The sequence below is a fragment of the Cydia amplana genome, chromosome 4 (assembly GCF_948474715.1).
Source record: "Cydia amplana chromosome 4, ilCydAmpl1.1, whole genome shotgun sequence".
Lineage (NCBI taxonomy): Eukaryota > Metazoa > Arthropoda > Insecta > Lepidoptera > Tortricidae > Cydia > Cydia amplana.
In genome coordinates, this window is record NC_086072.1 from 6,301,550 (window position 1) to 6,373,638 (window position 72,089).

The 72,089-nt window shown below is 36.9% G+C and overlaps 4 protein-coding genes across 14 annotated transcripts; 3 read left to right on the plus strand and 1 right to left on the minus strand.

Moving 5' to 3' along the window:
• Positions 1-6,866: 6,866 nt before the first annotated feature.
• Positions 6,867-20,225, plus strand: LOC134663136 (voltage-dependent calcium channel subunit alpha-2/delta-3-like). Its single transcript, XM_063519477.1, has 19 exons — positions 6,867-7,477; positions 8,234-8,315; positions 9,636-9,746; positions 10,633-10,933; positions 11,031-11,581; positions 11,894-12,119; positions 12,351-12,487; positions 13,893-13,931; positions 14,310-14,444; positions 14,701-14,775; positions 15,307-15,488; positions 16,035-16,238; positions 16,477-16,625; positions 16,933-17,212; positions 17,512-17,824; positions 18,168-18,401; positions 18,767-18,863; positions 18,945-19,345; positions 20,056-20,225. The coding sequence occupies exons 1-19, from the start codon at positions 7,392-7,394 to the stop codon at positions 20,161-20,163; spliced, it is 3,711 nt and encodes a 1,236-aa protein (XP_063375547.1). The 5' UTR covers positions 6,867-7,391; the 3' UTR covers positions 20,164-20,225.
• Positions 20,226-23,059: 2,834 nt separating this feature from the next.
• On the plus strand, positions 23,060-30,207 carry LOC134663137 (voltage-dependent calcium channel subunit alpha-2/delta-4-like). Its single transcript, XM_063519478.1, has 19 exons — positions 23,060-23,161; positions 23,392-23,473; positions 23,690-23,800; positions 23,895-24,174; positions 24,255-24,778; positions 24,862-25,087; positions 25,372-25,508; positions 25,735-25,773; positions 26,058-26,192; positions 26,466-26,540; positions 26,634-26,815; positions 26,909-27,109; positions 27,319-27,470; positions 27,903-28,182; positions 28,307-28,601; positions 28,730-28,963; positions 29,055-29,157; positions 29,254-29,669; positions 30,029-30,207. Exons 1-19 carry the CDS (start codon positions 23,073-23,075, stop codon positions 30,137-30,139), a joined length of 3,672 nt encoding a protein of 1,223 aa, XP_063375548.1. The 5' UTR covers positions 23,060-23,072; the 3' UTR covers positions 30,140-30,207.
• Positions 30,208-32,024: 1,817 nt separating this feature from the next.
• Positions 32,025-47,169, plus strand: LOC134663135 (voltage-dependent calcium channel subunit alpha-2/delta-3). 11 transcript variants are annotated; one of them, XM_063519467.1, is made up of 28 exons: positions 32,025-32,389; positions 32,774-32,855; positions 32,937-33,312; positions 33,402-33,533; positions 34,116-34,375; positions 34,456-34,602; positions 34,740-34,859; positions 36,004-36,186; positions 36,306-36,440; positions 36,915-37,007; positions 37,402-37,457; positions 38,152-38,206; positions 39,132-39,212; positions 39,571-39,645; positions 39,896-40,000; positions 40,180-40,251; positions 40,330-40,535; positions 40,810-40,961; positions 41,146-41,199; positions 41,408-41,501; positions 42,656-42,769; positions 42,970-43,237; positions 43,543-43,659; positions 43,877-44,002; positions 44,558-44,669; positions 45,238-45,255; positions 46,001-46,404; positions 47,030-47,169. In XM_063519467.1, the coding sequence occupies exons 1-28, from the start codon at positions 32,289-32,291 to the stop codon at positions 47,123-47,125; spliced, it is 3,834 nt and encodes a 1,277-aa protein (XP_063375537.1). In that variant the 5' UTR covers positions 32,025-32,288; the 3' UTR covers positions 47,126-47,169. The 11 variants fall into 11 exon arrangements, with proteins under 11 accessions (XP_063375537.1, XP_063375536.1, XP_063375540.1 ...); XM_063519466.1 differs by having other exon boundaries at positions 32,027-32,389; positions 34,740-34,853; positions 41,137-41,199; XM_063519470.1 differs by having other exon boundaries at positions 32,028-32,389; positions 37,402-37,458; positions 38,180-38,206; positions 41,137-41,199.
• A 1,588-nt stretch (positions 47,170-48,757) lies between these two features.
• On the minus strand, positions 48,758-50,538 carry LOC134663130 (peptide chain release factor 1-like, mitochondrial). The gene is made up of 2 exons (XM_063519458.1): positions 49,530-50,538; positions 48,758-49,040 (listed from the first exon to the last, which is right to left on the minus strand). Exons 1-2 carry the CDS (start codon positions 50,499-50,501, stop codon positions 48,804-48,806), a joined length of 1,209 nt encoding a protein of 402 aa, XP_063375528.1. The 5' UTR covers positions 50,502-50,538; the 3' UTR covers positions 48,758-48,803.
• Positions 50,539-72,089: the final 21,551 nt, after the last annotated feature.

Consider the following 72,089-nt stretch of genomic DNA (forward strand, 5'->3'; position numbering starts at 1 on the left):
CCTTAATGGGATTTAAGGATCTTCGAATTTCATGTAATATTATGAAAATGACATTATGCCAGGGCTGAGACCAATAGCTGCAGTTTTTAATTTCCAGTTATATATATTAGTAATAACCAAGGCAACTTTGATGGGCGTTTATCCATGGAAGGCTCTAGAAGCGTTATTAGACTGCCGTATTCGAACTTCAAGATATTCACAAGAGACGACACGTACTAGATCCATTCTAGATACGTTATAGTTTAGATTTCAACTAGTTCTCTTTTGCAGCGCAATTCGGGCAACCAATGTCACTTTTACATTATATCTAATGTAAAAGTACAGTTAGATATCTATTAGATGTGAATTGGATCTCTAAGTCATATCTTGTGGAAATCGTTCAAGAGTATCTCCAGAATCGCGCAAATGTCTAATTTGACAGGTTAGATCTTAAACATATCGTTATCGTATCTTGGTGATGTCTAAAAGATATCTAATAGATGTCTATTTCGAAATCAACATCGGGCACAGAGTCTTTACTGAGCGACAAAATAATTAATCTGAGAAGCGAGGGCGGTAAAATGGCCGGCGTAGCATGGCGGTGGTGTACAATTTCAACAGAAATAACTTAAAGGCAGCGCAATTAGGGTGAAATCACATCTGTCAGCATTGAGCCGCATTTTATATATGAGAAATCGCTCGTTAGTATGAAGATGCGTACGCATCGGAAAGCTGAAAGCATGCGTACGCATCTTCATACTAACGAGCAATTTCTCATATATAAAATGCGGGTCGATGCTGACAGATGTGATTCCACCCTTAGGGAACATTGCAAAGCGCTACATTGTAGGCAAGATTGGCAAAGGGCTACGAAGGTTTGTATGTATTATGTGATCTTTTACTACGAACTATATGTCCTTATGGGGACTAATCTGTACCTATGTAAGACTGTATATCAGGCCAGTTGGAACTTACATTTTGATGTCAAAATGATATCTAAATAATGTCATTTTGACACCTAAATGTAAGATTGGATCTCCGATATAAAAGAATAGATGAGAAGATATAAAAGTACATCGTCAGGTGACAAGCAAAACTCACTAATTACTGAAAAATATTTAAACAAAAAATCGACCTTCTATTAGTTCTAATATGGTTCACTATGGCTTTGAACTTATGGTGGTAATTAGTGAGTTTTGCTTGTCACCTGACGATATAGAGTCTGTGCGGAAAGAGAAGAGTGGGGCCCAATACATTCCACGACTCTTGTCTTTCCTAACAGACTCTACTCGAGAGATTTGAAAAAATCCGTACACAAGTGATCAGTAGCCTTACCACGGCTGACTTATCAGTGTCAAAGTGACATATTCGCTAACGCACTAATATGCCTAAGCTATACCTACTCAGGTACGAGCGAGATGCATAAAAAGTAAGTTACGCTCAAATTCGTGGTAAGGCTACTACTGTAGCCGGGTCGGGTGACAAGTAAAAGTCACTAATTAACACCATTGAATTTATTGGACAATAAACCGTGTTACAAGTGTAATAAAGTGCATTGTTACTTTAATTTCTTGATAGTACTTAGTATATAGATATAAAACTACATTCAAGTTTATGCTTCGCTACAGTTAGGGTCGTGACCGAAAGTTCAGTGAACATTAAAGGCTGTTATTTCAGTTCCATTATTCATCAGAGAGCGTATAATTACGCTCGCCTGAGGGAATTTGGAATGTTTGATTTTAATTTTCTCTTCATAGAATCCTGAAGAAACTTTTGCTATTAATTAGGGCACATTTTTCTGTATCGCCGTAATTACTGAAATATTATTTGATGCATTTTGTAGCATTACTAATTTATTCGTGGTTTTTGTCTTAATAATAAATATTTATTACATTTTACCTAATCCTTGTAAATAACTCACGTATGATAATTATTAAGCTTGAGCGTTATTTTCTAAAACTGACTGTTGTGGGCGTGAATCATTTCATTAAATCATTAATTTTATGAATTACGGCATAGCAGGCATGCCTACTTTTACACGACTGCCCGAAAAAAGGTTTTTGTTTTCAGCGTTCATGTTTGTATAAATAATTACATAGATAATGTAAATTTCTTTGTTTCCAACTCCCTTAGTTTATCTTATTTTGGATATAAGTGTAGGGTACCATGCTTGGTGGAATGCCGGGTATGACAGCAATGTCTCGCCAGGGCGGCGCCGCGCCCCATGGCTTCTCGGCCTTCAGAACCTTCTTATTTTAATGGATAGCCGTACCACGGATTAATATTACAGCGTCGGGAGGAAACTTGCATGCCTGCTAAGAAATTAAAAGTCAAATGCAAATAAATATACTTACCCTGAACTGATTTAGTTAAATTATGTTTTATCCCTTTCTTACAAGTACATAAGTCAAAATTACAGATAAGGACAAACGATTATTAGCTAATTGAGGTTTGTAGCGCGTTTATGAATAAGGGGGTTAATACTTGTGATGATATATAGTAGAGTTTATTTCAAGAGGTAATCATTGGCTCTCTAAACAAAATCGGGAAGATTAAGTTTAGTATAATACGTATATAACGAAAACTGAGGCTTTCAAGAATAATTTACCCGTAGCTTTCAGTTTAATAATTAATTAATTTAATAATCCGAATAATTCACTGGTTCTGATGGGATTCTCCTTGTGGAGCGTCCACTGAACGGCGCGCGGCGGCACTTGTGGATCCTATAAGTTATTCCGCACTCCCAAATACCCATCTTATTCTTACCAGGCGTGGGTCATTCCGCGATTTCGTCGTGTGCAAGTACCTACAAGTACATACGTCCCACATCAATTTTGGTGGCTATCCATAAGCCGCGCGTGGCGCTTGCGCCACCTAGCGGTCATATCTGTCGTAATCGTATAGAGAGTGAATCTTTTGTTCTGTACTTACCTAGTACTATTATTTATTATGTGTTCTTACTTTAAACTGTCAAAATAAGCTTTTATTTAAATCATAGAGCTTGACGCGAACGCGATGTACTTATTACAATAATCATACTCTTATAGGAGTTGGAAATGTTTCTTTTATAATGGAGATTTTGTGGTGTAATGTAATCTGTGGTTATACACTATATCGGACACGTATATACTTACTTACTCGCATAATCGTTAAGCTTCATCTTATAAGAAAACATTTTTATGAGTAGGTACTTCTCGATAAGTAATATTTTCAGCTCATAAAACTAATGAACGTAAAATACCTTCAAGTAGTTTAGTGGGGTGTTTTGGAACAGTGTAGAAAGTTCCCGTTTGTACATTGAATAGATATTAAATTGTTTTTATTGTTTTTAACCTTTGTCTTATGTACAATAAACTGTTAAAACTGTTATTACAATTGTGTTACCTTAGTTAGCCTGATCCATTTAAGTTTACAAATACTGTTACAGTTTTTAAGGGTCTTTGGTCTAAGAACTATTTGGTGGGTCACCACTGAATTTCAAAAATGGCCCATGTAACGTGACGTGAGATGTTAAAATGATCTTCAGAATAGTATTCAAGGAGAGCGCCATCTACAGTCAAAATAGCTTTAAGTACTTCCTTATTTATTCCAAAGTTATTTTTCAAATCGTTCCGGTTAAGTGCCATAAATATGTACTATACACTTCCTTACCATAGAGCAATATGTGAGTTTAGAGTGAGCTCCATAGGTATAGATGGTCAACCAAATCTTGTCAATAAAAAAAGGCGCGAAATTCAAATTTTCTATGGGAAAATATCTCTTCTCGCCTACATTTTTCAAATTTGCCGCCTTTTTCTACTGTCAAGATCTGGTTGACCAAGTTTAGGTACCTACATCAGTTTCATTAACTATAAATTTAATATATTCCATCACGTTTTCCTCGAGCCAAGTGTAGGTAATAAAAAAGAAAGAACATAAAGTTCACAAAGAGAAAGCGAGAGTACAATATATTACAGGAGCACTTTAAGACATTGAAGCGAAAGTTCCCAAGAGACACCTATTTACTATCCGCGTAGCCGACGAGCCGTCGTAAAACACACATTCTACTTTAGTTCCCAAGTTGATCTTATAAAATAAATATCACATAGAAATATAATCTTTTTTAAACGTGAACATTTGTAACTGTACCTATCCTTTTCAAGCAAATAAATGATTTATGATTTAAAGGCTTTATTTTTTTAATACCTATTCGTTATCCGGCTGTTATATTAAAATCAAACCTTGTAAGGTTGCCTTATGTTTAGATATAAAAACAAATGTATGTAAAATCGTAACTGTTCAAAAAGTAAAATAGTAGCTGTAAAAAATTATAAATGTAATCCAAACAATTGCTAATAAATAATCATTAATTAAAACTCCTTTTTGCCAGCTAACGTAAGGAAATAACGTAACAACATGTTAGGTGGTAAAGTAATTTTGCATCAAATGTCTTGGCACTCGAGCATTGAAAGCAACTGTGCCCACGCACTGATAAACTGATAGTGATAATCAAAGAATACACCTAATCTTTGGTGTAGGTGTGGATAAAAAATAGCGTTTTTTTTTTCTTAAAGGAACTCTTGTTCGGAACTGTCACCTTTCGCGTTTAACTGACAGGCCGATATCGTCCGGCGGACTGATAATCAATGGGCCCCTTTAAGCTTTGAAAAATAACCAGCAGACGAGGTACCTAAGTACATCAACTCATCAACTGATATTATTATTAAAGTGTAAACATATTCTACCTTTGCCTTTCTCTGTCGGGCATTTCATTCGTAAAGCAATTTAATGTAGACCTTTTTCTTTTAGATTTTCGCTTTTCACAGGCACGGTATTTCGAAGTAAAAAGTCCAATTATTTTCTTCAATAACTTTGTTGCGAATAGAAATATAATATTCCATTCGTCTCGCTACCTGGAATATCATCTTTCTACGAAATAATATTGGGGATTTTTAGCGTGAAAGAAGAAATTGCCTCGCTATTATAACGACCGTTTTGATTTGTCAAACAAACGAGAAAAATATCATTATAGGATCGTTAAATACGAAAAATGATTGTAAGTAGGTATAATTAAGATTAAATATCTTTCAAAAGGTTTATTAAACAGGATATTAATATTTATGATTTATATAATTTATACAAAGCAAACTGAAATAACAACCAGCAAATACAGGTAGTAATAGTACGGATAGTACCTTGTTGTTCAAAAGCCTGTAGGTACATGTATAAAAGGTTAGTAACTTTTCTGCGACGCAGCAGGTAGGAGAAATGGAACGTCGTACTTGTATAATAGGATTTAGGAATTCATGGCGGATAGGTCCATCGAGTGCTAATGCATATTTTAGAGGATGCAGCATCAGGAGTCGAGAAATAATCCGAATCTCAACATTATAATCACGATTTGATATAAACTTCCAATGTATCTGACTCGCATCGCAAATTGGTGCTAGAGAGATGAAGTTAGAATACTGTCAATTCAATAACATATCTTTGAAATCTGAATACGCCGCCCGCCGCCGAGTCGCGCGTCGCTATGTAATATTCAGACCCTGGAGTCGTCAGGCAACTTCGTATCAACCAACCCTGGGATGTTATTCGCAGCGCAATAAACATTTTCGCTTTAGAACAGCCAATATAAAGTCTGATCTTATATTTTACATAATAGTAACGTACTTTGAGGTCATACATGCTAGTCGGTGATGCAGAGGCTCTCCTAGGCTCTATAAGTAATGAGAATAAGGAAGCCCGCACGCATTTTAACTGATTACGATTTAGACGTAGACCTGAAACTTTACGTACTGTACGTACGTAAGTACGTAAGTACGTACTTTCACGTATTGTTTGTACGTAAACATCATTGTCTATTTCGGTTTAGGTACCTATACCAAGTATTTATAATAGTATTTTAGAGACAATGGAGTTTAGTGAGTTAGGTGAATAGGGTAATATATAAGTAGGCTTTCAATCAGTTAGAATTTAGTTTTAGAACAATATCGAAAAGGTACTCCAATAGGTTAACTGGTAAAAAATGCTCTAAGATGTCCTTTAGTCTGCTATTGATACAAACAGCAACGCAGCAGCTTAATTTGTCATTGGTAAACGCGATTGCCTAATGACATTTAGTCGTCGGTGTGATAAACAAGATCTTTATCCCTCTGTTTAGCCATTAGTCGCCTCTCTCGAGTCGCCAATAAATTAGGGATAAGCAGTGAAACGCTGTAAATGAGGATAGATGGAAATAAAGCTGTACCAAGTTCAAATAAACACACTAAACAAACATACGGATAAGTGAGGCTGCGAAATAAGTGTGCCTATACCTACTTCACAATTGGGGCTTGTTCATGCATTGTGTATTCAAATGTTACTTACTTTATTACTTGCGTTTAGTGGCAAATGTATGAACTCGCACTAAATACAAATCAATGTGGAAACAGGCCCCAGAATGAAGGCCAGTTACACTTACCCCGCAGCCACACTAAGCCGTATTTACCTTTATCTACGTTTAGTATTCGGATCAACTGTAAAACAAAGAACGTTAGAAATTTTTAATTAAATAGCTCAGCACGCACGCAGTATGAAGACATTCACGAGTTAGTTTACATACACACTATGACAATTTATTATTTTTTAGTTTTGACTGCAACAATGTGTTGTGGTACATACAGTAATTATACTACATACGTACTAATGTAAAATTTAGCTTTTAATTTGATTTTAAACATGTCTGTTTATTTATAATTCTTAGCCTAACTCCGCGAGGTGTATAATTGAAAGTATGGCAGAGTATAATATCTAAGTTTAATTGTACAATTAGGGCGGCAATTGGACTAGCTAGATGACATGTAACTAGATTAATAAAGTTCATATCAAAAATATGTCATACACGCAATATGTTTTGCTATATCACTTCGAAAAAGCCCAAAAGCGTGGAAACGAGTGGACGGACGAGTTTGCCCGACCCAGTTCGTGTTCGCTCGATGCCGCGCCGCCCGCCCGGCCGAGAATAGACGCAGCACGTGCGTCCGCCGCGACACACGCGTCGCGCCGGGCCGCCACAGCCACCGCATCGGCGGCAAAAAACACTCAACAATAACATAAGCAACCGCGTTGTGATCTCTTGTGACTACCGACTATCAATGCAGTGTACCAAGCTTCTAAGTGTCAGCAGCAAAGTTTAGCAAACTTACTATAACCTAGAGGAGTTTACGTGCCGCTATTGTAATCGTACTCGTTATCACAGTGAAAGCTTACCTATAATAGAGATATATTTTCTGTTATAAATAGAGCGTTGTATATTAGCGTAGCGCTAGCGTTGTAGTGGTCGTGATGGTATTAGCCTTTTGAACAAAATACTGTAACAAAGTGCCTTGAGCTGAACAGTTTGAGCTTGTGTATATGTAAAGTGTGAGGTGCGCAAGAGTGACTCACCGACGATGCGCGGGCTAAGCTTGGCTTTTTGCGCGCTGCTGATGATTCTTCGAGAAGCAACGCCAGCGAGGAGATCAGAAAGATCCAACACGTAAGAAAGTGCACCACCAACTAATCTCTCTCAATTGTTTTGCATTTTTAAACTAGGTTGCCTATTTAAAAACGTCGAAGGTCGAGCCTAGAAATCTAACAAGAATAGACTTCCGCCAGATGGTTAATTTTGCGACTGCAATTTGCAGTGCACACCTCCGCAGATTCGTTTTACAAGAACTATCTTAATAGTTGATATTATCACGGATAAAGCAATGTATATCGGCATGTGACGGAAGTATTGTAATTGTACAGGGACCAGCATGGCGTAAATAATACAAAACATTTTCAACGCCAAAAAAAGGAAACGTTAACACGTTCAGTGCCAGCGCTTGCTACGCGCTACGAGCGTAGCTGATAACATGGGAAAAACCGTATATGTAGCGAAAAGCGACTACGGATAGTGCACCCGCCTAGCGGGTTGCTAGCAGTGAATGCGTTAATGTCACTATGGTAGGTACTGCATCCGTAGAGTTGATCCAGCTCACGTCTCCTGAATCTCTGCAGAAATTTTAACAAAATCATTTTTTATAAACAATCCTTCATACATTTTAGTTAACTATAAAGTAATCAGCGTTAACAGTAAATCGGATTAATACACGTTTTGATTACTTGATTAGTTTGTAATATAAAGATAAACAGATACTAAAACATAACATTTAACTATGTACCTACTTAGTTTTCTTTTAGGTCAGAGTTAACTTTCGTCATAAGGATCTTAGTTCCATTTTCATTGCGCAATTTATTTTCTTTTCAGAGTTAAAGCATGGGCTGACCGGCTTGGCGAAGAAATTTGGGAACTAAATGAAGCCTTGACCAAAGCTCAACAAATAAAAACCGTGAGTATCGATCGTTGTGTAAATGTTATACCTTCGTTATCAAAATAAGAACTAAAATCGAAATCTGCTTAATGCCTAAAGTTTTTCGATCTTGGGTTATGGTTCCACAAAAAGTCATTTTCATTTAGAAGTTTGCATATTAGGTTCAGATACCTATAACTCTAAGTACTTTCACATAAATATGCACATAACATTTAATTGAAATTAATAAATGCATATGGAAATAAACAAAACCGGCGTAAATAAGAGAGTCTGACACGAAAATATACCTATAATTAATAATGTGTGTGCCCCGCCCCGCTACGGAGCACAGGTAAATAGTAGTTAATATATCACGCGATTCCCACTGAAACGCATAGTTAGTTATAGTTTGGTCAGCAATACTATTCGCTTAGCACCTTTGCATACGAACTTGAGGGCCTCAACCTATGAACAATCATATTTAGTAATTGATATATGCTAAACGGCTCAGCGAATCCTTATAGCAAAAACTAACTTAACTTATAGTTAGGTAGTTAGTTGTACTGGGCATTTTTCACAATTCGACAACCATTGTGCCTATTTTGCGTGTCATATTTAGGTATTTTTATTACGTTCTGTAGCGCTATTGGTTTCTCATTTCTCCGTTTTCCGGGTCAAAACGGGTCTGCATGACTTGCCAGGGGAGATGCTCGCGTAAAACTATTAGCGTACGAGAACTTTCTGCTAAATTGGTAAAGTGCTTCTCGTACATTCCGTAATGTATTTATAGTTTAATATCATATCTGATAACAATAAACCAAACCTTAAATATCCATTATCTAACGGAATGACGATTTTGGTGGTAATATATTATGAAAACTTTTCTATTTTTTTCATGCGCTGAACCGATTTATTTAGATGAAATTTGGTATGTTCTACATTTTTGATTTAAGTAGTTAAAAACGATACCTAACTGGACTTAGTACCTAAACTTAAGGGGCCCACTGATTAACAGTCCGCCGGAGGGTATCGGCCTGTCAGTTAGAACAAAAAGTTGACAGTTCCGAATAACTAACGGGCTGATACCGTCCGGCGGACTGTTAATCAGTTTAGCCCCTTCAGCTCCTTTAAACAATGATTAACCTCAAACGTCGCCAAAGCTGAAAACAATCCCCCCACCCCTCTTCATCAAAAATCTGGGTGGCTCCACTTCTTATAGGTACATATTAGGATTATTCGGAACACAAAGATTAATTCTGCCAAAGGAAACTTTTGGTTCAGAAAAATACGCTATTTGGCCTTTTTATGTCGTGTGCAAATGCAACTATTAATAGAGTACAATACAAAATGTTGTTACAGGAATACCAGAAGATGAACGCGAGCGTAAGAAGAAAAGATGGTATGTCAATATTAGAATCTTCACTAACATCTGTCAGAATGATGCTAACGAAGAAAATCAACGCAGTTAAGGTAATCATCCATTACTTCTGGAGCAATATTAAAATTATCTATTAATAATATGTGAATATAATGAATTATGAATAAAACTATCATGTATCAAAGATTCCGGTAATATAAGTTTTTGTTTTTGCCTTGGCGAAAGTTTAAAAACGGCTCGGCCGATACTGCGTATTATGTTTCTCTTATGTACCACCCCATCTAACCTTATGTCCCCTCCAACTTTTGAAAAGGCGGTCAAAAAACATAATAATGACCGCCTTTTCAAAAGTTGGAGGGAACATTTAAGGTTAGGTGGGGTGGTACATAAGATAAACTATGGGGCAAGAGAAACACTTGTAGGTAAAATAAGCAGTTAGAGATACTTAAATATATTATAAACTAAATTAAACTATAATACTAAAAATAAAACTGATGCATGTAATCTAAAATTAACTTAAAAACACTCACGTAGAAAGACTTTCTTCATACGGTTTTTCTCGCCCCGAGCAAAATAAACTATTTTTCTCTTACCCCACCTGACTTGCATGAAAGCCGAAATTTGGCATGGATATATAAATCAGTAACGCCAACAAAAGTCGTAAAATAAAAACAAGAAAATAACAGTTTTTAAGAATAGCCAAAAGTCGGGATGTTTTTTTTTTATCCTACCCGTTAGTATGGGGTATCATTGGATACGTTTTGCAAAACGAATATTGGTCTACAAAAACCACTTTTTGATAAACATACCTAATTTTTTGAATTTAAATAAAAACGAAGCGAAGCGCTGAATCGGGAGTCGTGGAGAACCAGGGGAGAGGCCTTTGCCCAGCAGTGGGACACACAAATAGGCTAAGAAAAAAAAACAGTTATACTATTATTCATATCGTATAATGTTAATAGTCAAATTTGATTTCAGTGTATCCACGCGACGGCTATCGAGTTAGCGAAAAAATTTAAGAAGGAATATAACGGGACAGACGAAGATGAGTTTGAGTACTGCTCCGCTAAATATTCAATTTTTATGGAAATAAATGAATTTGGAAATGATACGGTAGAGATCCCGACTGAAGAAGACCCGGAAAAAATACCAAAATTTACTATTGCAATGAAACATTTTTACGAAAATGTAACTGTAGACCGTGATTCTCACTTTTACAACATACGAGTAAATACTGACAAAAGCTGCGTCCACGTTCCTACCAATATATTTTTCCGAGGTAAACTTTATTGCGAATATTTAAAAAAGACTTTGGACTTCTTTAACAAATATATATTTATAGATTTCGCGTTAAAATCAATCTGGTTCTGTTACAGAGGAGGAACCAAGAAAAGCCATACTTTGGACAAAGGATCTCAATGACATATTTACTAAAAATTACAATGCCGACCCGTCTTTGACGTGGCAATATTTTGGGAGTTCCCATGGTGTCCTACGCTTTTTCCCCGCGATGCGCTGGAACCAGAAGGGTACTGACATCTATGACTGCCGCGTGCAGTCGTGGTACATCGAGGCCGCCACCTGTTCCAAAGACATGATCATTCTTTTTGACGTCTCGGGTTCTATGACCGGATTCAAGAACTATGTAGCAAGAACAACTTTGAAGTCGTTGTTGGATACCTTGTCTAACAATGACTATGTTAACGTGTATTATTTCAAGAATGTGACCGGTCAAGTGATGAATTGTTCTCAAGTCAATTCAAATTCATCACAAGAGTTCTCAGTAGTTCAGGCTACAAAGGAAAACATAGGAACAGTATTAGAAATCCTAAACCCGACGGAGGACGGTAAAAAACATAAGATAGAATTGGACGGCTATGCGAATCTTACTGAAGCTTATATAAAAGCTTTTAGCACGTTAACGGCCGTAAGTATAGCATTGCATTTCAATAATTTAGAGACCACCACCAGAAGAAAACGCCACTCTTCCTTTTTCTGCACCACTTCACCGCATTTGGTTGATTTGAGTGTGGTCACATCATCACTCCAGCCGCGTCTGAAGCAGATTGTTTTTCCTCCCTGTTTTTTGTACGAATTGGTCCCAGACTTAAAGTTTCTTTTCCACCAATATGTTCATGCTATCTTCCGTCTGAGACAGTATCTGAGGATAAAGATACTGAGTTTTTACTTTATCAAACTGTCCTTTGTTGGCATAAATAAATGTACCTTTCAATTACAGAGAAGAAAAGAAACCAATTGCAATGTGGCGAGTATTGGAGGATGTAACCAAATGATCATGTTGATCACAGATTACGTTTCAGGAAACTTTTCTGATATTTTTGAACAATACAATAGAGAGGTGGTAAATGGCAAAACGTACACACCTGTTAGAGTATTCACGTATCTCATTGGAAAAGAAGTGTCCAACGTCGATGAAATAAAATCAATGGCTTGTAATAATAGAGGTAAGCTAGGGGAATTACAATACAAGTATTCACGTATCTCATTGGAAAAGAAGTGTCCAACGTCGATGAAATAAAATCAATGCCTTGTAATAATAGAGGTAAGCTAGGGGAATTACAATGCTCCCTTTAAAATCAGGAATTTATTCATCAAGAGGTCTAACAAGAGGTTTTAATGGTATTTGGACGTTTTCTGGTAACTGATATATATATATATATGTATGCTTTTTGCAGGCACTTTCGACCATATTCACTCAGTGGAAGAAGTCCAGCAACAAGTGCTAAAGTACATCAACGTGATCGCTAAACCAATGATATTGAACGGTACAAAACCTCCTCCCACCTGGACTCATGCCAGTATGGACAAGACGGTCAGTTATTATTATATCGCAATAAATTTAAAGTAACATTTTTCAACCGACTTCCTTCACTTTTAAGGGTTTTCAGAGTGATTTTTCATTGAAACACTTTCGTATTTTGGGTATACAATTTTTAAAGTATTATTACAACTAGGGGCATACGAATAAAACTAGCCTAGGTATTGATTTTGGGTTTCTATTCCCTCCTGTTCTCTGGTATATGGTGACTGGAATTTGGTCATTAAACGTATTACCTATTATTAACTTTTAAATGTAGCCTTTTATATGAGATTATAAACTGGTACTGTTACTTATTCAGGAGGTCGATGAATGATACAATCTGGTTTATAACCAATGGCCTTTGAAGTTCTTTGTCGGGTTCATTATCTGAAAGAAGGTGTAAGTATCACTAATTTAGTTGAGTTTAACTCTATTTGTGATTCTGTATGCAGGTACCTAAAGAGGTTTAGATTTATCTTTTCATTGAAAGCATCCGAGATTGAAAACATATTACAAGTTTTGACTATTATCGAACAGAATCACTTATAGTTGTTTTCAACTCAATCTTTTCAGAAATGATCCTCTACCGGTTATGTTTTTCTAACAAATGATATGGCAGTGAACTATTTTGTCCCGCATAAGTGAAATCCCGTACTGACCATTTGCCAAAAAAGGAATACTGTCCCGTCCTATTGTTTCAACCCATTTTTTTCGAACTGTGACGCTAAAAGGTCCCAGATATTAGTTTATTAGTGAATGGATGAAAACATACCTAATTAGTCTTGTCCTTATTAACATTATTTGTATTTTACTTCGTTCCGTCACTTCCGTCCGTTAACTTTATATAAATGTGAAATACAAATTACAAAGGTGAAGTATTTTTTTGGCAGAACTTATCAAAATTGATTAGTTTAGTAGGTAAACGAAATCGACCATTCAATCATTAAGTCAGAAAACAAATATAATTATAATGTTATCTTATAAAAAAGATTTCACTTCCAATAATACCAGCAGAAAAATCAAGTTTATTGGAAGGGTAGTGATAATGAAATTGTCAAATGCCACATTTTAAATATTAAATTAAACTTTTCTTACTGTATGACCAATTTAGTATTTGACCGACCTCTTCCCATAAGATGAAATAACCGCTAAACGTATAGTATAGGTATTGTTAAAAATAATCCAGTTAAAAATTGAATTATATCTTAATAAACATAATCCTAATAAAGATGCATCATTATCATCAGATCAATCATTATCATATATTAAAACTTACAGATTCAGATCCACATCACAAAGTTAGACAATTTATTTATTCCGGCCTTGGGTATTAACATTCCCTTAGCGTGAAGTTGCAGTGAACCCTCCCCCGTTCATTTCAATGGCTTCAGACCTAAAGTTAATTTTACGTTTACAGAGAACAAAGGATTGGGATGTAAGCCCTGATGTCGCAAGTGTAAGTATACATTATTTGAGTTATGTATTTTCTTTATATCGCGATTAATTGGCGTTCAACGGCTCCAATCTTCGACCTTTTGTCGATACCCTGTCGCATGGCCCTCGGCCTACTAACACAGAAGACAGAATGTAAGATTTGATTAATAAATCATTATTTCGTTCTAACCATAAAGTAAGTGTTCTAACTGAACTTTTTTTATATATTTTATCAGACTTCCGTGTAAAAGAAATGTTTATTTTGCAAGGTTTTATTATATAATTGCAGTTATTGCCCATTGGAAACTCAGACAAAAAACTAAGCTATTCCCCCATTAAATTCAGTTGATAAGTGGGCAAAAATTAGACAAAGTTAAATCAAAATGATTGTTATATACAGCCGGACGAAGATAAACTTGTGACTTCTGTGGCGATCCCTGCATTCATTGAAGGCGACGTTAACGCAACACTGCTCGGAGTGGCTGGCACTGACGTTCCCATCGACAGTATAGCTAAACTGGCAAAACCACATCAGGTAACGCTACAGAAATGATAGTAGATACCCACTGACAGAAGAACCTTGCTGCATTACAGGGCTCTGAAACCGTTTTATATTTCAAACCATTTTTCGTTCATTCACCCGGGAACGGAAACGAAGAACTGATGTTTTATTGTATTGAGTTTTATTAAATGTATTGAAATGACATCTGTCACGTATACCAAGATGTTTGAAAAATACTATAATTGTCTTCGTAAAAGTGCAGAAAATATTAAAAAGTGTTTGTTTTCAGCTTGGCGTCAACGGTTACTCGTTTATAGTTAGTAATAACGGATATTTACTACTTCATCCACTTCTTATAACTTCGGTAAGTATCTGACGATTCTGATTCTCAAGTTAAAATTAAGAATATTTTAACTTCCAAAGAGATACGTAATAATATAGTAGGTAGCTATTTTTTGATAGTTAAATAAGTTTTTGTCAGAAAAAAATTTTTTTTGATACAAGCTTTTATCGCCGACTGGACTTTTCCTTCCACAGGCAACTAATACTCATCGTGACTATTCTAAAAACCCCAAACACAATTTGGTTGCGTTGTTTTATCACATAGTTCCTATGACCACCTCCTGTCTCCATCATCAGATCAGCTCGAGGGTACTACAATATTGCATTGTCACCTGACTTACAAATGTATTCAAATTGTCAGCTTCATTGGAAGTCGGGAAGTGCATAGTACATAGGTACATTGCAAGTTAAACCTTGTAATAGAATAGAGCCCGTGAACTAACAAACTTTCAAAGAGTAACAGCTTCTTCCATCAGACTTAACTAATCTCCCATAACAGTTTTTTTGTTTTGGTAAATTTCTCAGTACTTATCAAGTTATCATCTAATTTCAGATCAATGGAGAGCTCCAAGTGAACTACAACAGTGTCGACTTTGTGGAAGTGGAGCAGGTGGACGATGGGAAGGATGCGCGCGAACTGGGCGACAAAATCCAGTGGCTGCGGCAGAACCTTACCGAGGCCAAGCGTGGAAACATGACCGAAGTTGAAGTGTTGTTCCATTACGATGACATGAGGTTCGAACTATGTTTTTACCATCGTTACGTCTGACAAGGTTTATTTCAACACACTCTGTGCTAAGTATGTATATAGTACATAGGGAGTTGGGAACTGCCAAAGCGCGTGTAAGGCGAGTGCTTGCTATACGTACATATTAAATAAGGTTATACTTGTGACTTTAGGTCAATTTTGCCGAAGCCTTTTTTCTGAATGATTGTATCATCATCAATCCACTATTCAAATTTAATCCTTTTTTTTTCATTTTAATAAAAAGTAATTAATAAAGAACTCAGACTCTATACATAATTTAAAACTAGATTAGTTTTACAAGGGGACAAAATTATTGTTTAACCGCTCGTGATATACCCAAATATAGGTAAGTGAAAGATTTCAAAATTGTATCGCTTGAGTGTTGCGAGGTTTTCAAGGCACGAGAGTTTAAAAAAATTTGCTACCGTGTCAAACACAAAACTTTTCACTCTGTTATTGTATTATTTACTGTTTTACTAACTACATTGTATTCCTATTACCATTTAGTAATTATACGTTGAATAATATTTCAGGAGGATAGCGCGCGTCAAACACGACTATTTCTTCAACGAACTGGAGGGGACACCTTTCTCAATGGGCATCTCCCTTCCAGAGGGTTACGGAGATACGGAGCTCATCCTCAAAGACAACCCTCTCGAAGCCACACAAGGACAAGACCTCATAGGAATCAATGTCACCCAATTCTTCAATTACAGCTACAGAATACATCCTGATTGGTAAAAAACATTTGAAAAACTATATCTGTCTCTTCATCTAAAACCCCCTCCTTTAGAAGACGGTTAAAAATGTAGTCTATAATATCATCTGAGCCGCAAATGCTGCTACGGAATAAAATAATATTCTGTTATACCTTTTTTACATACTGTCCAAACATATTCGAGAAAAAGTAAGGCAGATGTCAGCGATTAGTTGGTTACTACTACGCCACGAGTACACATATTTTAATTGTTCCAGGGTTTACTGCAAATATCATTATTTGGAGGGGCATGAATCTGAAAACCCTGAAATAGAGATATGGAAGTTCTTAGTAAAGATTTCAAAGAACGATCTTAACATTTCAAAAACCCAGTATAAGAATGAATCACAAGCTTTCTCAGTTGACTGTAAGTAAATCAATGCTAATTGTCTTTCAATGTGGTCTATCACTATCATGGTTGTTTATCATATCATCGTGATCGCTATTTTTATTCACTAATTACATTTCGGAAAATATCGACGACCGAAAACTTATGTTAAATCATGTTTTTTCATGCCCGTTTGCAAGACATATTCGTAGAAACCAGTAACATTTTTAAAATAAATTAATTTTTAACATGTAGAAACGTCTGCGAACGATGCTATTAAGCTTACAATATTTTTTTCCACATTTATGTTTATTTTTAAATTACAACTCATGCTTGATCTTTCCAGCGCACTGTGGAGACAAGAGAGAAACACTCGATAAAGATGATTATTATTGTAATGAAGATTTAGTAAAGCAGTTAGTGTTTGACGCGAAGCTATCGGCTCCATACTTTAAAGACTGGAAAGACCATAGCAAACGCGAAGCTTGGCTAGCAGAGAAATACAATGTCAGCGTGCGATTCATTATGATGTCCAGTGGTCTCATAAGATGGCATTATTTGAACGATGACGACAAGAATGAAGTCGTAAATGAGCAAGGCGAGAGGAGCAAAAAACATGATGGGAAGTAAGTAAATATATCCTAATAATTGTGTACTTGTAAAATCTTTTATATCTGACAATAAGACGATAAATATTAGTTTTTTTATTTGTCTTATCAAATAACTAAGACTACGTCAACAAAGTTGACTTTTAAGGGCTTTAAATATTACATTTTTAGAGTCATACTTACAGACCGTGACACTGACAATCGATATGCTTAATTTGTACCTATGCCATGTTCTTTTTCATATTGGTGAGCAATAAATAATATTTGTATTGTATTGTATCGTTAGGCACAATTTAAATCACACTTTTTGGTTTCAGTATCTTTGGAGATGATTACCGCACCGGAATAGAAACGACGCCATACAAAGCGGCGGTACTTCAGCGCAACCAGACTAAACTCTACAACCGGGAGTCCCTCGTTGTGGCAACTCGTTTACCAATACTAGACCAGTCCATAAAGAACCGGCCTTCTGTCAAGAACGATGACGGCGACATTACGATCACCGCCAGTTACGCTATTTTCTATAAAGACAAAGGAATTGACACTCCTGCTTCTGTTGTGGGCTTCCAGTTCTCTTATAAACATTTTTGGGACAGCTTTCTAGAGACTACCAAATCGGCGGGTGGTAAGGTCAGTTACTTCTACAAATATATAAATAAGGAAAATCCTTTCTAACCCCATCGCATCACATTATAGTAGTTTATGTGACTGCTACATAATGAATGGCATTAAAACTCGAGTGTGGGTTTATGAAACGAATGTAGTGAGTTTTATAATAGAATCACAAAAGTGTTTTAATGCCTAATTATGTACAGTTATATACACTACTTTATCTACACACATATTATAAACTTTCTATCTTCCTACTAACCTCATCTTCTTCATATCCAGCTGACGTTGGTGTAATAGGATGAGTTGCTGTTGACTTCGTAAAGATTCAAATAACGCCATTTATTTCTTTTTTCATTTCCAGAGTTTATCATGCGACGGGATCGACCATGATTGCTACGTCATAGATAGTTCGGGTTACGTGGTGCTATCCAAGAATTCGGATGAGGTTGGCCAGTTCTTTGGCGAAATCCACCCATTGGTGCTGCAGTCGTTCATCGATAAACAAATCTTCGAGCACGTTGAAGTATTCAATTATCAAGCGTTGTGTCCCAACTCAATACTTCCTAAACCTAGCAGCTCATGGAGTCTTATAACAGTAGGACAATTACCATCAGCAAATATTTATATTTATATACTTTTAAATTTGACATTCTATGTCGACTTGGATTCGATAAGTTGTATAAAATGTATTATTTTTATTAAACTATTCATATAATACAGTAGGGGAATAAATCTATGATACCACAAAATTATTTCCGGTAATAATTCGAATATTTGTGAAAAAACTTTGTATTATAAAAACAATTATTATATCTATAATCACTGTATATGTCCCAACAGAGGGCTGCCCATGCATGCCCACTGCTGTATGTGTAAAATTAATTACCTATATGTTCCCAAGTGGTTATTAATTGAACTGTATAGATGTAAATGTGGCTAATATCAACTCTATTGTTCCAGCCATTCACTTTACTAAAATGGATATTAACCGAATTTTTAATATTGTTGGGTGACATTTATAACTGGAATCAATATGCCTACGGAATGCCCGAGGACTGTAAGTATCTAAAACAAAAAAGAAATTATCCTAAAACCAGGTTGTCTTCTAGTGCCTAGCCTAATTGTATTCTTTTTTTAGTTGCGCAAAGCACGACACCTCTTCCGGAAACAGTGAATAATGAGACAATTCAAGCTGTAGACGAAGACGAAAAAACATTTTCTTGCGATCATCGCATCAGACTGTACATAATGAACCAAACGCATTTTTTGAAGACAGCTGAAGATCACCCAGTTACATACGAGGAGAACCGAGGGGAGTGTAACCCTCCTTATTGGGCTTCCTACGTTCGGTATACTAATTTGATGATAGTGGTGGTGGAGATGGGACTTTTCGAGTTTAATGTGAATTGCGAAAAGCCGCCGATGACGAAACCTGTGCCCACGATCAACTCTACATACAGTCGGGAGCCGTGCCATAAGTTGGAATTGGGCAAGCTTCCACGGCGCCGGTTAGAAGGCTGCTTTACTTATCACGAGAAGGTAAAGTGTGGAAGTGTAAAATATTTTAATGCTTTAAGGTTTCCGTACTTCAAAAGAAACCCTTATCGGATCACTTGTGTGTCTGTCACAGTAAATTTGCTCCGAAACTAACTGGACTGGGTTGAAATTTGGTACGCAAAATGTAAGTCTGACAAGTAACATAAATAAATATTTTTGAAACTTGTCGGCAATTGGAGAGTTAATCAGAAAATTAAAAATAAAGTTGTACAAACTATGTCGTCTGACATATTAATTTCAATTTTGAAGTTATCAAAGAACATTTTTTATCAAGCAGACACGTTTGCAAGCCATACTACAATCCAAAATTTGAAAGGTACGGGTGTTCCAAGTACATTTAATCTTTAAAAATTTTCCTTTATTTAAAAACAATGCATATATTTCATTTAAATTTCTATAAAACAAAAAAAATTACAGAAACCATTATAGTTTACTTCAGTTTGACTTTGACTACAGGTTTTTCTACTTACATCCAAAACAGGCCTCGTATTCACAACCAACAAATAACGTAGCTCAAGATCATCTGATTTCTTCCTACTGCCACATTTGCCTGTAATAACAGCCCTTTAATTGGCCATTTGTGGACATTACGCCTTTGCAATAAGGTTCACAAATTATGAATAACAGTGTGTGGGTCATGTACTGATGGTATATAGACTTAAACGCCTAATTCGTATTTTCTTTTGTTACAGGAAGCAAACGCATCAACTTGCAGTTTGGCCGCCTTGGATTTGGCCGCGCCGAGATTCGTAGCTCTCGCAACGTTGCTGACTGCCCTCGTGCCCATGATGCTGTGCTAAATAGTTAACTTGTTTGAGATTTTCACCTTTGTTACTAGCGCAAATAAATGTTGTTGCATTATAATTCCGTATTCATTACCTTAATCTTACTATTCGTAAAAAAGTAGTAACAACCCAAAATGTACTTTAGTGTACCTATTATTATTGACTAATACTTCTCAAGTAAAGTACATGTGAGAATAAAGGAGTAAAGATTGGTTTTGGGCCACATTAGTTACTTACTGATGTAACAAATTGTTTGAACACACGAGTCCAAAAACGTTTAATATTATGCCAAGACGCGCACTGTATCGCTTTTCAAGGTTCTAAACTGGAAAATATACCCTTATGTAGGCGAATTACCTTCCCTTGAAGTTTGTTTAGATACATATGTACCTACATACCTACTCTACCAATTAGTAGGTAGTTTAAACGTCGATTCTAAACTATATTGTAGCGACTATATCCCGACTAAAATATTAAGAGCCAACAGGAGTGGTCATTTCTCCATACAAACGTACTCGACTGTTTCCTCCGTGGGTTTTGAAGCTAGAGCAATAATTTTTTCAACACAGATTAATATTGTCATTATCTGTGTCGGACCGTTTTGCTTTATTTGATATTTTTGTTTAGCTATGTGTGCGCTAGAGCCCTTCAAAAATGGCCAAAATGGCCTAATTGACTATGCCGCAATGAGAGGCATGGTATTCAAAACTGATATAAATTAGCCAAAAAATCAAAACAGTCCGACACAGATAATTTCATAATCATTTAGATTTCCAAATTTGGTTACGATTGGTTAAGTTTTGGAGGAGGAAACAGTCGAGTACGAAACCTAGATTTTTGAGATTTTTACGCAGGATTTTTCGCCTTGTCCTTATCGCACTAGTTTTTGGAGCCGCTTCCGTTAGCGAGACGGGTATATTTACCTAAAATATTTAAATCTCAGCTCCTGTTTCGTCTTAAGAACATCAGTAGTGCTAAAATGATCTCAGTGTTGGCAGACGTCACATGCAAAATAAACTCGATCGGCCCCATTTGTTAAACTGAAGCCCATTTGTTGGCCATACGACTTGTGCGGACGATGTGCAGACACCGAAATATTGGTGGCATTACTGGACTGCTATTGTGAAAATGTAATAATATCAGACCAATATTCTCGAATTTCTGATACGAGGGAAAGCAGAAAAATGCACGCAACATTTCGCTAGCCTTTCTGATTACTAGTTATAAGCCGTGCCATTGAGTGTAGGCAGTATAGGGATGATTCAACTGTCATGTAGTGATTTAATATGTCAAAGAAATAAATGCCACCATGAAAGTTTGCGAAACAGAATTTATAGTAATCGAACTACAAAAAACATACAATAAATATAAATCATAAAAATAAAAAATAATAATACATTATATTATATCTTATAATTTAGACATGTAACTTTAAAGCTAAAAAAATTGAAATGCAAAAATTACCAATCAATTGATAATCCTCCGTGTTATGCCCGTTAATATTGAAGTTATTGAACGCGGTTTAAAATTTTACGATTTTGTTGAATGGTTTATCTTAAGAAGAATAGCAGTAGCTAATTGAACTTAGAAAGACTAGAGGCCCGATTCGGATTTTGTAATAGACATCTATTAGATATCTTTTAGACATCGCCAAGATACGATAACGATATGTTTAAAATCTAACCTGTCATATTTGACATTTCCGCGATTCTGGAGATACTCTTGAACGATTTCCACAAGATATTACTTAGAGATCTAATTCACATCTAATAGATATCTAACACGATCTATCGTAAAAGTGACATTGGTTGCCGGAATTGGGCTGCAAAAGAGAACTAGTTGAAATCTAAACTATAACATATCTAGAATGGATCTAGTACGTGTCGTCTCTTGTGAATATCTTGAAGTTCGAATAAGGCAGTAGGTTTATTTCCGCCTCTTCACAGGGATGGGATGTTACCACCGCTTAGCGAGTTATTTTATCAACCAATCCAATGTTACTGTGACTTCAAGATTCTAGAATGAGTATACCTGCTATTAATCGGACACCACATTCGATAGCGGTTAGCTAGTCATAATGCACTTGCTAGAGAACAACTGGCCAGTGCACCGACTGTCTCGGAATAGACGCAGCACGTGCGTCGGCCGCGATACACGCGCGCTCGCGCCGCGTCGTCTTAACACCCCAAAAACTTAAACCTGACATACCTACGTTACGGCCTTGTGATCTTGCGTGATTATAAAAAGCAAAGAGTAAATAATTGTAAGTTGATAAAAAAAACCAATTGCAGATAATTATGAGAAGCAGTTTAATTATAACAATCAATTTCACAATGCAATTCCAATACTAATATTAGGGCTCGAAAGATATAAAAAAAATAATACCTACCAATTATTTAAGTAAATCATACTCAGAATAATTTTATTCTCTGAAATATTCGCGAATTAAATTATTTTTCTATAAAACTGTGAATAATTACATTTTATTTATTTAATACCGCTTACCAAAACATATAATTAAAAAAATGTTTTTGTTAAAAGCAATTTGAAAAATGAAAAATAGTTCAAATAGAATAATTGTTATTAGATAAGCCAGCTCACTACCTACTTATATTAAACATTCAAATAATACTTAATGTAGTGTTGTTGGTGAGTAGTGAACGTTACAACTTTAAACTTTAATGAAAACCTAAGTACCTATCATTCTAATACGCTGGTGTGAATAATGATTTGTGATGTGAGTAAATGTATAATAATCTGCGAGGTTTTATATATTTGATATGTATTTCTCGTAGTCGACTGCGTATGGAGTACACCAGGTGCAATGATAACAAAACATAGTAGCTTAAATAGGAATTTCAGCATCTACAATATTTGCATGTAACCATCGAAGTGTATTAAATTCAGGAGTAAAGTTATCTACGATGCGCGAGGCAGGCCTAGCACTTTGTGCCCTTTTAATATTATTACCAGAGCCACCTGTCTGCAGTCAAGAGCCACAAAATGCCAACATGTAAGTACCATTAATTAGTTTCTACCCACTATTTATTGTCATTTACAGCTGAGTAGGTTACCTATTTTAAACCCAGTCGTCGAAGGTAGAATAGAACTCAGCTCTTTATTAAGAATAGATCTTCAGCACACGAATACAGTGTCTATAAATTAAAACCGTGTAGGACTGATCTAACAAGTGTTTTGCATTACAAAATTCATTAAAATTGATAACAAACATTTTTATTTTAGAGTAAGAGAATGGGGCAGAACGTTGGGCATGGAGTTGTGGAAACTTAATCAGGCCTTGACCAAAGCTGACAAAATAAGACTTGTAAGTATTATCAATTATAGAATGTTGTAATTAGTTAATCGACATTGACGACTAACGCCAATCAAATACCTAGTAAAAATGTATCGGAATGGCAGATGCGACAAAGAATTTGACATTTAAGTTTGGATTGTTTATGGCGTTTTCTATCAACGATTGGCACTTGGCCTGACCCTCTGATGAAGTCAAGCGAGCTTACGTACTTATATAATGTTACAGAATTACAAAACCATGAATGCAAGTGTCAAACAGAAAGATGGAGGACAAATATTACGGTCTTCACTGACATCAGTCGGAACAATGCTAACAAAGAAAATAAATGCTGTGAAAGTAAGCGGATAGAAAGCCTCCTTTTCTCTTCTAATTCATTTATAATGGCTCAACAATCGAATAATAGCATTTTTTATTAATTAATTGTTTGCAGTGCATCCACGCAACAGCCATTGAGTTAGCACAAGAGTTCAATGGCACGGTCGACGAGGATTTTCAGTACTGCTCCGCCAAGTATTCGGAATTTATGGTTGTTGATGACTATACCAATGAGACTACTTTACTTACAAGCGTTACAGAAAAACCCGCCTTTGTTATCAAGGAAAAGCGTCATTATGAGACGATTTATTTAGAAAATGATTCTCATTTTTATGATATTGCCGTCAACATAAATAGAAGCTGCGTGCATATCCCCACCAACATATATTTCAAAGGTTATTTGCTAATCAATCTTGTTTGAGGAAAGGTTTGCAATTTACGTGAAATTGCTGCTTTAATTAATTTTATTTCGTAGACGAGGAGGCAAAAAATGCAATTCATTGGACAAGAGGCCTCAATGACGTCTTCATAAAAAATTACCAGGCTGACCCGTCTCTATCATGGCAATATTTTGGGACTGCGTATGGTATTCTACGTTTTTTCCCAGCTATGCCTTGGAACATGAGGAAAACTGACATCTATGACTGCCGGGTGCAGTCTTGGTACATCGAAGCCGCCACCTGTTCCAAGGACGTCGTTGTCCTTTTTGATATATCCGGATCCATGACCGGCTTCAAGAACTATGTGGCAAGGACAACTTTAAAATCTCTGTTGGATACGTTATCTAACAATGATTACGTTAACGTTTACACTGTTAGTGACAATACTGACCAAGTAATGAATTGTTCTGAAGGGCTAGTTCAAGCGACAAAAGAAAATATAGGAACTCTAATGGATATCCTTACGCCAACAGACGAAGGAAAAAACCACAAGATACCACTGAATGGTATTGCCAATTTTACTAAAGCTTATATAAAAGCTTTCGCTACGTTGAAAGAAGTAAGCCAAACCCGTACATATTAAATTTAGGTGTGCCAAGTCTATAAGGTAACATACCTTAAAGACATCAATTTCCGTTTCAGCGAAGAAATGAAACCGACTGCAATGTTGCGAGTACTGGAGGTTGTAACCAATTGGTAATGGTGATCACAGATTACGCTTTCGAAAACCTTTCTGCGGTATTTGACGAACATAACAGAGAGGTAATAGATGGAGTGATGTATACACCTGTCAGAGTATTTACATACCTTATTGGAAGAGAAATGGCAGGTCTTGCCGAGTTACAGCAGATGGCTTGTTACAATAGAGGTAAGCAATACTCCTAAAATTTATAAATTGTTATCAAGATTTAAGTATTTAATGTGTCATATTATCATATTATACTTTGATACATCCAGTTACAATTAACTTCCGCTTACTTGAACCCTGAACATAGTCTTCCTATTAGGACTTGCACGTCATCCCTTCCCTAAATACCAAACTGGCAAAATTCCAGATTCACGATATACCCAGCTGCCAATATTTGGTTACTAAATAATCTGATATGATAGGCGCTTAATATATCGCAAATCTGGCATTTTGCATTTCTCCAGGTTACTTCGTCCACATCCACTCTGTGGAAGAAGTGCAGCAGCAAGTTCTCAAGTACATCAATGTGATAGCTTTGCCTATGATTCTGAATGGGTCAGAGCCTCCTCCTACATGGACACACGCTAGCATGGACCATACGGTAAGGTTTTTTTCATTTATATAATAATATTTTATACTGTAATATTTTATTTTGCGAAAAGGAGATGGCGGGACGACTTGGACGCATTCTACCCCAAATGGTGGGAAAATGCCGATGACAGGGTCGAGTGGAGAAAACGAGGGAAGGCCTTTGCCCAGCAGTGGGACACCAAAATAGGCTAGAGAAAAAAAAATTGTTTAATATTACATCGTGATTACTTTTTCAGAGAACATATGAATGGGGAGTTAGCCCAGACGTTACCAAGGTAAGATGTTTTCGTTAAATAAACTATACATATTGTAAAACGACTTTCATAATATTTTTTAGGTTTAGTACATATGTATTTTTTTAGATGTAAATGGTGACAGACCGTAATATTATTTAATTAGCCATATGTAAAATTAATGTACCTACGTAAAAAAACTAACGTAAAGGTCACGTAAGTATTTATGTCAAAATTGTTTTTTATCTAAATTTGCAATATCTCAATAAATCTATTGATAAATAAATGAAATATACATATAAATAACATTAAATTAGTGATTGCAGCCTGATGAGGACAAGTTGGTGACTTCAGTAGCAATCCCTGCATTCGACAGATACAGCGAGAATGCCACGTTGCTGGGCGTGGCTGGCACCGATGTTCCCATCGACAGCATCTCAAAGTTAGCGCAACCTAACCAGGTAATTAACAATCACGTTTTATATACATTAAATGTCACATTTTAAACCGCTGTGTACGCTATACTTCTTCAACCTATACCGCGCATTACGAAATGAATGCAAAACGTACGCCTTAAAGCAGTAAGTCAAAAGCCGTTGGTAAAACACATTTCAATAGCATATGCACCTCTCCCCCGCGTCTTACACTTCGCGTTGGATTTTTATTTTATTTTATTGAAATCGAAAATCTGCCACTGGACAATATGTGCCATATTGTTTGATGTTCTGTTTCAGCTAGGTGTTAACGGGTACTCATTCATTGTTAGTAACAACGGATATCTTTTACTACACCCCTTATTAAAAACTTCCGTAAGTATCCTGAGAATGTAATACACAAATGAATTTAAAAATGTTCAAACAAATATTTTAAATGTTAAAAGGAATTAACTTCAAATTTTAAAGATCAATGGGGCTCTTCAAGTGAACTACAACAGCGTTGACTTTGTTGAGGTGGAACAAGTAGATGATGGAAAGGATTCGCGCGAGCTGGGTGATGAGATCAAATGGCTGCGTCAAAACCTAACCGAGGCGGTTAGCGGCAGGATGACTAATATTGAAGTCCTCTTCCATTACGATGACATGAGGTACCGTTAAACAAACATCCATGTGAATGTGACACAATATAATTTTTATTCTTAAACACAGGGTTAGTATGTAATTTCGAATTGGTAATCCAGGAGGATTTCACGAGTCAAACACGACTACTTCTTCAGCGAACTGGTGGGTACGCCATTCTCGATGGGCATCTCTCTTCCAGTGGGATACGGTGATACGGAAATGGTACTTAATAGCAATCCTCTAGAACCCACGCAAGAGGATCCCACTGAGTTCAATGTGACAGACTTCTTTAGATACAGCTATAGAGTACATCCTGATTGGTAAACGACTTGTTATTTATTATCTTTTCCCCATTGAGATCCAAAGTTTGAACCTCTAATTTGTCACTGGGCCCATTTCATTGCATGTCAGTTATTTTTACTTTGAATGAGTTATTCTACGTTTTTAGATTCATTTATTATTGTTAATAAAAGAAAGATAGAGTCCGAATTCCTTCCTTATATAAACCCTACTAATGTTTTTGTTTTAGGGTTTATTGCAAATACCATTATTTGGAGGGGCACGAATCAGATAGTCCTGAAATAGAAGTATGGAAATTCTTGGTCAATATATCAAAGGCCGAAATCAACGTTACGAGGAAACAGTATCAGGAAGAAACCTCCAATGAATTTTCGGTAGAAAGTAGGTAAATTTATGAATTACGCACTTGCACGGATCAGTAGTTCCTATACACATGAGTAGGGTCACTAAAATATGTTCTTAACTAACATGAAAAACGTAGAACGCAAAGAATGGCTTGCTAAGCTGGAGCAAAAAAGTTCTTGAGTGTCGATATTTTTTTTTAAACACAGTGAAAAAGCCACCATGTTCAATCGTAGGATATACTGTGTTGTACGAGTAGGAAGATATAAGGGCTAACAAAGGGCTACATATACACATTGAACAGCAATGGGGGGGTGTGTTAGTCTTGATTACAATTATATGCAAATAAATGAAAAAGCATTCTCTTATTTTAGAATTTTGCCCATTATTTATCAAGCTATCTAAATGCGATTAAAAACTGCAAGGACAAGGACATTGAGTAACTTGAAAATAATATTTATACTTTTCAAGCTCACTGTGGAGACGCTCAGACGCCTATCGATAAAGACGACTACTACTGCAATGAGGATCTAGTTAAACAGTTAGTTTTCGACGCAAAGCTTTCATACCCTTACTTCCACAACTGGACCGATTATACCGGACACGACGTTGAACTAACTAAGAAATACGGAGTTAGCGTGAGATTCATTATGACTTCAAGTGGGTTTACCAGGTGGCATTATCTATATGACGATGACAAGAATGAATGGGTAGACGACGACGGGTATCCACACAAGAATTACTCTGGGAAGTAAGTAGTTTTTTAGGAATTTGTAAGAACCTTTTATTATTGTGAGAATATGTAGGTATTTTATTTCCCAATCAATAGGATGATTATGAATGTTACCACCTATACTGTAATGCTCTTGTTTTAGGGTGCTTGGTGATAATTACGCAACATCAATAGAAATTACACCATATAAAGCTGCGGTTCTTCAGAGCATGCTTAATACAGAGTCCCTTGTAGTTGCCTCACCGTTACCAGTCCTCGACCCGGCTATAAAATACCGGCCTCCAGTTATCAATGAACTGGGTGACGTCACCCTTACCGCAACTTACGCTATCTTCTACGCAGAAAATTCAAGTGACACGCCAGCTTCCGTAGTGGGCTTTCAATTTTCACATTCGCAATTACGAGACAGGTTTATGGATATCTCAACAGATGAAAATGTGAGTTTTCCAAATCGAATATATAACATATAAATAACTTTGTTAGAAAAGCACGAGTGTGAGCGAATATTTTTATGAATTTTTAAAGTACCTATAGTACATATACAAACTGCGCTTATTAATTTTAGGGATTGTCGTGCAATAGCAGCGATTACGAATGTTACATTATAGACAGTTCAGGGTACGTGGTGATGTCTATGGATCAGGAAGAAGTGGGTCAATTCTTCGGTGTCATCCATCCTTTAGTATTGCAGTCGCTCATATACAAGGAGATATTTGAACACGTCGAAGTGTTTAACTACCAGACCCTGTGCCCAGATTCAATGTTGGGGGATCCCAACTGCTCGTGGACACTTAGCACGGTAGGCCAACTTTAAACACAATTAAAATAAAGACTTTATTAAATTTAAACTATATATTTGGTGCTTAATTTTATTAATTATCATTTTTCAGCCATTTACTTTAATAAAATGGTTACTAGCGGAATTCTTAATATTATTGGGAAATCTGTACCATTGGAATCAATACGCTTACGCAAACGTGATTTTTGATTACGGTAACATCTCATTTGCCTACCTATTTTGCGATTTTACGAGCATTAGTGAGTACATTTTATACAATATTATCTGATGGTACATATATTATTTTCCAGAGGATTATGTAGAAGCTACAACAACAGCGCCAGAAACAGAAAAAGAAGTACCAAAGGAACCAATAGCATCTATGGAGGACGAGAAAACGTTTTCTTGCGACCACCGGATTAGCCTTTACATATTGAACCAGACACACTTTTTGAAGACGGTCCAGGACAATCCAGTTACCTACGAGGATGAAGTAGGGGAATGCAATCCACGATATTGGGCGTCCTACGTGGACCATACAAATTTGCTTTTGATGGTGATTGAGAAGGTAGACCATGAGAATTTCAGTGAAAGTTGCGAGAAACCGCCGACGACGAGACCGGAACCGACGCCGAACTCAACGGATAGCCGTGAGCCGTGCCACAAACTAGGGCTGGGCATGCTGCCGCGGCGAAGGCTAGAGGGATGTTTTACATATCATGAACTGGTAATGTGTTGTTTAAACAGTTTTTTTTTCTACAATCTACATCTACTATGTTATATTATACCCATGTATTAAAAAATGACCCGCAGATATCCCATTTAAGACATTTGCACTTTAGCGGAATGTTAATTTAAAAAAAAAGTTTCTTCACTTTCACCTATTCGGAAAAGGGCTTTTTCATCCGTGCCAAGAGTAAAAGTGACACTTTTCTGTTGTACAAACACCGACACTCTTAACTGTCCATCGGTGGACCTTATGCCTTTTGTCATTAAGGTTTACGAACTGTCAGTTAACAGTATGTGCGATGGTAGGACATTAAATTGTACCACTTTGCTCCCTTGTGACACAATCTTCTATTTCAGGAGGCAAATGCATCAATATGCGGATTAGCGACTACATCAGTGGCCACTCCTCAGTTCGTTGCATTTTCAACGTTACTGAGTGCCCTTGGATCCCGATTGCTATGTTTGTGATAATTTACTTGTTTGTTGCTCGTTACAAATAGTACTGTTGTTTGTTTTTGTTATATCCAATAAATTTGATTACCGCATATTTTCGTCGTTACTATGACATGACTTAAAACGACTCAACAATATTGATTAAAGCTAGCTCATAATTCTTAGGGTTCCGTACCAAAAAGGAAAAAAAAACCTTACGCGGTTATCACACTAAATGCGAATTCGCACGTGTGGCTCCAGTGTATGAGCGAGAATAGCGAGAGGTTACGTAGGTATAGCGCACAACGGAGCGGCGCAGCGTCTCTAATTTTTGACCTTTATTAAAATTAGATTTGATATTTGGAATAGTTATAAACAAGGCTAACCCAGACACATTGAAAGTGTTTTATTTACTATGGATTGCCTTAGGTAGAAATTTCATTTATTTCAAGATATGCCAAATCTCCTTGTGTATACGGGTGCTTGTCCGGTTATGCGTGTTTAGAGTTGCATGAAATAATTGCAAGTGTCCGGAACCCTCGGTGCGAGAGATAAATGAACTCTCACTTCACCGATTTATTTTATTTTATTAGGCAATAGCATTCAGAGAACATTATGGCTTCATTTCCAATATTGATTTAACATTCCAAAATAGTGTTTAGTTATATGGTAGTTAGGTAGGTACATATAACAACTAGTCAACTTGATTGGTACGGAAAATAATTACCTACATGAATCAGGGTTTCATAGTTAAGTATAGGATAAATTAAATATAATATAAAATATAACTCTTATTTATCTATAATATCTGGGTGACCGAGCTTCGCTCGGAAAACATATAAAAACTCCAAAATGCGCGTTTTCCTAGAGATAAGACCTAGCTAGATCGATTTTTCGCCCCCGAAAACCCCCTTATAGCAAATTTCATCGAAATCGTTAGAGCCGTTTCCGAGATCCCCGAAATATATATATATATATATATATATATAAATAAATAAATATATAAATAAACAAGAATTGCTCGTTTAAAGGTATTAGATGTAAAAATGTATAATTATGAAATAAAATGTATTAAATATTCTGTAAGTAAATGAAGGATACCCGACTTTTCTATTTACATATCTTCATGTAATTTACAAATAGGTATGTAATTTACAAATAGGTATGTAATTTTCGTAGTTCTTCTGTATATTTTATTGGTACTGAACTGGACATGGTATCATCGATATAGGTATTAAGTATTAGGTATATATTTTTAACACGCTTTTATTAGGTCGACCTGTATGTAACTAAATTGTAATGGAATCTTGCAAGTTAAATTTGATCCACTTCCCGGTTTCTGATTGAGCTGAAATTTTGCATTCACATGTAAGTCGGGTGACAATGCAATATTATGGTACCATCGAGCTGATCTGATGATGGAGATAGGAGGTGGCCATAGGAACTCTGTGATGAAACAACGCAACCTAATTGTGTTAGGGGTTTTTAGAATTGTCTCGATGAGTATTAGTTGTCTGTCGTAAGAAAAGTACAGTCAGCGATAAAAGCGTGTAACAATAATGAAATTTTTGCCAAAAACTTATTTCACATATTATGTAGGTACTATAAACACGTCTGATCTTAATTTTATTAATCGTATAAAAATACTATAGATACCTACTGTTATCACAGACAAGCCACGAGCCAGACTGTCCATAAAAAAAAATACACTCTCCTAATGAATTTAAACAGTATGTTGATAGGTAGACGTATCTTTGCAATAGCAAACACCCATATGCATAGGACAAACTACAAAAAAATTGCATAATTTGTAATATTTGTATACCTAAGCTACGCACACAGATAAAGACATATCTCGTGCCCTTGCGGCACGGTGACCCAGTGAAGTTGTAGGTAAAATCGATGAAGAGTGCAACCGGGTAAACACTAGCCGGCTTGTGTGTGTGCGGTAGCCCACTAAACACACACACGGCCTTGTATTAACGAGGATCAGTCCTCCCTCAGTAGGCGAGGGACCGCGGTGCGCATGCCCGGCCGCACTGTCCCACGCAAGCGCACTCCCGCCTCGCAAACGAACACCTAGTGCAGACGAACAAGTGAATAATCCTCAAAAAAATAAGTTAACCACAAAACATGATAGGACCTTGTTAAAATCCTAGGGGCCAAATTAGTGTAAGTGTTTCTGATGTGCAAGCTAGTGGGCACTTTCGTGTTGCTGCTGCTTCTATCACTGGATTCCCGGGATTGCTCGGCCACTAGTCAAGATGACAAGATCACACTCAATAGGTGAGAAAAACTACAAGTTATTATCACTTAATCTCGTGAACGGCTAGGAGAGGACCAGGAAACCGGGTTATAACTTATTCTTTAAATTAAATTATCATATTCGTGATTGGCAGGAAGTTTCGTATCTGCCCAGTGGGCGGTACTGACAAGAATACCTTCAAATGTACCTACATACCTAATTTGTTACAGTTGAATAGAATATATATGAATTTTAAGTAGAATTCGCTTGCATAATGTGCATAACTTACTGGTTAATATTGTGTGTGTAGAAGTAAAAAAAAATCTAATTAACTAACTTTATTAACTTCAATACTACTGTCACGTCATGTGTGCCAAGACAATATCTAATTAAATATAGGTATTAACGGTTTGATGTTTGTTTAGCGTGCAACATTGGGCAGTCAAACTTGGCTCAGAACTTAGTTCTTTCGGCGAAGTTATTACCAGAAAGAAAAGGGTTCAGGAGGTAGGTAAACAACACATTAAGATTGCAATAATTTGAGAGCGTTTTCCAACTTTATATCCATAAATTACTTTTACGTTTCAGAGCTTCAAATCGGCTCAAATAGAACCTCGAGATGGCGAAAAACTTGTGCAAAGTATGGCCGATGATATCCGTGCAATGATGGAACTCAAAGTTAGCGCCGTAAAGCGGATAGTGGAAGCGGCAGAAAACATGGCTTTTGACAAACAGAGCGAGCCTGTGCCGGAGGACTACCAGTTTTACAACAGCAAGGAGATGGACGAGCCATACGACGATGTGTCAATCACTACAACAGCAGAGCCAGATTTTAATCTGGAGAACTGGATTGTGCGACCACCTACAAAAAGTGCTCATCTACAATTAAATGCACACTTTTACAACATCCCTGTCAATACCAACTTTAGTAGCGTACATGTTCCAACGAACGTCTACGCTTGGGGTAAGTTCAATTATCTCAGTAAAAACAGTAATTGTGATTTATTGTGTTACAGTAATACATTAATGTTAACCACCATCTTTTTAATTTAGCGGATGACGTTATCAAGGGAATCCATTGGTCTGAGGGGCTGGACACGCATTTCATCAATAACTATCAAAGTGATCCCACGCTTTCTTGGCAATATTTTGGAAGTTCTACTGGGTTCATGAGACATTATCCAGGTAACACAATCGAATACTATTTTTAATCTAATCACATTTAAGATTTTCTGTTTCAATATATGGTAACGATCAAAATTACCTTTAAGTGATGAGATTTATTACTGACTGTGTAATGTCTGGACTGCAATACTCTTCGCTAACCACGACACGATATAATTTGTCTACAAAACACAATCCGCTACAAGCTACGGCGTAGCGCTAGAAGATGAGTTTATCACTAAGTAAATAAATTGTCTTTAACCAAGTTAGACAGGAAACTACATTTTTATTCAATGCCACATGTGACTAGATTACAGGCCAACTCGAACGTACACTGATATCAGAATGACATCTAAATGATGTCATTCAGTCATCGTGCTTTTAGCTCGTACTTGTGCGTACAAACATTAGCACAAACGAGACGCATGATGATAACTGAATGACATCATTTAAATATTATTCTAATATCATACAGTGTAAAATCCTGGCCTGTAAGATCAAACCACTGACAAAAAAAATTGTTCGCCACTTTCTGCAAATCTACAACCAATCGTGTTATTTATGTTAGAAAATTGATCAAAATTTAAATCATTTCTCTTGCAGCAATGAAATGGAGAGCTGATCCAGTCGACATTTACGACTGTCGCACGAGAGCTTGGTACATGGAAGCAGCGGCTAGTCCCAAAGATGTGGTCATTTTAGTTGACCGTAGTGGTTCGATGACTGGCCAGCGAAGAGACATTGCCAAACACGTGGTCACCAACATATTGGACACCCTAGGCAATAATGATTTCGTCAACGTTATGACTTTTGCTGACACTGTTGAAGAAATAGTTCCATGCTTTGAAGACTCTTTAGTTCAGGTAAATAATTTTAGGGACCTTTTTTGGAGGGATGGCAGGAAAAATGTGGACATTATAATATTTGCATTTATCTTTTTTAGGCAACAATGGGAAATTTAAGAGAATTGAAGTTAGGATTGGACAACTTTGAAACAATGGAGATAGCAAACTTTTCTGCAGCCTTAACGAGAGCCTTTGAGCTTTTAGAAATTTACAGAAATAATAGTGGAGGCGCCAACTGTAACCAGGTAAGCAAAAAAAACATTATTGCGTTCTCAGTAGCAATTAGTTTGGAGAATTATCTACTGGTGTACAACTTTCCAATTCTGAATAAAAAATGTTATTAAATTGTGACATTAAATGGTAACTTTATTGTTTTTCGTAGGCTATAATGCTGGTTACGGATGGCGTCCCATACAACTATAAGGAGCTATTCGAGAAATACAACTGGAAATATGACACCCCTGTGAGGGTTTTCACGTACCTGATAGGGCGTGAGGTAAAGGTAGTACCACTTTCAGGTTTTTACTGTGTGTCGTAGCCATTGTGCGACCTGCATAATGCCTTCCTTGTGCCAGTACAGTGTACACCTTGAATGTGGTACCGACGTTCTTACTAACTTTTGATCTGTACCTTTTGCATGTTTCTTGTATCCTCTCAGACTTCATGATGCTTGAGCTTATAGTGCAGTGGTTGTATGTATAACAGTGGTAGATGCGTTTTATGTTATGTTTTTTTGTCTGTATTGTCTATGTTAAACCAGATAAAGAATGAGTTAATCATCCCTGGGTGGTGGGTGATACAATATCTGCTTTAATCAAAGTGAAATATTCTAATTTTAGGTACTTTTTTACCATCCAAGGTACTTTTAGCTCTTTCAATTATTAAGTGGTAGAATTTTACATAACTTTCTAAAAAAACTACCTACTTATCTCTTTCCAATTAGTACAATTTAAAAGAGATGGACTACCTTTCACGCGTACGATATCAGTTCTTATTAGGCGAACTAAACTAATAGCTTAAGTACAAAATATTATTTTAAAATTTACTAAAGCATGAGTTTTCCGAATATTTTTTTATACAATTATGTATTACCTATTTAATTTGATTTAAGTATTAAAATAATATTCATGTCTTTATCAAGCGCAGCTATTGGTAATAGATCTACAGGCGGTATTTGTTATGTCTTACAATGGTAAGCTTAAGTTAGAATATAAATATGTATATTCCAATCAAATATGTACATATACATTATTGTTCATATACAACCTATACTTATAATTATTTTACGTGAATGGTACTATTTATTAGCCATGCCTGTATAAATATAGATTAAACACAAAAGCTGCCGAAGAGCACTGACATCGATTCACAAGAGACACGAAACACAGAGCACCTTCATGAGATCCAAATACATCGAAATACGCGGTTAAGAGATTGGAAAAAAGAATAAGATAAATAACCTACAATTAAACACAGCAAAAAATCTACATTTTGACTCTATATATTTGCTATACCTAGTCCAAAATAATATTTGTAACGAAAAACAACTAAGTACATATGTCGCTCTTGACCGCGAAATTTCCGTTGCAACCCAAACGTCATTAAATTTCGTTTTCCAAATATGAATATTTGGAGATTTCATTTAGGTGGCGGACGTACGGGAAGTGAAATGGATGGCGTGCGCGAACCGAGGGTTCTACGTACACCTGAGCACGCTAGCGGAGGTGCGCGAGCGCGTGCTCGAGCACGTCAACGTACTGGCGCGCCCGCTTGTGCTCCAGCGAGAGACGCACCCTGTTGTCTGGACTCCTGTTTATGCTAATGTTACGGTACGTTGGCCATCATACGATTTCATTCAAACGTTGAATTTAGTTTAGTTTTAAATCTCAAAGTCAAATATAACAATAACAACTACAGACCTTTACTAACCTTGAGCCAAATTCCACAGGACCCGAAGGTCGCAGATTATTTATGGGAGCAACGAGAGAGAGCTGAGCAGAAGGAACGATTTATGAGCCAACGACGAGATAAGACTCACTTCAACTCTGAAACGGAACAAAATCGCAGATGGAGAATAACTCAAGTATTAAGACAATGCCATTTTTCTCCTCTGCACCTCCACTGTGCTATTTTTTTACTGGGCTTTCCTAAAATGTTGGAATGCTGTTGGAGTTTTTTTGCCAATCTATATTTCCAGCTAATCCAGGATTAGATTTTCATGTAGGTACAGTCAGCAGCAGAAGTTGCTAAGCGGGCGAGGCGTTCATAATTACCTTGACGCGCTCTTATTCTCTTAACAATAAAGTCGCGTCAAGATTATTTTGAACACCTCGCCCGCTTAGCAACTATTGCTGCCGACTGTACGATGTAGCCTGAAAAACTAGTTCTGGGAATGTATTGAGTTACTGCAATAATACCCTGCAGAAGTACATTGTGCTGAAAAAGATTCCAATAGAAAGATCAAGGAGAATCGAGTATAGAGCCATAGTGGTGATAAGCAGGTGTGGTTTAATATAATGGTTTTAACAAAGCTTTACAGGGAATTTGAATGTTTCAGATGAAACAGGGCCAGTACAGCGAACTCGGTAACTCTCAATATCAACTGATGACATCAGTATCAATGCCGGTGTACGATCTTCGACACAACGAGGTGAGTGTATATCTGTAATATCTATATTTAGGTGTTAGCATTTTTTAAATTTCGATATCCAGGTTTGAGAAAGCGACCAACAACATTAGAATATTTGAAATGCATTAATCCGTTGTTCTCTGTCTCAACCACAACAATTCAATGGTCCAAAAAGATATGACGCTGTATTTTCCGAAATTCTGATTAACCCTCATGCATGATCAGTAACAAATGTATCTCTCGTTTAAATCTCCAGAAAATTGTTTCCAGATTGGTTACATTTCCTACTAATTGGCCGTAAGATATATCTCTTTATCAACTTCTATCTTTACTATTTTCTTCGTAAACTTGTTGTATTATCATAACCTGAATATATTTTAATAATATTCCGTTTTGTTTGATGGTTTCCCCTCAGAACATCACAGAGAATGTACTGATAAATGAAGCTTACTGGGTATCAGTTACGAAAGAGGTACTACACTTAGAAAGTATTGATGATTTAATGTAAACTTTTGCAAGATACAAGAGAGTTTTTATGATTTAGTTTTGGATTCCAGTAACGGTAAAGTCTTATTTGGCCCCGTTAGCGATGCATCTGTCCTCGATAGATGTCGACCGTGCGACCGCGCGGCCGCCCGCGCGGCCGCCCGGGCGGCGGCGGCGCGGGCCCCGGGCCGTCGGCCTGCCGAGCGCGACTCGATGTGTTGTTCGACCCCTGGCTTAGTAGTATAGTAGTTTTCTACTAGTCGTAGGCGTAGACCACTAGGGTGTTATGATCAACTTTTCTATCAATTATTGAATTCATTATTTCTGTGCAAGAGTTATGATTATATTATTATATTACACACACTGTCTAATCAATAAACCGTATTTGTGCCTGATTTAGTGATGTCTTTGTAGAGACATTTTAATGATTGACTTGTGCTACGAAACGTAAATGTAAATATTTTTAAATGAGTTTGATTCCGCCCGACATATATGACTCGAATGGGGCTTTTGTTACTTGAGTATCTATTCAGTTTGAAGTGCTATTTTCTTCATATTAACATGACTTTTGAGACTCGACATTAAATTAGTGTATATAAAAGTCTTCTCGTTGATCGAGGAGACCTTTTGATTTTAGTGCAGGTTCTTACAATGCATTTATCTGTTATTACATTTTATTGCATTCGTACGTCCACAACCAATCGCAGTCCGTAGAGGAGAACGGCCAAAAGGAGGTAGGCCACGCTCTCATAGCATTACTATACCTGTGTGGACGGATGAAAGGGAAGCGCGGGGGACTCTTATCGGCAGCGAGCCCGAAAGCCAGACGCGGAGAGGCCTCGTGGTCTCCCGGCCTTCTGGCCTGGCCCTTTGCATCTGTTGTTCTACCCTCACACTACGCACACAACTTCTAATTTCAAACCGAAACTACCGATAAGAGACCACCAAAACTAATATCAAAATTTATTTACAACATTTCTAAATAATTATTGGTACCAAATAACACTTTCTATGAAATTCATACATGTTTACACATTGCCATGTCTTATTTTATCGCATTAATAATTTAAATAATGTCAACAGATTCTGACAAGGATTCAGTTAGAGAAGTTTAAAGGTTACTTGACTACCGGCTACAGAAACGGTAGTGGGATTCTAATAGTATAAAGTGTAGAAATTAAACTCCTACATTAACATTATTATTATATATAGTAGAACTTGCTAGAACCTGTAACAATTAAAATTGTTAATTAGAATCCTTAAATTAACATAGTTGTTGTGTACATAACAGTACATGAAGTGACCTAGTGGGGCGTAGTTGCTACATACAGTCGCCGCAGACTCGCTTCAGCCGAGCAAACTTTAAATATTTTATAGTAGAGTAGGTTTAACAGCTAGAAATGCTAAATATGGTCATGTAGCTAGATTGATTTTGAATTATTTATTGAATAAGTATTTGAAATACTGTTTTTATATTTTCATAGCGTTTTTTGGTACTTTATTAGATCTAGAGTAAAGAATAATTTTAGTGTTTATATGGGATGAGGTTGGAGAGTTAAATATTTAGTTATAATTTCTGCCGATATCTAATAAATAGCTGTTTTTAAATATTATTCTGAATGAACGGGTGAGTTTCTAAGCGTGTGATGAATGTTTCAGATGCGTATAGCTAGATTGTTAGGAGTGGCGGGGACAGACGTGGCTCTGTCCGAGATACAAGCATTGATGACACCCTACAAGGTACGTATTTAAACAATTATGCTAAAATTGATTGTCACATTTCCCCGCACATTTTTACCTACAGATTACTTGTTCTTTACCATGTGATGTTTTCAATATAAAAATAAGTCAAACAGAAATAATTAAAAAAAATCAATAAATGCGGACATGAAACATAGGTAATAGGTAGATTTGTATTCAGATTGTCAGTCTTGGTTAGAAAACTGCTCCAAGCAAATTCGTTGAGAACTGACAAAGCCTTACTGATCACATTGATCATAAATAGTTTTCGCACGTGGCGATTTGTTTTTTTTTTTTGCAATTGATCGATTCAATCTATTCCACTCATTGTTTTATTTGGCTATTTTTGATGTCTCAGATTGGAGTGAACGGGTATGCCTTCATAGTGACGAATAACGGGTACATCTTGATTCATCCTGATTTGAGGCCTGTGGTAAGTAATAAGTGCCTAATAATAATTAACCATAACAAGTATAAGTTTAGGGCTGCAGGTAGATCACTAGATCAACTAACTCGGTCGTCCAGAAATCATGTGATCATATTTGGCCTATTTTAGATTTGTTAGGTTCCCACACTTAATTACTTAATTTTGGCAATCTTACTATCATTTAGTCTCGAATGTAAATACCTACATACCTAAATAAATAGGTTATAGTCATCTAACTAAAAATCTTTGTTTTCAGTATCAACAAATATTAAAACCAAGTTACAACAGCGTGGATATGATTGAGGTTGAACTTTTTGATGACGACCGAAGCCCACGAAACTTCAGCAAAGAACTAACAGCGGTAAATACTTTAAAGTTCTGAAACAATACCAACCATATAATTAACAACAAGATATGTATACAAAAAATGTTTACGAGCAAACGTACCTAAAATATGTATTACTTTGGATGAACACAGACAAATATATGTCCACATTGTATACGTATATCCATATCAATTTCTATTGTTTTCTGCTTCAGCTTCGCCAAGAAATTATAGACCAAAGGACTGGAAACAAGATCATGAACGTAAAGTACCATATGGACGATATGGTAAGGAACACAGTGCAAATTAACGATAACATGTTTCAACAAAACTACATGTCACTAAAACCTTATCTTTTGCTTCAGAAAAGAGCATCCCGAGCTAAAAAGCATTATTTCTGGACTGGCATCAGCGAGTCCCCGTTTACCCTTGTGGTGGCCATTCCGGAGAACTACGGCCGTCATAGGATCACACCACCTCCTAACGACGACATCCACCGCCTCTCGCTCACCTTCAAGAACATATCGGCTCAGCAGTTCCTTTCGGACAAGTGGAGCGTCCATCCTGACTGGTAAGACAACGGCCACTCCACCAACATTTGACCACTCAGGAGAGATACTGAATATAGATGGCCGATAAAATTGGAAAGTGACCTCATGACGACCTCGAATTGGCTGTCAGTATTTAAGAAAATTTTGGACCACAGTCCAATTAACGGCATTGTTACACTAGTCAAGACACTAACCTTATGTATTTCAAATACTGGAAGGAAAGATATACAAGTTCATTATGATAATTATAATATAGGTACGTGTTTTGCTTACACATCTATGATCTCGTTTCAGGCTGTACTGCCGTCACTACGAACGTTCGTTTTCATCTCCTGAAGAGGAGCTATCTTACTTTTTGGAACGAGTAGCGCGGCCGGGCTGGCGCTGGCCCGCCAAGCCTCGGCCTCCTGAACACCACAAGAACAAGGGACACGAGCGACACAACGGTACCCTCACAACTAAAAATTTTACTAAGAACGAAACACGAGAAGGACATACTAATACAAAAGGATAATTGACATTCAAGTAGCAAAACGTAATACGTTTAAGTATATGAAGTATAGTCAGAAATACTATAAATCGGGTAAAATGGATGACCTAAATTATATTCTCATTGAACAGGAACCTCAGATGGGCGCGAGCGCACGAAGGCTTCTAACAGTACGCCTCGGAATGAGTATTATTGTAAGTAATGAATTGATGATATGATAAATTATAATGTAAGAGGTAATATAATTCAGTACAACAGGATGGCAGAAACTTAGAACGCAGTGTATAACTTATCTCTTGAGCAACATGTATTTCATGAACGTTAAAAAAATATAGAACTTTTTTAGCATTTTATATTGTCCGATTTGTATTACAAAATTAATGCAACCGGTGTTTTTTTAAGGCGACCACGGACTAATGCAGGCTTTAGTATATGACGCGATCAACACGGCGTGGTTCAACAAAAGCATTACGGAATCTGCATCCAACGAAACTGCGTAAGAATACCTACATTAATTAATCATACAAAGCTATGTATATTCAGAAGCTGAAATAGTGCACTACACTTGATGCATATGCATAAAAAATCTAATATGCGGTTACACTAGTTTGGTTAGATAAAATAATATACCTACTAGTAAATTTCACTCCCTATTTTCCCGAATTTAGTGTTCACTTGCTAAAACTGTAACTTACACTGCACATCCATTTTATGTTGGTTTTTGCCTGGATAGCCCGTTGACAAAAGTGATTGGATTATTGCCGAGGTAAAGTACATACAATGAAATGTTTTTCTTTCGTTTTACTCTAAAAAACATGATGATTTTTAAGAAATTATTTATTCTCTGTCCGATAAATTCTAGTGACCTTTGAATCTTTAACTATTTTGGAGGCCTAATATGATTTACATGCCGTTAATAAATACGAAAGTTATTAGTTTAGGTCGAATTTTCTTTGCAACAATACCTTGTCTTAACTTTTGGAACGCTAACTTAAATACGTATACCTTCTGGCTGCACACGTAATTCTTGTATTGTTAAGGAACGAACGATTAGATAAATTGTCGTTATTAATTTATTGTAGAAAACATGTCGAATTTAGTTTATGCTGGCGTTCAAAAGGCTAGGATTAAACATAGCAAACCAAGGATTGTAAGTATTATTTATAGTTTAAAAATAGATTGTTCAAGCAGCTTGGATGGAGTAAGTATAAGTAATAGATATTTGTTTAACAAGGAAGCAAAGTTGTTGTTTGCGCCCGGTGCTAATATAATAAATAAGTAGAAACCCGAGATAGTGAGACTCCAAAATTGTATTACGAACGTAGTAGGTTGGTTACAAAACTTACAAAGTGGAACCCCAAGCGTCACGAAGGCTTCAAGAACCGAGAGGTGAACGATCTTTGTTACAGAGTTTGTCAATGTCAATGTTTTTCACCACACCAACGCGAAGAAAATACTAGTTTAAACCGTAAAAGAAATCGAATCAAAATAAATGCTATTAAATATTGTCATTCGGAATCATCACTTATCCAGATTCACAGTGTACAATTGGTTTGAGTTAACGTTTCGAATCTCAACTTAATAACTGTCCCATAGAAAATAGTCAAACCACAATAACGCCCTAATTTGTATCTCATCGTTTGCATGCAGGCTGAAGTTCATCGAACGATTCGGATACATCGTGGCATTCATGGCTACACACAGCGGACTGACCAGGTGGCAGACGCATCCTGCCAGAGAACAAGAAAACAGCAGCGATAGCAGGTGGGTAGTCGCTTCAAATAAGGTATTTTTTTTACAAACTTCAACGCCGTGGCAAACCGTTTTATCGTAGGTATCTAGACTTAGCAAACCCAAAATATCGTACATACCCTAATGTACGAAGTTGGTTACCTAAGCAACTACGTAATTCATCTTTGAACCTCTACCTTTTGTTTTAAAACATTTCGCTATAATTATCACAGATTCGAGTTCGGAAAGCAATGGCCACGAGCGATCGACGAGGTCTGGTACCGGCGGGCGGTCGAGCAGCACTATGTCGACCCTCTGAGCTACGTATACAGTGTGGAGATGAACACAGAGAAGGTCCCCTTGAACGTGAGCGCGGCGGTGGTGACAGCTGCCCACGCGGTGTTCCACGGGGATGGCCACAGGAAGGCGCCCGCTGCGGTCGTCGGCTACCAGTTCCAGCACGACCGCCTCGCTGAATGGTTCTTCAATATCACAGCTACGGTAAGACGCACACACGACTAGTAGGTACAATACGAGTAGTCATACACACATTGATAAATAATTTACTTCTTTGGGCGCAGGAACTAAAAGCAGTCAACGTGAATCATATTACTAACTGCGTGCTGTGTGTGTCTCCTACGTTTAAATTTGTTTAAATAATTTATAGTTTTTCTTGCTTACTTACACATATGGCCTAACAACTTGAGGAGTGTGTTATTTATCTCAATAAATAACACACTCCTCAAGTTATTATACATATGTGTGTAGAATGACAAAATGTTTAAAGGCATATTATGTTATTTCAGTGTGATAACAACAAAGGATGCTGCGCATCAAATGCATGGGACTGCTTTTTAGTTGACAGCAATGGATGGATAATAGTCAGCGAAGACGGCAACCATACAGGACTGTTTTTCGGCAAGGTATCTATAATCTTCAGCTATTAAATGGATTGGTATTATGTCAGAAGTTTAGCTCTAGTTCGAGCTGGAGCTGCCAAATCCTTAAAGATCAATTCTATAGGTACGATGTTAAGCTAGAAACAAAAGCAAACGACTCAAGGGTCTTTAAATGATCAACTTAATTAATGGAGTCTTAAAAGCTTGCCTTTAATTAAATAAATTTCTACCCTCCTTACAGATACGACCCGATATCATGACACGACTCGTTGAAGATGAAGTGTACAAGACCATACACGTAGTGGACTATCAAGCGGTTTGCTTCAGAGAAAAGAAGACAACTAACCCTGCAGCCACGCTTCTTACGGTAAAATAACAACTTTGGCTTTCATATTACTTTCCAGGCTAACCTGAAAGAATTTTACAAAATAAAATATCCCGTTATTGTGGAATTAAGATGACCGTACGACCAAAATAGGTATATATATATATATTATAGGACTTTATTACACAAATTGACTAAGGGTCGGTTGCACCAAACTGTTCGTATCGTTAAAGAGTTCGCTAAATTTTTATGTACCTATAGAAAGTTTCATAGTAAGGCGCCGGGGCGCGACGGCTGACGTTCATCAGTCTGTCAAATGTGGTTGGTGCAACTGGCCCTAATATGAACTTTCGGTTAGTCGAGTCGATGCAGAATAATGTAACCCAACTATATTAAGCCCATTTGTAACAAATACAGTGTTAGGTATATGTATTAAGTTATGCGACTATATCCTCTAGCCGCCCATACGTCAAACCTTGCCAAGCAAAATGAAATTTTATTTTGTCAACACAAAGTTCAAATTAGAATGGAACAGGAGACCTTTTAATAGGTCTCTGGGCGGCTAGAGGATATGTAACAAAAAGGTTGTTGTTACAGCCGTTGGAAAATGTACGTCTGGTCCTGGCGTGGTTCCTCGCGACAAGCGTTTGGCTCTACAATACCATTACAGTAGGTTTGGCTCAAGGCTCTGTCTACACCTTCGACGACGGTAAGTCTGTTTCTAACCCCTCAGTGTTATCTATGTTGCAACCAACAACGCCGTAATGATAAACAATGTGTTACCCTTATCCAAGAATATAAGCCATGGAGTATCGTGCTCAATGTTGTGAATGACAGAATATGCGATTTAATGTTGCCCTTCTACGTTGTCGGCATGTACTGTGCGATTCTGCATGACGACGAGCCACAATGTGTTATATTATAATCTTACATAAATGCTAAGGCGATCTATAAATTCATCGTGCTTGTCAATATTGCCTACAGTGCATGAAATGACCGGTTATAGCATTAAAATATTTAAAAATAAAACAGTAATTTAGGACAGACAAAAAAGAGCCGACAGCCTGAAGAATATAATATATTATGTCATGACATAACACTTCAATTTTTCTATATACACACAGCACAAGAGTCGTATGCATGGGGATTCTCACCAGCTCAAGACGCGAGACTTAGCTGTTCTATCCATTTTGTAGTATCAAAATTATAGAATGGAGTCAACAATTGGTTTCTAGTTGAGTTGTACAAAAGTAGTAACGACTCCATCTTGTTTTCAGAGAATGTTACACCCACTGGTGAGTGATAGACCGAGCACAGTAGAAGGTGTCGTCGTGGATAGAGTGCTATTCTTATCATATTACCCCCGGAATGTGCATGAACCTCGTAGTTAACTTCTCAATATTTGAGAGTATGCTCCGTCGTTATTAATTCAACTTGTCCAACGTCAACTCAATTGATATCGGAATATAATTATATTTTTTCCGAGTTATCCAAAATTTTATAAAAGGGGCTGGTTAGTAGGTTTCAAGTTCAGTTTATACCACTCGATCCTTACGACTCATACATCACCTATCATTTGAAACATTTAGGATAAGAATAAGGATAACATCTGCATGCTGATCAAGATATGCTTGTGAATCAGCTTTTGTGATCATAATTATGTAAATAATGTGGTAGGTGCGGTAACTTGTCGCTACGTACTTATGTGTGATTTTAAGTCTTAAATTATTTTGTATTTAATACGCTTTGCCCTTATAGTCATATACATCTTTGTCTTATTCAATTTGTCTGTTGTTTTACAAAATTTTGATATCATACTCGTATTGCCTATAACTTTAATATTTTCCATACCAATTATCTAAGTACCTCTATTTCTCTGCCTAATTTTGATTTATCTTTTAAATATTCGCCAGCATGTCTTTCTGGACTTATAATTTTACAGTCTATTTATGAATATATCGATGTATTAGGTCGCTGTCTGGATTGCATGGGATTCTTGGAAATAATATAATGATTTGACCCAGAATATTGTTTATACAGTGGCGTACCAGAATTACGAGAACGACGAAGAGACTGACGACCCGTTCCTCACGAAACCACCGACGGCGCGGATCGAGCGTGACTTCGAGAAGCTGGTACTGATCAACAGGACGCGACCAACGCCTTGCGACAGGGAGATGTACCTCTATCAACTCGACTACTCTAACTTAAACGAGAAGCTTAATAAGCCCCTGAAAGAGTGTGAACGACCGTTCTACGTGCAGTTAGTGAACTTCACAAACATGCTGCTTATAGTGGTTGATGCCAACTGTCCGAAGGAAGAGGGTTCAGTGTTCTCCGTGGAGCCGACCGAGGTGCTGTACAACGAAACGCTGCCGTGTTTGAAGCACATACATCCGCTGTACAGGAAGCAACCGGTTTCCTGCATCCGCAGTCATCCCGAGGTAAGAGGACCAATTTCATTTGATTTGTAAGATATTTTACCATAAAGGACATACTGTTGTTATTCAATACTGATACGACTGATGTTTCCCGCGCATATATCTGTAGACAACATGAGAATGTTTCAAATATACCTAAGTATAGATAATCCCACACCGGCGGAGCCATAACTAGTATTATTTTATAAGGCAATCTCACTTTAAATTTGTACTATGTATAAAGCGCAACTTGAAGTACGATTAATATCTAGTTCTTGTTAAGAAACTATATTCACGAACTGTAATTGTATGGTATCACTACATAGTATAAAACAAAGTCGCTTCCCTCTGTCTGTCTGTCTGTAATTCTGTATGCTTAGATCTTTAAAACTACGCAACGGATTTTGATACGGTTTTTTTTATTAGATAGAGTGATTCAAGAGGAAGGTTTATGTATAATTTGTTAACCAGTGCGAAGCCGGGGCGGATCGCTAGTTAGACAATGATAGTCAGTCTTGTGACGACCACCGGCTGTTTTAGTAATTTACTAAATGAAAACGCTCATAGGCACAATATTTGAGAAACCTCAGTTATTTTTATACTGCGTTGATGATGCCTGTTACTTCACTGATGTTTATTTTAATTCCAGGAGAGCAACATTGACATGTGCGGGCGCGCGAGCATACCTGGCAGAAATTTGTTCTGGATCCCCCTGGCAGCAGTCTCCATATATACATATTTGTAAAATCTGAACTTCACTGGAATTTCCCTAAATTCAGATGTCCAAAGCCCTTTTGTATTTTATATACTCGAAAAAGGATGTGACGCGCATTTCTTCAGCACGTCTATCTCGTCTTGCTGTGGCTCGTGCGACTTTATGTATCATGTTATGTACGCGCTAGATGGATAAAAACGCGAGTTGCGACGGGATATGAGGATATACTAGACGTGATGGGATGGCTTTAAATTGTGTCGTGTTGGTTAGTGTCATTATGGGTTTTACTTGAAAAGATCGGCAATAAGGGCATTTTTCTTTTAGTAACTTATACGAATTTATTGGAGCATTTACAAGTTTTTACAATAAATTTATTAAAAATTATAACATCCTCATCCAATAAAAATGCCATTACAATTTTTTTCAACATGTAATGTAGTCTTCATTACTAATTATTATGCAGGTGTGGAATATTATTTGGTAACTCTATAAAATTTTGTTGTAAGTAATTCAAGATGGAGAAACATTATTTTTAGAACTAGTAGTAGCCACTGTTACATGTCATTCCCACATATCAGATATACTTAGTAATAATGTGTTTATTCGTAGTGTTAATTCGATGTCTTATAAAGAAATTAGCTACTTTCATGCTCCCAATGTGCCACAAGGAACATGACTAGTAAAATAATATATTTAATTGTCACCAGAGTTTTTTTTATAATTTTAGTAATTATCATTACTTTCAGTGGCAACAATGATTGTGAATAACATTAGGGTTTGGGTATGGTAAATAATGAAATGAATGTAAATATAAGATAGTTAGCTTTTCAACAAATTGAAAGGAACCCATATTCGTTCTAGCTATGTTAAATATACTACTTATATACATATATGCGAACATTTTATGTTGTATGTTAAGTTTATTCTAGTCTTCAGTAATTAAATTTACAAATATTATAGTAAGTACATTAAGTTTACAAGTTCTGAGAGATTGGTCAGCGTTTCCGTCCTGTACCCGTACCACGAGTCACTGACATTGTCAACGCTGATACGCTAACGTCTACGTAATTTACTTTCTATGCATCTTGCTCGTACTGAATATTAGTGCGAGCGAGATGTAGGGAAAGTAACACTGTGTAATGACTCATGGTAAGAGTACTAGTAAATTTGTAATATCGCTTGAGACTAAGATTGAATTTTCTTGCAAAGATTATCTGTTTCGCCAGCTTGGATAGTAAATTGGATTTGGTAAATATTTTATATTATAAATTTCCGTGTAAATAATTATTTCACATTACATCAACATATAGGTTGCATCACATGTGAAACCGCATATATCGCTTGTTTCCCATGCAACTATAATATATACTAAATACAATAAATACCTAATTACTATGGTGTGAAATAATTATTACCACTTATATATATTTTAAAGAGACAAAATATTATGTTATTTAATGTATTAAATACTTGCAGTCATATTTCTATTTGTAAGAATATATTTTAGTATTTAGTAAAATACATATTTTGAATCTCTGTCGTAACATAGAAATGTGATTATTTATTTGATTGAAATGAAATGTGATTGTTCATTTGGTACAAAATAAATATTTGTTGTTTTGGTTTAACAGTATTTTTATTTAACTACTATTATTATCTACAGAATCTATTCTCTACAGTAAATAAAATAAAATAAATAACTTACAGTCTAGCTGGTAGACGCTTCCTCCTGCCCATATTTCTTAGTGAACTCCTCTATTTCACTCACAACAGTTTGGTACCGTGCCTCTCTCAGTAGAGATTCCTGGAGTTCTTCGAGCAGGTCACCTCCCTCCATGAAGGCCTTGAGATTGTGCACCGTGCCGCCGCCCGGTCGGTGCTCGGTCACTCTATCTTGAGGATAGTTGTAGGTTCTGATTTTTTCGTTTCTATTGCTTGAGCCAACCTGTAAGAGAATGAATAAGCAGTCTTATATAAATATAACACCTGTGACAAACAGTACTCAGGTGATCCCAAAAATTTAGATATTTGGCATTATTATATATTTTGGGCACTAACAAGGCCCTATTTCTGCCATGAAATACTTTAGTGCCGAGAATTAAATTTGATGAGTTGTAAATTCCTCAATACGCCTTGAAAATTGTTCAAAGTTCAAAGTGTTTTTATTTGTGAGTATATGTCAAACTGATTACAGTGGCGGTAAATAAATATTTGTAGCACTATACCCTGCCTGATGGCGTACAAAAACTTGAATTATTTCCTTACATACTAACATGCAAAATAAATTTACATATCTATACATATACCTAGTTCTATGAACTATACATTATTATCATTAATTTTCAAGAAATATAAAATAAAGTTATATAAAGAACGAAGATACTAATAATATGATCAGTATTTGATAACTTCTTCAATCAATAGTAATACCAACCTGGGATTTCCTCTCTGCATTGATTTTGGATGTCATTTCTTCTTGCTGTTTCTGTAGCAAGAGTGTCCTCAGTTTCTGCATGGCAATTTCTTTATTTTTTATCTGTGACCGCCCTTCCTGGCAGTCCACAACAGTGCCAGTCGGCAGGTGTGTGATGCGAACAGCACTGTCCGTAGTATTCACATGTTGTCCCCCCGCACCACTTGCACGCTTAGTTTCAATTGAAATATCCCTATCGGGTATATCTAGTTCGATCTCACTAGGTTGCGGCAAAACTGCTACCGACACTGTGCTAGTGTGTATTCGGCCTCCCTTTTCTGTAGCGGGTATTCTTTGAACTCTGTGCACTCCGGCTTCAAGCTTCATGAGCTCTGGCACACCAATTCCTTTAATCAGCATGGATCCTTTTCTAATACCCCCAATGTCAGACTTTTCAATAGAAGCTATATTTACTTCCCAATCCTTAAAACGTGCATATGATTCATATAATTCGAAAAGCTCTCGAGCAAACAGCATGGCCTCTTGACCGCCAGCACCAGCTGTGACTTCTAGCAGAATGCCACCCTCTGTTAAATATGGTTGAAATAAAACTGACTGGAGGTCATTGTCTACTTCCTTGAGGCGTCCGAGATAAATCTGAGCCTCCTCCTTAACCATTTTCTTCATTTCATCATCCTGGTTCTCCTTTTTATTGAGTTCTTTGAGGTTTGCGATACTGTCAAACAAAGCTATCCTTTCCTCAAGTACTTGAACTATAGGCTTTATTTCACGCAACCGTTGGACTTCTGCATCGTTACGACGTGATTTAATTAAAAGTTCTTCGTGTTCTAACAATAAATGCCTAAGATACTTTTGGACTGCTGGTTCAGATAACTTCAATGAAGTTTCTGAAGAATAGCATTGTCGGAGTAAAAGAGAATGTCGGCCTATTTTAAACAACGATCTTATTATTGACATTTTTGTAAGCAACATCACAGTAAACTGCTGTAAACTATTATCAATATAATATCAGAAACTCAGTAGCTAAAACTTTAAGGTTATAATTTGATTTTTGATAAAACCACTGACAATCCAACCTCAAGGTTGGATTGTCTGTGGATAAAACTGTCACTGTCATGGTGTCAGTGTCACTTAACTTTTTTACAGATTATGACAATCAAGTAGGTATGTTTTCTTTGTTTTTTACATAAAATTTTTTTTAGATGCATTATATAGCTGGTCAACCAAATCTTGTCAGTGAAAAAAGGCGCGAAATCGCGAAATTCAAATTTTCTATGGGACGATATCCCTTCGCGCCTACATTTTTCAAATTTGCCGCCTTTTTCTACTGTCAAGATCTGGTTGACCAAGTATATGTTGATTATATTTTAATTGGGAATTATGATTGAGACGCTTAAATATTTAAAATTAACTAACAATATTGAACGTTTTATATATTTGGTATGTGTTACGTTTGGTAAATGGTAGGTGCTGCCATCTACCGTTGAGTAGCATAGCAATCACAAAGCTATTCTACCAACATTCCTCAACAGATGGCGTTAAAGTAGAAATAAATTTTTATTTCAGTAAATTATAACAGATGGCAGCACGGACTACTCGCCACACCTCGCCAAAACTTAAACCAACTTTACTTTTGGCAGCACTGCGCTAATTAGTTGAATACGTAGTTTAATGAGCCATGCTGCTTGCCCGAGAGCTTTTCGAATTATTTAAATCATAGATGATCATAGGTATGCAAAATTTAAGGATTGGGAATAACGCGTAACCTACCTAAATTATTGTATTGTACAAATCAAGTAGGAATACCTTCATAACAATTAGAAAAAAAACATCTTACTTTAGGCATAGAGAAAAAAATATGTTTTAGGCTACTTATAGTCAAAACCATTTATCAAACTATATCATTATTCATTATACACATAGTAAAATAAACTACTTACTTAAAATAAAACCCACACAGGTGGGTCACTCACGACACCCACATCCACATGTCTTTCCTGAGGAAGGGTGCTCATGAGCTGCCGATGTGGTTGTTTGATAGACCAGTCACGCCGTCGTGTCGCCCCACCCTGGCCTCAGCATCGTATTTGAGGTGTATTTTTTTCTCTATGTTAGAGACTAAACACTTTATTTTAAATAGGTTCCACAGTTTTACACCTACTTGTAGCAAGATGTGAAATACTGGCCATCAACATATGTATTCGTTTTCACATCTTCATAGTGTCAGAATCTGGCAATGGCCAAATAATAATAGAACTGGTAAAAAAGTTGAGCTCATAAGTTAAATATTACGTAGGTAGATAATTGATAACAATAAGATAACTGGAGAGGCCAGTAGACATACACCTACAAAAGTTATCACATTCTGTGGTGTGGTGGTGATCAGGCTCGCTGGAAGTGGATTGGGGAGGACAGTAAAAGTAGGTATAATTTATCTTTGAAACAATACATGATGTGATGGATTTAAGAAGTGAACAGTGACGATCAAGAGAAGACAGCTTATTCGTCTGCAGCATGACCGGCCAATGTACCTACCTACATCAGCGGTAAGTGTTTCGCGATAATATACGGTTTTCATTTATGTTGTTATTTCATCTAAATACCAATTTTCTTGCTTATTCCAAGCATAATACTGTTATACGTTGTTGTTAACAATATCAACTAAACTGAACCATGATAATAACATATGTGGGTATCTACTTCATATGTTATTATCATGATGGTATCAAAAAAATGTTGACAACCTACATATTATGTACTACTGTTAAGTGTTACGAACCGCCAAAGGTGTATTGGTGCAACAATGAGAAATAATAATACATAGGTAAGTATATAACAGTTATTTAAAGGAATCCACAAACGACCGTTATCCGCACGCGAGCCGACATTAGCATCATTCAAAGAACTTCTGCTTTGTTTCGCACCGAGGGCGGAAAGTGGCTAAAATTCCGCACATTTCGCGATTACCGTGTCGACCGCAACTTGCCTATTGATAGAATTATTAGGCTGACAAAGAGAGCTTCCTCTGGCGACCGCAAGACGCGCGTGTATGGAGTTATTAGAGTTGATGGCGACGGACAAACGGACGGGCATTGTGTCGCTGCCGACCGCATAGCTTCCTCTTCTACTAGCTTTTTGACGGAAGTTATGAGACTACAGCGATTGAAACAGTATTTTTCCATTACCTGAATTAGAATCCGATAGCATCTTCCGATTCGTATAAGGCAACTTGGGTACGTTTAGGTATAGGTACTTACTGTACCAACATCCGGTAACAATTATATAAGAAACCTAGCAGAATTTGGAAAATCACTTTTTATTCGTTCTTTATTTCGCAAAATAAATATCTATGTATGTACTTACTGAGGATATGGTAAGCCAGTAAGTAAGTTTCTTGGAAAATATTGTTGCTTCCGCCGTAACGTTGATAATTTTAACAAACGTTTACGTTTGTAAATCAAAACTAAAGGAGAATATTTTGTTACGTTTTATTTTAGTTATGTGATTTTAGTTTATTTATATTATATGTATTATATTTGGGTGTTTTTTTTGGGCCTTCCTTTATAAAATTCATTCCCTTTCATACCCCTTATAAATTGTAAGGACGTTTCTAGGGAAATTCAACATTTAATTATAAATAAACTTCGTTGATTTAGGTAATAGCAGGTGTTAACGCTTCAGCCTGTGTCTTGGATAGCCCCCTACATCGGCAACACTTCATTTTGACCACGCGGCTATTGTACTTTAGTCAATAATTAGATACAAGTGTTCTTTGTGCGAATGTAGAGTGTTAGCCACGAAAAATAACCCTCCAGCAACAATGTTCCGACTGTTCATTAGCTTGGCTAGGTGCTTATTTGCAACATTACGAGAACACTAACAAAAGCATAGTGAATTTACCACTTTGAACACCAGTTATAATGGATGATTTGTATATTGGAAGTTAGGTTCTGGCTTTACATATATGTGTACCTAATTAGATAGGTAGAGATAGGTAGGTAATAAGAAGGTAACGTGGATAAAAAATAGAATCTCTACCATTCGAATAGTTAGATCAATCAAAATGATTGCAATATCAAATTACCTACTTTTTAGTAAAGTTCAAGAGTATTTGCTATAAATACGTTATACTTTTTTACGTAAATGTAGATCAAAGCTTAGCTAAAAGCGGTTCAAAGAGTTGTAGAACAATTTTAATAACGTAGTGAAAGGACTAATGATAATGACCATTTTACAACAACAACAATGCCTATTATAATTAGGTACTTTGTTTTATACGTAAATAATAGTTTAATTTTTACAACTTACTTTCCGTGTAACTATAAATGACACGTTTATTCATTAATATAATTTAATACATAACCGGTGGCTGAACGGCGGGTGTAATTACGTTGCATTAGGGGCGATTATCGCATGGCGGTTCGCTATCAAGTTAATTCGATGCCGTTTGTGCAAACGACCGCACACGGGCTACCGTGTCATTTGCGACTTGCGTAATTCATTGCGGGGTATCGATTTTTTCAGTTTCATAATATGGTAGCTGAAGGTTCTATGAAAGGATACCTACCTACCCATGTTATAATGGTAGCAGTGGTGGGCTACTAAATGAATTTAGAATAATGAAAATATTTGAAACTGTAGAAAATATTAATTGTGATATTTTATGAAAATAGTTACCTACCTATCAGCCGGGCTAGCACATGATTTGGCGCGACAGTATCTCGTGGCGAGATAGACTACAAGTCCCTCTTTTATTAACATAGAAAAAGACGGGTAGTCCACCTCGCCGCGAGATACTGTCGCGCCAATCATGTGCTAGGCCTGCAGCTGTTGTAAAGAAAAAATAAAAAAAGGTTTCCTAATATATCCGGGTAAGTAGAGTAGGTATATGTGTATCACACAGTGGGTATAGGTACAACTGTTACTAGTTTCGGTTTAATCTAAATCTACAGATGGGATTCAGACCTACGATCCTATAAGGATCGAGTCCGGTAATATAGTACAAAACCTACATCGTTTGGTCGTAGTTTTAGCCCGCAGATTTATGTCCCAAGAGAGCGCGGGTCCACATTAGTTTTGGGCCATTTCCGAGCGAAGTGCTCCGTTTGCCTTGTACGCTTTCCTTTCTATAAACACCTCTTAACAAGCTTTCCCTCTTTAAGAATCCCTTCTCATCCCTTTCTAACATGAGCACGATAACTATAGTAGGAGCAGAACAAAGAGGGCTATACATTATATTCTCCATCGGGAGAGATTTTTAGTACGAGCCGTAGTGCACTTAGTAGCTCTTAAATAAATATCGCACGTTTGCGCAATATCAGCGCTAACAGTACTTCACACTTCTCTCGGCCACAATGAAATTTATAGCGGTCGTATAAAATGAAATACATGCATTGAACTTATTTATGTCGGTACTTAAATGTTACGTTGGCTTTATGCAGTTAACACCTAAAAGCACTCGCTACCTGACTCAAACAAATGCTTTGCTTAATAAATCTACGATAAATCTAAAGTTTATTTATGTTAGATATAATCAATTCTATTAATTATAGTCTGTGCGGAAAGAGAAGAGTCGTGAAATGTATGGGCTCCCTTACATTCCACGACTCTTATATTTCCGCACAGACTCTTTTATTTAATGACTATACTATACTTATCTTAGATTTACATATGTGATTTCTCAGAACTCTGAAAGCATAATTAAGGGAAAGATAGGTACCTAAATATGTAGTGCAAAATAAGGTTGCGTGAGAAGTGCATAGCAAACGCGCCTAGGTAAAAGGCTAATGGGTCATTAGCGGAAGGCAAACATGTAGATTGTTTCTCACCGAGCCGAAGGCTTGGCGCTGACAACTGAGGATTAAAACTTTAAAACTGTAGCTAAACGTAGCAAACAGCTTACAACGCTCGACTTAAACGCAAATACGTTTATAGAAAATAATAAACAAAATGTCTACGGGATGAAATGGGATTTAAAAATCTCACATACTATATACTCGAACCTACACTTAAAACAGCTAATACTATTATGTAGTCACTTACGAGTAGGTAAGTACACCCTGTCAATCAGAATGATATCTAAGTCAAATCAAAACGTGCCTTGTTCCTTATATGTAGTAAATCTGCCTATTACATAAAGGCTCAAAATAGACCTAAATCTATTACTTAACCCACAATTAAGACAGAAAACACACGATTAATCAAATGTTAACTCGCGGCGTGTCCAATTAATTAACCGAAGATTAAACCCCGGTTAATGTGCGTTCTATTCATAGACAATGGCACATACATTTTGATGTACAACAATACCTTCCATGTTACCGAATTTGTCTCCCAGCGGGACGCGGTTCCATTTATTTATGGCCTACCAAAACATTTACCCTATTACTGTTATGTTATGGCTGTATTAAACTGCAATAAAATTTATGATGCTTGCAGAAATTTGGCTGAACAACTTTGAAGCTTGATATGTAAGGTTTAGAGTATATTTTTGGGTAAATGAATGTGTAAGTAGGGTAGGATGACAAACGCGACAGGGCCGACCCCCTCGATTATGGTTTCGCAGGCGAGAAGTCACCGTGACTTCGACTCAGCATATTGCGCGTTGCGATTGTACTTTAGGGACATTAAAGTCACTGAAGGGGTTCCCCTGAATACGCGGCAAATTGATTGTGCCTCCATGGCCGCGTAAATGGAATTAAATTCTTGAAAAGATTTCACAAAGCAATTTCATGTCAGTGTAATTAGCTTTGGCTCCGCTTTGAATAGGAGCCGTTACATTTGTTAAAGAAGGGACGCGGAAAAAACTGATATAAAATATGAAATGAACTACATTATAATTAAATGCGAAACGACTGTGTGTTTCTTCGTTTGTTACTTAGCTACTTATGGCAAATAAAACGTACCGATAATAAACTTGAGATGTACCTATTATTATCGCTATAGAACAAATTGAATTATTTTATATAACATGTAATTCAGTTATAAGCCTATAATTATGGATAGGTACTTATTTCACACAAAAACCTAAAATAATATTCTAAATTATTTTTGTTCACATAAAATATATCAAACAAAATAAAACTAAACGTAGCAGCCATTAGATTCCTCTACTCTCCACCAGATGTCGCTGTTTGTACAATTGTCCAACAGATTTTATTATACAACATATACATATGTATTTGAGATTTAATTACTACTGTTCAATGATTTGGTTTTATAATTTAGCATATAAATAATTAGTATTTTTTCCGATTAATCGATGGAGTCTGAGTAATAGTATCCGAAAATTCCGAAAACCAAACATATATGATACCATCGCATCCTCCCCGCAGAGTCCTTTTCGTGTTAAGTAGTTATAGGGTAATTCCGATAACTCCAATTTGGAATCACTAATTTTACTACCAACTAATGTTGTACAGTATACTAAATTAAATATGAAAAAAATATATATGGACCCTCCTTACCATTCTTAGAATCCTAACAAAAACGTCAAAAAACCAAAAGCACAACTAATCAAACAAATTTTCATTATCTCATCCATCTTGTCAAACTTTAATCTCAAGAAGCTCATTAAGGTTGTACCCAGTTAGGGGCAATCAGAACTGGCTGGACCCATAGCTTACCGCGTACTTTCCTCATAAGAACCATTATAGGGGTAACCTCGAGATCTTAAAAAGATCTATGGAGATCACCTTTATATAAATATCTACCTATACTGGTTCGTGTGGAAGTAAGGTCAGGGAATGGGAATGCATAGGATTGCTCCATAAAATACCACTTTTCATTAAGCGGTACGAAGACTAATACTTATATTAATTAAACAATAATCTATATCTCCCAGGCTACTAAAATAATAGAAAATATTTCACGGTCAGATTATCTGATCTCGTAATAGATAATGATAATGACAACTAAAGTTAGGAAGTTTTCAATACCATGTTAAAACACTGGCATTACTTTATGCGTCCCGACAATGGGATGTTCCGTCCCTTTCTCTCCAAGAGCGCGGTCCTCTTCCCGCTGCGCCGGCGCGTCTGCTCGCGCTGATCGCTCGAACAAAGCCCGAAACTAATTATACAGCTTGCAATCTAAAGGCTTATAGAGTCGTATAATAGGTAAAAAAGATAACTAGAACCCCTGTTGTATGTAAGTGAAGTGTTTGGATAGACATTCCATATTTTAAAATTGGTTTTCAGAATACCTATGTAATTATTAATTTTGCTTAAAAGTTTGATTTATACCTAGGTACCTACTGTCTGGTGACTAGTATTATCGTGTCAACTAGTTACCTATTAGTAAGGTGAGCGATTTTAGCGTTAATATAATTATAATATTACTCGTATATCTAGTTAAAAGGACTAGGAATACTTTAAAAATATGTTTTAGGCAAAAATTTAATTTTTGTTAAGTACAAGCTTTTATCGCTGACTGTACTTTTCTTACGACAGACAACTATTAATACTCATCGAGACAATTCTAAAAACTCCTAACACAATTAGGTTGCGTTGTTTCATCACAGAGTTCCTATGGCCACCTCCTGTCTCCATCATCAGATCAGTTCGACAGTACCATATTATTGTATTGTCATCAGAACTACATACAGCTGCATTTTCATGACGCTACGATCCTTGGAAGATGGTTAAATTAGTTACCTTAGATTCCATTACATAGTTACATACAGGTCGACCTAATAAAAGCTTGTTAAAAAGGTTTTACTCCTATGGTACCTAACCTATTGTGCGTCCTTGAACCACATTTTATGTATGTTTGTGAAATATTGTTACATACATGCATATTTATGTTCATCAACAAAACGTTTAATTTACTTATCAAATAAGTTTTGACTAATATTTTTTTTTGTGCGTCTTAGACATGAATCTCGCATTACATTAAAACATTACATTAATTATCTTTGTAATTAAGTAGGTATGTATCTCACATACAATGTAAACCTCCACTTATCCACTCCACCGCTCACACTGTCAAATAACGCTCATAGTCTTGTTAGGAACCTGTATGCGGTCATTAAGTTGATACAGAACTACCCAGTACAGGCTGTACATCAATAACTCTCGTAATTTGTGGAGTGAGTTTCAAGATGAGTGCGCTCGAAGTGCGCTAGTCGGCCACTTCGGCCAGTGATTTATTTATTTCACTTAAACGGAGTCGTAAATATGCCTCAACTGGCCGCAGCGTTTGCAAACTATTGCAGACGTAGCTATTTTTTTTCGGTATGTAGTCTATGTACTGAAAAAACAATCGTATGCGGGTTATACCTACCTACTTAGTGTGGTGTTCTGACCCAAAATAATAGTAGGTATCTACGGAAACCTAAATAAGTAAAAGTTTTAGTCTTGAATGACAATATCTATTAGGTAAGGTCATGTGGGGTAGACCAACATAGTTTACTGTGCTCGGGGCTAGGGAAAAAGTATTTTCACCTCAGCAGCTCGAACAAGGGTACTTTGCTACTTAAAAACAGTGAGCAAAATCGCATTTTGCTCACTGAGTAAGACAAAATGAGCAAAATGTGATTTTGCTCACTCAGTGAGCAAAATTCGATTTTGCTCACTGTTTTTAAGTAGCAAAGTACCCTTGTTCGAGCTGCTGAGGTGAAAACTTAATTGTTGGTATATCTTAAGAAAACATGAGTGAATAGGTAAGTGATGAAGAAGTAATACATTTTTCGGGTTCTCTAATATGTTCTCACTGCTGAGGTGAAAAGTTTTGTGAACTACACGAGATCAAAGTTATTTACATCTCGTGCGCTTTTGAGTCCCTTACTACGCTCAAGATTCTAAATTAGATTCACTCGCTACGCTCGTGAATCTATTATGGAATCTTTCGCTTGCACGGGACTCAAAATAAGCACTCGAAGAAATATCAAACTTTGATCTCTTGTTGTACAAATAACTATTCTCTTTCCCCAATGTTTCTCTTACCCCATCGAACCTTACATTACTTTTCTTCTTCTCGACGCTTGTCAGAATGTACCTATGTATTTTTATTTTTATGTTATGATATGATGTTTATTTCGGTGAAACATCTCACCCTAAACTATCTGTATGTACCTACTTATTGTATCGTTCTTGCTGAACAAAAATGATATATGTAAGTATGTACCTTGTAAGTACCTAGGTAGGTGTAGGTCAACAAATCACCCAACTTTCCGTTTTTAATTTCCAATACATAAATCGCCTTTCTTTATTGCAATTTAAATCTCATTATTCAAAAACGCGAGTCAACGTGCATATTGATAATTTAACGCGGCGAGGTGTGATTTTTCACGTTTTCTCCCGAGACGTTAACGTGACCCGAAGCGGGCTCTATTTATGATCGGTGCACCGAAATGGCCGACAAATGGCCGGCAAATGAGAGGCTTCGTCCGCCGGTGTCGGCCGCTGCTCCTTTCAACTGCCCGCTTTTTGAACAAGCACTAACAAACCTCTCTTTACGCCAAGCGATCCAATACCCACGATCTTCACAAGCAATATAATTCTCCTGTATCCAAAGCAGCATTGGAATACGTATTACGAAAGTAAATCTGTGACGTGCAGTGGTAGAGGCGGCCTGGGGCACATTTGATTATACGTTGAGAGAGGGCTAATCGCCCTCGACGGGCGAACACCTCGAGATCAAACACGAGGCGCGCCGCCAGATATTTTTGTTTCTATTAAACAACACCCGACGTAATAATGTTTAACAATCATGCAGCGATAATTCGAATAGGGAAATCTTTGGAGTCATTGGCATTAAAACACTAATCAAACATTTTAAGTGATTGCACAAGTGGCTTCCAAAAACAGTATACATACATAGCATAATATGTATACAGAGAAGATTTTCTTTACGCTACTAAAAATACATAATATGGTAAAATTAACTTAAGCTCTACCACTTAACGCAGACGTTGCGTGAATTAGTTACGCGGCGATTTTTCTAATTCGAACAAAATTATTATTCTAGGCGAAAATTATGAAAATAAATCTTATGTTAAATAATTACTAGATTTAGAATTTATTTTATTTATAAAATTATTTCAATGTTTTCAATTAATGATTAGCATTTTATTAACTAAGTATTAACTTTTCTTAGTGCAATAAAGGCTGGTACATAGTTCTTGCTTTGGGTTTAGCTTAGTTTGGGGTTAAATGTAGTTTAAGTATATATTTTTAATTACTGAGCACAACTCACATAATTCACTTTACCTACTCACAAAAACAGTAATCACACCGTAGCCAATTGAGTTAAAGATAGTCTGAATTAAATTAAAAATTAAAAACGAGTTTAAAAAGATTACTAAAAACTATAATCACAAAAGTTTCATCGTCAACTCCATCGCTTCTGCAGTTCCGTTGTTTAGATAAGTGGTCCATCTCAGATCCTCGGATTGTTATTAAATATTTGTGTTGTGTGCGATTAGTGCACTCACCGGCCCCTCTCGACAACTACTACCTTAATGTTATTTAATATGCCAGTACTTAACTACGAGTTCTGACTCCAAAAGTAGCCGCTACGAATGAAATTAAACATCCGCACGCCGCTATGCGGAATTTAAACGTTATTACGTTACTTCATATTATTATTTGGTATTTTTCTATGCTGTGGGTTTTAGTATAGGTGCGCTGTCTATGTTTTATATATATTTATGTATAAGCAAGTATTCTGTTATAGTTTTATATAGTTTTTTCCGTTGTAATGGAGTGTTATTTTTTTCCGTTATATCGATTAAAGAATTGCATACGAATCCTCAATATAAATATGAAATATAACAATAATTATTTATGTCTAGGTACCTAGTCTGATTAAAGTCATCGGTTTAGTGGCTTCGTATTACCTGTGTGTGTAACAAGTAGAGCATTTAAATATTATAACAGGAGCAAATAAGTCTTGTTCAAGGTTTGAAGTTCATGCTTGTATAATACAATTACCTATAACGACAGCGTTTATTATTTTTTATCTTATCAATATGCCGAGTATTATGGTGGTGTTGTTCCCAAGCCGTGAGAAAAATCTACAGATTATCAGTACAACATAAGTAACCAACGTTTCAATCCTTAATGAAGGCTAATCCTTATAATCATAAAACACTCCCGCGCTAATGGCGCACAGCAAAAACAAAACAGTTTATTCACATATTAAGTGGTGCTGTTTCATTGCGCATGATTTAGCCGATCCATATATCTCTGCGAACCATTGTGTTACATAAATAAAAGCGCTAAACACCGCTCATTGTCTATTAGGAATTACTTTTCTCCGGGCTTACAATGGTCGGCTTCTCAAAGGGAGATGGTTATCGTACGAGTTACATTAATACGCAACGGGCACGCCCCGATCTCGAAATACTAGATCCGTTTGTGTTATGATACTCGCCGGTAAACGCTGATCTTTATTTTATTTTCATGGTACATTAATTTGTTCGACGCTTGGGCCGTGGGGTCCGAAATGCTTCTGCATATTGTTGCCCTTAATTGGGGCTGTATAACATTTATGTTTATCGTATGTTTCCAGTGTAAATTATAATTATAAAAATACCATATTGCATAATGAATAAAGATTCCTACAACTAATAAATAAGACTATGTATTTATATTAGCTATCCACATATTTAGTGACTGCTTGAAATAATCATAGTAATAAACAGATTGATAGACAGTTTTCGAAAGATATCTATTTGTTTTGTTATCTCTTGGAAAATACGCAAAGAGAAGTCTTGACTTGAAAACTAACCTCTCAGAAATAAAGCATGACCCATACTTTTCAAGTAATCTTATCTTAAGAAACTTAAAACTATAATTACATAAACGTTTTATGGCAATGTTGAATCGATGCGCTCGAGCCCGATCGATCGCGCGGTAATCGCGTAAAATTGCGTCGCACGCGCTTTGCAATTATTTACATTACCGCCGGATTGAATCGACTGTAAGTTAATGCAATATTGAGGCTCGATTACCGCGAACATCGGCTGTTTTGAATATATCGCGGATAAATTACGTGCAGGAGAGCGGGGACAGGTGACATTGGTGTTTTGATTTGTGACAAATGTTAACTAGTTTGGTAATGAATTTGTTATTCATTATGTGTGTCATGTGAGGTGAGACATTACTAGCTGAGCGTGACAAAATATAAGTCTTAATTTATTTGGTTTAATTTTAAAAGTACTGCAAACAAGTCTTGGTTAAACCAGAATTGGATTAGGTTAATAGACATGCATTGCATAAGTCCCTTAGGCTAACCTACCTAAGTACCGTACTGCCAAACTTCATTAAGTTCAATTGTTTACCATGAAGAAATGAAATAATTCGTAAAGTTTATTAGCATTGCGGTAAATAATATTTGATTTCAGAATAGATTGAATAGTTTTGCTCACAGCATTCAATATTACCTACGCAGCATTAAAAACTTTCGAATCTCGAAATAGAAATGAGCTTTTTATGTTAGTGAATTATTGTTAATCATAATATGAATCTACGGATTTATGACCGAAGTAGTTACCTGAACAAAATCTTATACATACATAGTTTACGAAACATTGTGATTTAAAACCATGACATTATAAATTAAGATGTGAAAGATATTTCTGATGATCATCTAATCAACTTTGCCCAATCTACCCATCGTTACAAGCTTTACATGTAATAATTCCGTACACTCATAATTTATACAAAATTTGTTCAACCTTAATACCGAACCATTTTTTGCGTTAAACCATTTTGTAAGCGCATTTATGAATGAACTGCGTGCAAAATGCTTAAACGCTTTAAATTACACCTATGAATGGTTAACAAATACACAAATTTGAAATAACGCATGAATGAAACAAACGCAAAAAACATCGTAAGGCACTAATAGGGAAGAACATCCAATCATGTTTTTAAAGGGGTTTTATTGCATAATTGGCTGCATTTACAACAATCCCTGTGAGCACGACACCCGTTTCTTAGAATTCCATACAATAAATATGTAAACGATACCACAGAACTTCTGTCTAAGAAAAAAACCGGAACCTCTAAAAAATGTCCATTATCTATGTTCACACAAACATTGCTGTTTGGGGTTGAGAGGCTGTCTGCTTGTTCCTTGTGAAACGGGCATTGGATATTATGAAAAGCGATGCTTACGTGCAAAAGAAATCTGATGTAACGTTAGAAGAACACCTGTGTACGGATACCTTTTATGGGTTTATAGCACTGATTACACCTCCGTTTAGGACACTAGTAATTGCTCCATGAACGCCTCGTAAATAGAACTGTTAATAATCAATAAAACTTCGGTGATGTTCATTTAGCGCAATTTGTTAGTTCACATTTTTTAATTAAATATTTACTAACTTAAGTAACTAACTTGAAATGAATTCAGTAATAAATAATATATTCTATGATGTTTTAGTACCTATAAACTTACTGCTATGGCGAAACGACCCGAAGTGGATCTTGGCCTCAGACACCAAAGCCGCGGTCTTTTTTAGTACCTATGACATGTGTAAATGTTTGTCGCGTTGGGAATCATTAATAATGCTATATTTATAAAATAAATCACCACTTTCCTTTTCAAATTGTGAATGGTGGTACACAATTGAAAAATCCTATTATGTGCGTAAAGTCAAGGCAAATAACGTAAAGCGTTTTGTATGTGGCCACACGACGTCGGACAATGGCACAAAGAGCGCCGGCGCAGGCCTTGTGTCCTCGTCGCTAATCTAAAATCTGCCACGTTGTAAACCAGCATGAGTTAGACCTCGAGATATACAAACTTTACGTAAACCGACGTCACACTAAAACTTATAAGCCTGAGGCGAGCATTCAGTTACCAATGGGAATAAAAGGCCGCGCGGTAATCTCTCGTCATTAATAAGGGTTCTTCACACGTTGAGTGTTAACATGACAAATGCGGTGGCCACAAAGCCGCCGCGCGCTGCGGGCCGTCCGATTTCGCTCCCGATTATCATTTCCACCTTGCCACACAAATTGAAGATGGATCTCTAAAATTATTTGTTCGAAACGGCACCATGCTATTAGAATGATAGAAAAAAAACTTGTTAGGTACCTTTTTTTCGACTTTTGGGTCTTCGGTTTATATTGTTTGTTAGAGCAACCCTAACTGAAACTTTGTAGATTTGGCTAATCCAATCAGACAAGTTATCATAAACAGTGAAACGATTCAATTGCTAACAATGTCGCGTGCAAATAACAATCGCTCGCACACAGCACCTAGTGTACAAAATACAAATAACTCTACAATGTCGTGTAGTCGGCTCCCGCTGTCCCGGGGCCACTCGCTGCAATTATTGTGAGTAGAAAATTAAATTAACACACACGCACGAGCTTGCCGTGTAACCCGGGGGAGGATAGCCAGATAAACTAGGCCTCAGGGAACTCGTAAACTCCGCGCTATAAACGCACACTCCTGAACGCAGTTACAACAGGAAGGAGCTCAAGCACCTTGTTCGAATTGGCAGCCATTTTGCTTCGTCCACTAATTGCACCCTTCGTAGTTATTTCATCGCTACGTAAGTACGTCTTTCTGTCTGTACTCATTAGCTTGTGGTTTGTAGTTTTCGAATTAGCACTTCTATCATTTCCGTTGTTTTCTGTGGCCTATTGTTATGCGTGGATGATTACAGGCTGTGACAACTGCATGTTATATCGTTACGCTAACAGAGGCCTTGGTACATTAGTTTATGTCATGCGCTCTGTCATCCATCTACTTAGGTGCTTCTGTAATCTATTATTACTTGCCTTGGTGCATTATAAGCTCAAGTAAGTATATAATACAAGTGTACCTATATGTACCTATGTTTCGTGGATGGACATAATGGATTGTTAAATATAAATACAAAGCGTTCGAGATCAGGGGAAGATCAATGAGTAAATGACCCAGGTCTTACAATAACGCTACATATAAATTATAGACAAATTGTATTCAACGTAATAATTCTTCCTACTGGTGAAATGAAACAGATTAAGCGGATTATATCGCTTAGGTAACTACTTACATTTTAATGACATTTAAAAAAAAAACATCCTGTTGTTTCGAACCACAGAACATATTAATAAGGTATACCTTATTATTGTGACGTGAACTACATAGTTAGTTTCAATAATATGAGCCATATGTGACATATTTCAATAATCTATAGTATTTAATCCCCATTTTTATTCTATGACGGCTGGTAGAGGGCTAAAAGCGGTATTTATTAGTGATGTACCGACTATGGTTTTGGCCGACTAGCCGACTAATCGGCGCTCGGATGGCCGATTAGTCGGCAAGTTCATAATCGCTACTTACTTCCCGATAAAGATTACATTCGTATGGCAACTGTAGTAGCTATATTCAAGCTCGGATGCATTAGAAAAAAATTTTTTTACTCCTTGCGTCGTCGCACTTTCAATATCAACTGAAAGATGTTCCGTGCTACTGCGACGATATACCTCTTCGATCAACACGGGCTTCCGACAGGTCGGAAGGGATAGGCCCAAGCGATATCTTGACATTCAAATCATTCTGCCATTTTTCGCGGGGGGAACGTGCACACAGTCGCACTTCTCACACACTTGCATACAAAATCCAATCTGTAATGACGACACAAATACATAGAAAAATGAGGGTGTCATCAGACAAATCTTGCACACGTCGATCTGTTTTTGTGTACGGACGAGTCACAAGTGTCACAACACGCACACTAACACATTTTCGTCAAGAGATGAGAAGTCGGATTTGTTGCTCGACCGATCCGCAATTTGTACTGGGCGAGAAAAATCGATAAATCCAGCAATTACATGAGACTAAAATATAATAATTGTGTTTAAATATAATTAAACGTATGACACGTAAAAAATATTACGTGTGAAATATAACATCTTCTTTTTGTAAATTTGATGTCCCCGACCTCTTTTTACAACAAAAAACCGAGCAATTAGGCATTTTTTCGGCTGCTGTGTTCACTCGCGCGTCTGGACTCGGTCTAGTTAAAAATCCGAGCGCAACTAGTTTTATTACCCGCGCTAGATCAGTTGATCTTGTACCTAGGCAGAGGGGAAATAGTGCGAATGCCGCATCCCTTCCGTGTTGATCGAAGATACACCTACATAATTAGCTATACTTACATGCATTTAATATGAACACAAGCACATTTTGTACCCTAAATACGTATTTGAGTAGAATGGGCATGTAACATTCGATTAATATTGGCTTTTTATTTTATTTATGTCCTGCTTTCTTGCCGACCTTTCAGCCGACCGAATCGGCCTTTTTTGCCGACTAGTCGCCGACTAATCGCCGACTACAAATGTGGCCGGATAGTCGGCTTTTCCGACTAGTCGGCGACTAGTCGGTACATCCCTAGTATTTATTTATATTTTTATGACAGAATTGTGATCCACGTTTTATTGATTACCTATATTGTGCTATGAATTTCTAAGTTTTATTTTCCTTCATAATTATAAAATCGGCCCACACTAGTCTAATACATCCACCACATGGACCAATTTTACACTACCTACAATTACTTATCTAATACCAAGAGCAATTTTGTTTTTATTTATAAGTATACAAATGCTCGTATTTTAGTATTTACTAAAATAGAATTAGTCTGTTTTTCATTATTCTTATCATCGTATCTTATACTAGCTGTGCCCGCGGCTCCGCCCGCGTGGAATTCGGTCTGTGTCAGTAAGCTAATTCATCCCTAATTTCTCTTTCTCTCCCCTGGAGGCGGAACTTGAAGTAAAGTTGACAGATGGATACGATTAGCGGACTGAAGTCCAGATAAAATATTTTACAATTAGGTAGGTACTTACCACTAAACAAAACTACACTCCAAAACCAATAGTCCGCCCTTAGTAGTAGTAGTTCGCCCTTATTCCAATATTAGACGTGATTTAAACGACACAGAGTTATAGTAGGTGTATAACGGACCCCTGCGTGGGCGGGCGCGATGTGTAGCCAACGCGCCCAATGAGGTGAAGGGGTGATTTCCCCAAGAGTCGGGTCCGAGTCCGGACGGCCGCTGGCGAGGTTGCGGAAGAGTACTTCGGCGTTCCTTATAGCAGCGAGGCGGCAACAGAGGGGTTTTAGTGGGTAAACCTGGGGTCTCATTAGCTCACAACAGGGAGTCCCACATAACCATCCCGGCCCGTCCCCGCGCCGGGTGGTATGCTTAAAGCATTTCCCCTCTTAAAAAAAAAAAAAAAGGTGTATAACGGACAATACAGTACTACTTTTGTATTTTTACGTTCTTGAGTGTACCTATCCAAAACATGTCCATAGCAAATATCATCCAATTCTGTCCTCCAGTCAAATCATTCTGAGCATGAAAAATTAAGATTTATACACATAGAAATCCATACTTCCTAACAAACTTTCGAATTTAGGTCTAATATTATATTAGTTAGAAGTAAGATTACAGGAAAGGAGAATATTATAAATATCAAAAACTTGAGGCCGAGTATTTACACTTTATTTACAGTTATGTTTATGTATGCACAACTAAATATCTACATATATGTATGTACCGGGGATTACTTTTAACAGTGTAAAAAAATGTTTAATTATAAATTGGCCTAAGTCGTAGTCGCTTGGTAGGGTGCCCAGAATGCCATCTTTATTAAAGTAGGGCTTAACCCTTAAAATCGTATTAAAAACGCGAGCGCAGCGAGCGCGAATTTTTTTTGATAGAAAAATAATTGAGAGATGGGAGTAATGTTGTCAGGGACACAGCCGCAATGGTTTACGTGAAACGTTGGTGTGGATATCTAATGCGAAAGCCGAAGGCCGAGCTCCATGTAGGGCCGAAGGCCCGAAGCGTCCAGGCTGTCAGTACTTAAGCACAGAACAATAGTATCAGTATCTAAATGCGAAGGCCGAAGGCCGAGCTCCGCGTAGGGCCAAAGGCCCGAAGCGTCCAGGATGTAAGTGTTTAAGTCGTAGTAGTAGTCGCTCGATAGGGTGCCCAGAATGCCACCTTTATCAAATTAGGCTTAACCTTTAAAATCGTATTAAAAACGCGAGCGTAGCGAGCGCGAATTTTTTTTGATAGAAAAAAAATTAGAGAGGCTATGTCAGGGACATAGCCGCAGTGGTTTACGTGAAATTTTGGTGTGGATATCTAATGCGAAAGCCGAAGGCCGAGCTCCGCGTAGGGCCAAAGGCCTGAAGCGTCCAGGATGTCAGTGCTTAAGTCGTAGTAGTAGTCGCTCGGTAGGGTGCCCAGAATGCCATCTTTATCAGATTAGGCTTAACCTTTAAAATTGTATTAAAAACGCGAGCGTAGCGAGCGCGAATTTTTTTTGATAGAAAAAAAATTAGAGAGGCTATGTCAGGGACATAGTCGCAGTGGTTTACGTGAAATTTTGGTGTGGATATCTAATGCGAAAGCCGAAGGCCGAGCTCCATGTAGGGCCGAAGGCCCGAAACGTCCAGGATGTCAGTGCTTAATCACAGAACAATGGTATCAGTGTCTAAATGCGAAAGCCGAAGGCCGAGCTCCGCTTAGAGCCGAAGGCCCGAAGTGTCCGTCGTAGTAGTAGTCGCTCGGTAGGGTGCCCAGAATGCCACCTTTATCAAAGTAGGCTTAACCTTAAAAGTTAAAAACGCGAGCGTAGCGAGCGCGAATTTTTTTGATAGAAAAAATTGAGAGAGGCTATGTCAGGGACACCGCCGCAATGGTTGAATTTTGGTGTGGATATCTAATGCGAAAGCCGAAGGCCGAGCTCCGCGTAGGGCCGAAGGCCCGAAGCGTCCTGGATGTCAGTGCTTAATCACAGAACAATAGTATAACTGTCTAAGTGCGAAGGCCGAAGGCCGAGCTCCGCGTAGGGAGGAAGGCCCGAAGCGTCCAGGCTGTCAGTGCTTAAACACAGAACAATAGTATTAATGTAGGTTAATGTGTGTGCTGGGCTCTCCAGTACCCGCTGATGCACCGCAGTACTTACCGTCGAGCGCGTCTGTCGTGCGAATCCGCTGAGCGGTCAACCGTTCTTCGCACTGCGTGAACGTCTCCGATTCTTCCTCAGATTCCTGAGACCGTGCTACCTTGTAACCTCAATACGTTGCGAGAATTTCGCGAAAAATTAGTTTTTTTCGGATAGGTATGGTAACGCGTTTAAAATGCAAGTCCCAAATTGTTTGACATTTACAATTACTTAATACCTATTTAAAAACTTTCGCGTTTCGAACACATATTAACTCACATTTATAGACGGGCGGGCCTATCTCGAAATTTATTTTATTACCTTTATTTACCGACGTTTCGACACAGGTTTCACTGGTCATGGTCGCGGCTAACTGATGTCCCAACAAAATGTCAAAACAGAGATTTGTGCAACTACCCGACGAAAAGTGTATGAAAAAGTTTGGGGTAGACATCATATTTTCAAACCACCCACTTCACATAATGTTAATTATTGTCAATAAACCCGCGCTAGACCCGTCTATAAATGTGATTTAATATGTATTTGCAAAGACGTTTGACATTGACTAAGAAAAATGTTGTTTTTTTTACAAAGTACATTCACAAAAAAAAAGTGTGCACCACTTTCTTAAGTTAGCGCCATAAGATTCAGGTGCAAACATAACTTAATTGAGTGTAGTGGCCACCCCCCCTTTTAGGGGTTGAATTTTTCTAGCCTAAAATAGGGCCAGGGAGTTTCTTGACAGATTAGTAAAGTTTGCATCAAAATCCGTTCAGCCGTTTTCACGTGATGCGCGGTCAAATAAACAGACAAACAGATAAACAGATAAACAGACAAACAGACAAACAGACAAAAATTCTAAAAACTGTTGGAACGTGTTCTGTTATCGATTCTAAGTATCCCCAACCAACTTTTTTTCGAATATCTTCCATGTACAGACTTTCGACCCTCTTCAGCTTTATTATATGTATAGATGTTAGGTTGGCACGTTGCGTCAAAACGTTGTCTAAAATTGAGCGTAGCCAACTAATAAAATTTTGAATCGACTGAGAATCTTCGATGAGTTTTTTAATCGAGACCGTGCTTGATTGGAACCAATCAAATGATGTAATTTATAGCCTGTCTCACATGCCCAATCCAGGAGCCGGGTTCTGTTCTAGCATTTTGATATGCTTTTCATCTTGTTTTAACACGACCTTGACCATGAGCGCCAATCAGCGTTGGCGGCTCGCGCGGACTGATGCTGGCAAAATGCAGGAAGGATTCGTCTCGTAACGGCATTTCGTTCGCTATAACACGCTCATATCAAAACACATCAAATCGTTAATTTAGAATCGGCCTCATGTTGTGTCCGAGAGTGTGTTACTGACCTTGACCTTCGTGGGATGGAGGTCGAGGGATTAATCCTTCGTGACGAATTGCGAGTTAGACGCGGTGTATACCTACTGATTGGATACGTAATAAACGCCTATAAAAAGAGTCCACTGGCATCCGATGCCTTCGCGTTAAGTGGAAAGGGGGCGTCCGCTTCTCCATGCAATTTGCAATCCGCTTCTCCATGGAGGAAAATGGGGACTCTCTGGATATTAAAATTATAGAAAGTATGTTTACACATGTTTGTTTGATGTATATTGACCAGCATAGCTGCCCCTTCGTTTGACATTTTATCAAAAGTTAGGAGCAAAAAACAAACTCCGTATTTACTATTAAATCTATTAAATCTTTTATTAATAAAAAATTCTAAAAAAAATAAACGGGGAGCATAGCTGTGATAATATCAAGTTTTGTCAAAATATTTTCAATAATGTTAATATTCAGAGAGGAGAATAGGGACTACGTTTGTGTGGAAAGGCTGTTTCGGGGGCGGTCGTCCACTTTCGTCTTAACGGGATTTGATCTAAATTCATTAAAATAAAAACTTAAAAACTTTGGAGCTTGTTATCATGTGCTTAGAAACTTGAACACAGTCTTTATGTGATCGAAATATTTCATCAAAAATGAGCACATACGGAATACCTACGAAATGTGGCAATACAAGATACGTATTAACTAATATTATATTTTTTGTATCAACTTTGAAATTTTCCATTTTTTTATTACATAAATATACGTCAATGTCATGAACTGTAAAGTAATTGAGAATTAGAGATTATATTACAGAATTATTGTCAGTTCTGTTCTATTAAGTATGTACAATATTCATAGTATCTACTAGCGAGAATCGATTCGAATAAGTATAAATAGGTACCTACCAGTACGGCTACCATCAGTTTGTCACTGACATAAACGCCGCCGAGAACGTAATTTACTTTCTATACATCTCGCTCGCACTCGCATATTAGTGCAAACGGGATGTATAGAAAGTAACTTACGTTCTCAACGGCGTTTATGTCAGTGACAAACTGATGGTAACCGTACAGTGAACACACTTTGCTATTAGCTTTATTTGACGCTCTTAAACGCATTGTAATTATGCCTACTTTTATCTTATCTTTATGCAGCAGAATTTGCTAAGCGGGCGAGGTGTTCAACGCTCTTATTCTCTTAACAATATAGTCGCGTCAAGTTCATTTTGAACACCTCGCCCGCTTAGCAACTTCCGCTGCTTACTGTACATCGATTAAACAGTGACAAAAAACGTCGATTA

Bases quoted from the DNA above. Each gene is read 5' to 3' on its own strand.
- LOC134663135 (XM_063519465.1), top strand. From the start codon at position 32,289: ATGTGCAAGCTAGTGGGCACTTTCGTGTTGCTGCTGCTTCTATCACTG. The intron at 37,458-38,151 runs GGTACTACACTT...TTACATTTTATT, and splicing joins TGGGTATCAGTTACGAAAGA to GCATTCGTACGTCCACAACC. The intron at 40,962-41,136 runs GTACCCTCACAA...CTCATTGAACAG, and splicing joins GGGACACGAGCGACACAACG to GAACCTCAGATGGGCGCGAG.
- LOC134663137 (XM_063519478.1), top strand. From the start codon at position 23,073: ATGCGCGAGGCAGGCCTAGCACTTTGTGCCCTTTTAATATTATTACCA. The intron at 23,162-23,391 runs GTAAGTACCATT...TTTTTATTTTAG, and splicing joins GAGCCACAAAATGCCAACAT to AGTAAGAGAATGGGGCAGAA. The intron at 26,541-26,633 runs GTAAGTATCCTG...CAAATTTTAAAG, and splicing joins ACCCCTTATTAAAAACTTCC to ATCAATGGGGCTCTTCAAGT.
- LOC134663130 (XM_063519458.1), bottom strand. From the start codon at position 50,501: ATGTTGCTTACAAAAATGTCAATAATAAGATCGTTGTTTAAAATAGGC. The intron at 49,041-49,529 runs GTTGGTATTACT...ATTCTCTTACAG, and splicing joins ATGCAGAGAGGAAATCCCAG to GTTGGCTCAAGCAATAGAAA.
- LOC134663136 (XM_063519477.1), top strand. From the start codon at position 7,392: ATGCGCGGGCTAAGCTTGGCTTTTTGCGCGCTGCTGATGATTCTTCGA. The intron at 8,316-9,635 runs GTGAGTATCGAT...ATGTTGTTACAG, and splicing joins AAGCTCAACAAATAAAAACC to GAATACCAGAAGATGAACGC. The intron at 10,934-11,030 runs GTAAACTTTATT...GTTCTGTTACAG, and splicing joins TACCAATATATTTTTCCGAG to AGGAGGAACCAAGAAAAGCC.